General features: G+C 38.5%; 1 protein-coding gene and 1 pseudogene across 1 annotated transcript; one reads left to right on the plus strand and one right to left on the minus strand.

Annotated features, from left to right (window-relative positions):
• Positions 1-393: 393 nt before the first annotated feature.
• On the plus strand, positions 394-980 carry LOC118593834 (annotated as a pseudogene).
• Positions 981-2,453: 1,473 nt separating this feature from the next.
• Positions 2,454-37,740, minus strand: LOC118594278 (T-cell receptor-associated transmembrane adapter 1). The gene is made up of 6 exons (XM_036204112.1): positions 37,631-37,740; positions 26,756-26,866; positions 19,808-19,844; positions 9,065-9,126; positions 6,268-6,356; positions 2,454-3,702 (listed from the first exon to the last, which is right to left on the minus strand). Exons 1-6 carry the CDS (start codon positions 37,635-37,637, stop codon positions 3,445-3,447), a joined length of 564 nt encoding a protein of 187 aa, XP_036060005.1. The 5' UTR covers positions 37,638-37,740; the 3' UTR covers positions 2,454-3,444.
• Between the last annotated feature and the right edge of the window lie 34,349 nt (positions 37,741-72,089).

Below are 72,089 nucleotides of genomic sequence, written 5' to 3' on the forward strand. Positions count from 1 at the left end.
AAAAATAAAGGATCAAATTATGACCAAGTAACTTCAAATAACCTGACTTTACAAGAAATGTTCAAAATAGTTTTAAAACAGCCATCATTAAAGTACAACTTACAGTATCTTTTGCCCAATAAAAATACTATCTTTTAAAGAATCAGAAAGCTCTTTTTTTTTTTTTTGCCACATCTACTATGAGAATGAAGACCATTCTTTTTTTTTTCTTTTTAAGATTTATTTATTTATTATGTATACAGTGCTCTGTTTGTATGTATGTCTGCACACCAGAAGAGGGCACCAGATCTCATTATAGATGGTTGTGAGCCACCATGTGGTTGCTGGGAATGGAACTTGGGAACGCTGGAAGAACAGTCAGTGCTCTTAACTTCTGAGCCATCTCTCCAGCCCATGAAGACCATTCTTAACAACCAAACAGTCAATGTTCCAGAAAATGTTTACACTACTCTGAGGGGGCACACAGGTAAGTCTCTAATCACATCAGTGTAGAGCTGAGTCTCCTTGAAAAGAAAAAGAGGCTCCAGGTTGACAAATGGTAGGTAAGCAGAACAGAACCGCCCACTGCTCAAACTATCTGTAGACATGTTCACAACATGATCCAGAGCATTACAACAGTCTTTCACTACAAGATGAGATCTCTGAGTACACACTTCCCCATCAATGCTGTTATTCAGGAGAATGAGTCTCTGGTTGAAATTCAAAATTGATTGGGTGAAAAATACATCTGCAGTGTTCAGATGGAGACAGGGGCTGCTTGTTCTGTTTCTCAAATCTAGAAGGATAACTTAATCTTTGAAGAAAATGATATTCAACTTGTTTCAAATCAAGCAAGCCACACAATTCAAACCAAAAGGTACCAGGAAGGTTTGGATGGCATCTACGTGTTCAAAAATGGAATAGTACAGATTGTTCAGAGAAGCATAGTTAACTCAACCTTGGGAATTTTTCACCCCATGACAATGTCTCTAAAAATTTAAACAATGGCTTTTTCAGATGCACAGCATGCCAAGGGTGTTACTTATTAAGCGGTGTTGTTTACTGTGCGAGAAAAGCCATGAGGTACAAGAAAACCCACTATAAGAGTTTAGTAAGGGAAGAGAACAGAAGAGGGTGCTTAGGCCTGTGAAAAGATCATGCAGGAAGAAAGGGTGGAGGGATGAGTGGGGCCACACATGTTTCCCCACACATGCACATATAGGCTTACATAGCTATGCCACTCATGCGCATAGATTACGTGACCATGCAGCTCACGAATTATGTAGGAATAGATTATGTAGGACATACGGCCCTAGGATGACTAAGCCTCTTGCCAGCGCTTGCGTGGTCATGGGAGAGTAGCTAGGAATTCTAACAAAGGGAGTATTATCATTCATTGATCTGGACTGCAAAAATAGTTAAAGAAATCCTTTAAGCTAAAATCTAGGGTACCAGACAGAACCCTCCATGCGTACAAATTGAGATTCCAATTTCATGGAAAATTTATTCTTTGTGTTAAGTCCATTAAAGGAAATTAGACATTCCAATTACATGGAAAATTATGAAGATACCTTTTATTATTTTAATCTTTTTAAATGGCAATTTAAATAAAAACATATGACATCAGAAAGCCTACGCCCATGAAGTGTCATCAATATGAGTGACTTGACAAGATCTGAACAATGGTGATGCCAATGGACGTGCCAACAAGGAGAGGGCCAAAAGCTTGCAGTTTCTCAACTCTAGACAAAGAACTATGGGCAACAGGGGAATGTTCAGAGTAGGAGAAATGGTCTGCTACAGGTAGAGCTTTCCAATTATACATATACATGTCTGTAACAACAATTAAAGAAAAAGAGGTCACTGAGAGAAAGCAAGAAAGGATACACGGGAAAGTTTTGGAAGAAGAAATGGCAAATTATATAACTACATTTAAACTTAATAAAATTTAAAAACACTATAAAAATGTGACGTATGTAAAATCCATAGCATATAGCCAGAAAGGAAAAAAGGGTATGTTGTGCCCAAGCTTCTCTGTCAAAGTAGCCTTTTAAAATACATATTGTAACAAGTTAAATATGCTAATTTTAAACTACCAACAAGCCTCTTTCCTCAGTGGAAGACAATAGAAGCTATTTTGTTTTTGATAGGGTTTTTTGTGTTTTGTTTTTTTTGAAACCTGGTTTCACTCTTAACCCAAGCTGACCAGAAATTCACTATTCAGGACCAGATGGTCTGGAACTAATGGGCTCTTTCTGCCTCTGCTTCCTGCATGCTAGGATCACAGCTAAGCACCTCCACCCCATGCTGAGGTTTATTGAGTTAACTGTTTGGGAGATGATGTGGGCTAATCCTTTAGAATTTAAACTGTGTGCATAGTTTTGACACAATTTCTGATCTTCTAGAGTTCTGTCCTGTGGAGATTAATGATATGAACACATATTTTTAAATATATTTAATTTCCTTTAGGGGACTTAACACAAAAAAGAAACTAGGTAAGTATCCAGACATGTCTTGGAACATTCTCATTAGAATATTATTTGTGTACACATAAATAGAAGCTTGAATTAAATTAAGTAGTCTTCAATATTAGTGGAATGAATTCTGATTGAATCATAAATGAGATACAACGCAGACTTTACAATTACGAGACAGAACTTGGGATGAAGCTCAGTGATCGTTTGCTTTTTATGTGAGAGATCCTGAGTTAGCTTCCAGCAGTAGCACAGACAAAATACAGACATTTGATATAGTTAAATATAGTAGAAGTAAAGCCAGAGCACCTTGATCCATGAAGAAAATTTAAATAACACTCATAATCCTCTACTTTTAAGTAAAAACAGAGAAAGGGAACAACTGATACATATACATGGTTATGTCCGTTAAATATTCACAAACACAGAAAAAAAGCTATTCATATTATAATCTCTGGCAGTAGAATTTCTAAGTTCTTTTTTTATTCTTGTAAGGAACATGGAACTTTCAAGTTTTGAACTAATTATGTTACTTACATTTTGGAAAAATACCCCTCAAGATTATTCTACTTTTCTTGGCAATGTACTTTCAATATGAAATTTCTAATTATTTATACACATTGATGAAAGAGGAAATGTTCAACTGATTAATAGTTTAAGACATTGGCTTTTATCTTTCAATCGACATATCCTGGAGCACATATGTACTTTAGATTTTTAAAAATTTCCTAGGTATTGCTATACATTTTGGCTTTGTTATCAAGTAACTTAATTTACAAACTGGATTTTATTATTTTACTTCTCCTACTTGGATATTTTTTAACTGAATTCATGTAGCTAATTTTAATGACACTAGATTGAGTGTGTGGAGACACAATCTCTGAAGGAAAAGGAAGCTTCCATCCCATCGACGAATGAGCAGACTGTCCTTCCAGTCCTCTTGTTTTCTTAACCCTCTCTGATAGGGTGCTTATCAGTCAGCTGGATCCAGCTAGATTACAGGCTCTCTCTTGGCACGGATCAATCCAAACAGTCTTGCAGGATCATCATGAACACTTTCCTCTACTGCCTGGTTATCTAGCGGGGAACTTTCTACCAAATTGATCTGAGAAATGTTGGCATCCATTGCACACACTTGGGCATCCTTTTCCCTGTCTAACAAATCAGCATTCTGTTTCCTAGGTCTTCTGCGTTTCCCCTTGAAGCTGTGATCCAGTGTGGCATAGCACATCTGATCTTCGGCACGTCCCTGAAAAGAAAAGGCATGTTAGTTTTTCATTGTTGGTCTATTCTTTAATTTCCAAGACTTCTATAAATTTCCATGGCCTATGGAAAAAAATTTTTCTTTTCTCGCTTTAGTTACCTTATTTTGCCAAAGTTGACAGTTAAAACCAACAACAAATCAATAGTTAATTCAAGACTTTTGAGTTGAAAAAGAAAAGTATTTAGATGAAGCTTCATGGATTTTTTTTCTCATATTCAAAATTTACATGAACACATTAGACCGTTTCTCACCTGTTTATATATTCATCTTCACCTCAAGCAATTACTATTGTGTTTTATCATGCAGTGTCATAGTAAAAAAAAAAAATATCTGAGACAGAAGAAAGGATCATGGCTGTACATTCAATATTTACTTCAGACTTCCACTATGCTGGCTTAGTTGAAGGAATTGAGGGTGCATAGAGGAAAGGGTAAATGAATGTGAGTTCCTAGCAAGAAATAGAAGCCACAGGGGATGGAAAGAACCCATCTAATTCCACTTAGTTCAGAAATTAAAGGGAAAAACCAAGCAAAGGAAGTTTCTGTTGTTCTGTTTTAATATTGAGATCATTTGCACACATGCTAGGCAAATGATAATGATCATTTCTAGGAAGAAAAAAAATAGAGGAAAATTAAAGATGTAAGATCCTGAAACTCAGGAGAAATAATGCAGGACATAATTAGTATTGGTCTGAGAAGGGAAAAGATGCTTTTGCTAGAGAAAGGAGGTGGGACATCCACCCAAGACCAACAAACAAATAAAAGGGATATCACATGTGTATATCCTTAAAGTTCACAGGATATGGGAACACTTGGGGAATAATCTTATTCCTAGGTTTTCTGATAAACTCGTAGGACTTAATTTTTTGATGGGAGACCAAGATACTCCAATTACAGTCTCTGAACCACACACATAGTTTGCAAAGGGCAAAGAAATGCCCCATGTTTCTCAGAAACCACTCTTCATTCAGCCTACAGATATTATTGTAGATTCTCTGTGCTTTTGTAACCAATCAGTGCATGAGTATCAGAGTAGCAAATGGTCAGGACTACGCTGATAAGGTGAAGTGGAGCAATTGGGAGAAGAGGACTTCTAATGAGTGAAACTAAATTTATAAGAACGTTATAGAATAGAGACTAGTTTTCTGAATTGTGTCTTTAACTACATAATTCATAAAAGAGCAGGCTCAAAGGTGTTACATGGTTTTGCATCATTTCCACTTGAGGAAAAGCCAGATGCAGCTCAAAGAAAACAACTCCATGCAATTTCCATGTATTTACTCATAATTTATACTCATAGTTCTTGGTATAGTTACAGCTAAAATGGTGTAGGTGGGTCTCTACATTTCTAGATGGTGTAATTACACCTTACTCTCCTTCAAGAGCTTTCATTTTATTATCATGAGTTTAACAGCAGTTAAAGTTTCTTTGTCATGTAGCTTTTCCTACATTAAAAAAATAAAAGTGCACTTTAAAGATTTGCATTTATGTGTATATGTGCGTATATATGTACGTTCTCTCTGTCTCTGTCTCTGTCTCTCTCTCTGTGTGTGTGTGTGTGTGTGTGTGTGTGTGTGTGTGTGTGTGTACATGCCTGCAGAGGGCAGAGGGGATGTCAGATCCCCTGGAGCTTGAGTTAGCAGTGACTGTGGGCTGTTCAGTGTAGGTTCTAGGAACTGAACCCCAGTTTTAGGTAAAACAAGCACTCTTGCACTGAGTCACTTCTCCAGCCCCTAAAAGCATATTTTATAATTAACCAAATGTCAGATTGCATATGTGGTGTTTTTTTTTTTTATCAAATATCACTACATCCTGATTTCTTAATAGAATTGTTGAGAAGTCTGATTTCTTATAAAATTCTTGTAGTGAAAAAGGAGAAAAATTCTACCACAATGAGAAATTTCCAAACTGTGACCTATTTTAGAACAAGAATCTTGTATGTAAGATGAATCTGCCTTTGGATGCTGTTTCCTCACATAGTATCTGGGTGCTCCAGGACAAGCTTTTCTTTCTTTGCAAGTTTTAAAAACTAGGAATTTTAATGCTGTCTCCTTCATAGAACTCTAAGCAGAGACTGCAAAAGGGGCACATGAAGCAGAGCTGTCACAATTGCTGTCACATGCCCATGACTAGTCTAGTGAGGGGATATGAGAGAAGAGATTTTGGAGAAGAAAGAATAATACTTGAACGTTTGGATGCTTTCAGAGCATTATACAAATTCATATATATATATACACATATATATACATATATATACATATACATACACATATATATATATATATATATATATGTATATGCATGTATGCAAAGACAGGGCCTATTGTTCTTTGAACTACACCTAATTTTGAGTCTTCTGGTGTTGTTTGAGTTTTGCTCTTGCTTCTGTATTTCCCTGTAGAGTTCAAGTCTCAGAATTTGACATGTGATTCATGCTGCATAATTTTTAACAGGCTGCTCCAAATGTATATCAGAAAACACCCTTTGTGCTCTTGAAACATGTCCAGGTGCTTTGAACTGGACTAGACTTAACTCATACAGAAAACGTCACCTGTCCAGATGTGGTGGCTTCTTGCATATCACTTGCGTATCTTTGTGGTCCAGCTTTCATTTGCTCATAGCAGCCCTCATTTATTGCTTCTTGGGAGTAGAGATGATGGAGATTTCCGTGAAAAAATGAAAAGTGCTGGTGTAAATAAAATGAATGATCCAAACAATATTTAGCTAAGAATACACAGCCTCAAGAATTATTTAAGTAGTCTTTTAGATGGATATGCAAAGAAGTTATGAAAGCATAAACTGTTACTAGCAGATCAGACAGAGAAGTGTTTTGTCCACAATATTACTGACAGATGATAAGAAGCTCAAGATGGAGACTGTATCATAAGGATTTTCTGTACCACGACAGCATGTAGAAGTCTCATCTGAACTACTGTTTAAAATGATCTGAGATCCAATAGAGTTAAAGGGTTGCCTGTGTTATCTACTACATGGGTGTGGCTGCACATGGTACCCTAGCATAAAGCATGGTGCTTGCAAAGTCCATCAATGATGATAGTTTTGTAATTAATTCTATGAATAATATGCTTTATCCAGAAACATTTAAAATACCTCAGTCTAATTTTGAACAAAATGTGGTATTGTGTTCCCCCAAAATATTGTGTACCCTAATAAATTTATCTGGGGTCAGAGAACAGACAGCCACTAGATACAGAGGCCAGAAACTGGTGGCACTCACACCTTTAATCCCAGCACTTGGGAGGTAGAGCTAGGTGGATCTCTGTGTATTCAGGGATACAGCCAAGCATGGTGACTCACGCCTTTAATCCCAGGGAGTGATGACAGAAAGCAAAAAGTACATAAGACGCGAGGACCAGGAACTAAGTTAGTTAAGCATTTGGCTGTTTAAGCATTTTGGCCGGTTAAGCTTTCAGGCTTCTAGCAGCAGTTCAGCTGAGACTCATTCTGGATGAGGACTCAGAGGCTTCCAGCCTGAGGAAACAGGATCAGCTGAGGAACTAGTTAGGTGAAGTAGATGTGACCTGTTCTGTCTCTCTCTGATCTTCCAGCATTCACCCCAATACCTGGCTCCAGGTTTGTCTTATTAATAAGACTCTAAGATTCATGCTACAACAAAATGACTTAGATTCTGGTTTGTGTCCTACCCACCAGAAGCATCTCAGTTAGACAGGATTGTTTCACGTCCTCAGGATTGTTCAATGCCTTTCGAAGGATCTAGAACTTTTGTGCAGTGTCGAAAAGTCAATAGACTTATGCCCACTACATTCTTCATGCTAGTTAACCATCCTATTCTATATCTTTATTCTCCCAAATACATCCCTATGCATGCCTACTTAGAGTGGCTAGTTACCCAGCCAAAATGTACAATGCATCAATTTGACCTCAGAAAGGAAGATATATTTATTATACCAAAAGGTACCTAATAATCTTTCTACCCTCTCTAAAAAACAACATGGGAAAATAGCCTAGAGTGATGTTTCTCAAATCATGGTCCATGGGAAACTAGCACCTGGATCTTGTATTTGCTTGTTAGCAGGTTTCTTTCTTTCTTTCTTTCTTTGTTTCTTTGTTTCTTTGTTTCTTTCTTTCTTTCTTTCTTTCTTTCTTTCTTTCTTTGAGGCAGGGTTTCTCTGTGTAGTTTTTGTACCTGTCCTGGATCTCGCTCTGTAGATCAGGCTGGCCTCAAACTCACAGAGATCCACCTGGCTCTGCCTCCCAAGTGCTGGGATTAAAGGCATGCACCACTGCCGCCCAGCCTTGCTAGCAGATTTCTAAACCCAGTCCAGAGCCTGTGAGGTCAGCATCTGGAAATAAACTCCTGGCATATTTTGGTTTGGAAAGTACAGATCTGATGGGCTGTGGGCCATCAGAACTTATAGGAACCTAAATATGAAGGATGAGATCATAATTCTGCAACATAAAGCAGAAGGAACATTATTTTATTATAATATTTCTGGTTTGTTACAGTGTAGAAGTTAGAGGATATTCATAATGGAAAGAAAGACAGTTAAATCTTTGAATCATTATAAAATTCCCATATCTCTAACTTTATAATTCTATATTGGTTTGGATACATAGATATTATGGTGTTCTTCGATCACAGAAAACCTTTGTATTTGAGACAGAGATCTGCAAGCAGAATAAACTCAGAGACTCTGCTCGTGAGCAGAGGGAAGGCCCATAGAAGGGTGGCAGCTTCTTTCATCAGCCATGGGATCAGATCCCAGCTGCTGGCTCTGAGCACTTGAGTGTTTTGTTTTGAGAGAAGGTTCAAGTGAAGAGCACTTGTAGAAGAATAAAAGCACAAACCACTTAGTGATGACTTGCTTCTGCTTTCTCCCCAGCTGCTATCAATCCAGCCCCAGGTTCTCCACTTAAAGAGAACAGGCCATAACACAGGAAACTAGAGAAAGTGTTCATGGAATTTCAGTGGAATTCTAACAGTCCTAACAGGACTATATCACCTTGATTTTATATATAAGAACATGAAATACACACTGTTTCTGTGAATCATATTCTGTTCTGTGGCTTCATTTCATGGAATTCTCTATGTGTTAAAATTCATGAGACTAGAACCTTCTATTGCTATTGCTATTCTAGTGGTGATGTATTGTTGTTGCTACCGGTGTGAAATGAAGCATACAGAAAGACAGGAGCTGCTGGCTCACATTGACTATCACAGTGTAATTCACAGTGTGGCCCTTGCAAACACATCCTATGCAATACACTATATATAACTTATGGCTTCTAGAATACCTAACTGTGATGGTTTTAGAAATGGGATACCTCAAATTGTTGACGTCTAGTTATAGAAAAATAAAACTTACCTGGGATTATATTATCTAAGTTACCATAAATTGGAGTATCTTCAACATAATATTCTTCAGCTCTATAACAGGGGGAAATAATTTTCTCTGTTAGATAAAATCTACTTTACACATGCCAAAACATAATTACTAAGTAATAATTGGTTAACTAATAACTAATTCCTCAGCTAACTTCAATAACTAGTACACCATATGTTCTTATTCAGTCTGAGACTCCTATGGTAGAAGTGATCATATATGAATAAGTGAAAGCATGAATCATGTATTCATGTATGTGTGTATGTGTATGTATGTATGTCTGTGTATGTGCATATGTATGTGTCTATGTGTGTCTGTGTGTATGTGTAAATTAAAAGTTGAGATTGGAACCTTCTTTCAGGAATAAGGCTAGTAAATGATTACTGAGAACTGTTATGTATTAGGGACTTTTGGAAGCACATTTCATAAAGTTTGTTTGTTTGTTAGTTTGTTTAATTATCAATGCAATTCTAACAGACCGGGACTATATCACCTTTATTTTATATAAGAACATGAAATACACAAATTTTACATGATTTCTCGACTTCAAGGTCACAAGATCACAAAAGTTGAAAACAGCAGAGTTAGGATTAGAATGCAGGTTGTCTGTGCTGTTAATTGTACTGTCTGTTTTCTTGCTACCAGTACAGCTCTGAAAGGTCCTTTAAAACTACGCCGGGCCGCGATGTAGCCTTTAATCCCCGCACTCGGGAGCATAGGCAGGCGGATCTCTGAGTTTGAGGACAGCCTGGTTTACAAAGTGAGTTCCAGGACAGCAAGGACTAAACAGAGAAACCCTGTCTTGAACTCCCCACCAAAAAAAAAAAAACCAAACCAAAACAAACAAACAAAAAACCCTACATTTGGTAAATGTTTGATAAATTTGCTAAACTCTATAGACTCAGATTGGTAGATGGAACATAATGATTACATTGGCAACATATTGACACTTATTTTTTTCTAATGTAACTATAAGAAGCTCGAGACTCAGATAGATTAATTTATTAACTTACTTTTATGAACAATATCAGAAATAATTACCAGTTATGAGAATTTCCCTCTCTGCCAGGGTTCATTTAACCCTTGGGCCAAGCCTATAGAAGAGTATGATTCCCTATATTGTACACACTAGAAATCTGCAATGCATGGGAGTTAAGTATCCAGACACACAGCAATTGTAGAGCTAGGGTCACAATGTGAATTTGATTGCAATGTCCTATGCTCTACCCATATTCTAAGAAAGTCATGCAAAAGATACATAATCTAAAGACTTTAGGGAAACAGTCCAGAAGACCCTATAAAGATCATAGTTTCCTGTCGCTCTAGTCAAGAGAGTTAACAGGGATATGAGAGTATTGGTTCTTATTAACTTTCCTTCTTGCTTTATGTGACTAATACTATCATTACAGTAAGTACCTTACCAACATCACCAGCTTGTTTACTGATATCACTCTTATGACAATAGCCTTATTGGCTAAATTTTACAGTGGCAGGGTAGGGACAAAGGAACATATCACTTGATAACGAAATTTTATGAAATAGCACCCACTGCTTTCACTTTGAGATTACATGTCACCGAGAGCTGGAAGGAATTATAACCAAAGGAAAAGGAAGTCATCCCAAGGCATGACACCAGTAGTGCTTCTCATATTTCTTAAAGAAGATAGAGTACATATAAATACTAAGTAGGTCTCCTTAAACAAATAACAGTTCAAAAGATGCCCACACAAAATGGTTTGGAAAGGCTAGATGCTGGCCCATGTTTCACTTATCTGATAGTGAAGAAACCATTTACAACACTCTTTCCATCCAGTACACCTTAATACTGGAACCAATCAATGGTCTTGATCATGATTTTCCTCTGGATATGCAGAAAATATTATAGCAAAAGTTGAAGACTTTTAATAAGATGAGCCATCCATTTTCCCAGCCCACAGAGATAGCAGATACAACCTGCAAATGATAAATCATGTCCAAAAAATGAATATCACTCTATTCCCTATGAATGAAAATAAGATGTGATTTATAATGCAGTGCCCTGTGTCTGCAGGCTGGTCTCAAGTGATTAATCACCTCAAATAAACTATTATTCAGAAGCAGCTGCTTAACGAACAAATTAAAAAACGTGTTTTTACTTGGCAATGCCAAATAGCTCAAGCTTTTTGCAGACATGTAATAAACTTCAACAACAAATGTTTGGCAATGTTTTATATGGGAGATTACAGTAATTGCTGTTCTTTTTTTCCTTCTGCAATGCTGAGAATCAAATGTCAGATCTTGTGCATGCTAAGTAGGTATCTTTCCTCTGAGTTATATACCCAGCTTCTATAGTTACCGCTTTTTAAAAAATTAAAAACTGAGCTCAACTGAGAGAATAATTTACCCTGAGTTTGGGGTCAAGTCAGACTCTCAGTCCGGGCATGTCTAAAGAGGACCTCTAGGTCTGGAGAGATGGCTCAGAGGTTAAGAGCACTGACTGTTCTTCCAGAGGTCCTGAGTTCAATTCCCAGCAACCACATGGTGACTCACAACCATCTGCAATGAGATCTGGTGCCCTCTTCTGTATACATAATAACTAAATAAATCTTTAAAAAAAAAAAAAGAGAGGACCTCTAGCCATTAGGTACATTTACTGACACTTCAAAATTGTGAAATATATTATTGTAACCTTTTTTATTATCCAAGTTTTGAGCTTTCATTTAGACCTTATCCAATCACTGTTTCAAAGCATTTACTTTATTTACATCAATGTTTTGTGATCTGAGTATATTTGAGTAACTCTTAAAAAATTACTTCTTCCTGGATCCCCTTGAACTTCAATCCTGTATGTTCTAGCTGTAATACTTACAAATCGAGGATGTTAAAATTACTTAATTCTCCCCAGCCTCCAAATTCAAGAATATAATACAGAGTTCCAACACCCAAACAAAAAGGTAAGGATATTTCTGCAAAACTAATCAAGTTGTTCTAAGGAGTTGGGGAGTTATCAGACTAGGGAAAAGAGCAGGCTTGGGGTCTATCAGAAGCTGATATTGACAAATGTTAGCTCAATTTCCTTAAAAGGCATTTTTTGATGAGGTAGAGACATAAGTTCAGGTTGCATTGGCATCTGGATGCTATCTACAACCATGACGGAGGCTGAAATTACTTGGGGAATGAATACTGGTAAAAAAGCAGATTTCTAGGGGAGTGCTGACACTCTGGGGTTTCAAAGATCAGGAGAAGGGACAAGGGGGAAGAAGCTACTAGAAAGGGGAGTGTACAGTGCATTGGATGTAAGAGAAGCTACTGTTCTTATCAGTTTCCTAAGTAGAGTTGAAAGAGACATTGCCTGTGTCTGTAGGAAGCATGGTTCTTTTGTTCTGAGCAAACTCACTGTTCTGGTTGCACTGGAAACACAGTAAAGAGAAGAGTGCTTTTGGTTGGTTGTTGTTGCTATTGTTTGTTTGTTTTTGTTTGTTCTGGTTTTTCAAGTTTCTCTGTGTAGCCCTGGCTGTCCTGGAACTTGCTCTGTAGACCAGGCTGGCTTCAAACTCAGAGATCCTCCTGCCTCTGCCTCCCAAGTATTGAGATTAAAGGTGTGTGCCACTAGATGCCAGGCCAGGCTTAGTTAAGGTTTTATTGCTGCAAAGATACACCATTATCACAATAGCTCTTATAAAGAAAAACATTTAACTGGGGCTGGCTTACAGTTTCAGAGGTTTAGTCCATTACCATCATGGTGTGACATGGTGGTATGCAGAAAGACATGGTACTGGAAAAGGAACTGAGAGTTTTTCCACAGATAACAGAAAGAGACCACCACACTAGGCCTAGCTGGAGCATAGAAGACCTTAAAGCCCATCTCCACAGTGACATATTTTCTCAAACAAGGCCACACCCACTCCAATGAAGCCACACCCACTCCAAAGAGGCCACACCTCCTAATAGTGCCACTCCCTATGGGTCAAGCATCTAAAACATGATTCTATGGGGCAATACCTATTCCATCCACCACAGGAAGCAAAACCAAAGAGGTTTCTTGGTGACTCAGAGGCAGGGAAGTGAGCTTTTCAAATAGAAAGTGCCACAGTCCCCAGGGCTACAGATGGGCCAGCAAAACAAAATTAAGATCTGACCCTATAGAATTCAATGGTCACATTGGCAAGAGCTGAGGCAGTGAACTAGAGACCCAAAGACTGAATGACATAGATTCAAGACTTTCAGAAAGAATGGGGGAAGCCAGCAAATATGATCAGAACATAGCTGTATTATCATGGTTGGCTGTAAAAGGTATATGGTAGACAGGCAGCTAGGTAGTGATGTATCATCAGGCTGATATTTTCTCATTTCTTATTTTTTTTAAAGCATGGGCAATACAGTCTACTTATGTATTAAGGCAAAAATACAGTGAAGCAGAAAGAATATTGAAACAGAAGAAAAAGAGCAAGCTACTATGGGTATTCCTGAATATATGATTGCTGAATTGTTACTTTCTTCATCAAGAACTGTGGGACTGGCATTAATATCTTGGACAGAGAGTGGGAGGGCTGAAAGAAGAAGGCCATGATCTAGAAGAAGCATATAAGCCACAGAAATATTTCCTGTTGGCTTGAGGCAGGAAAGGCATTGTATTGTTCCCTGTGAAAGGGACAATGACTGGACTCTCAGAGCCATGTTGTCCAACACCAAATCTTCATCCCTATGATCAGTGTTCAGAGTCTTCTCTGATATGTCTAAGTCTTTGTGGGGTTAGACACAGGGAGCTCATATCGTGTAGTTGGAATTTTCCCCAGTCCTGCTCAGGCCCACAGCAGCTCAGACCCAAGTAAACACACAGCGGCTTATATTCATTAAAACTGTATGACCTAATGACTCTTGCTAGCTAGATCTTACATCTTAAATTAACCCATTTCTATAAATCTATACTAGCTTACCGGTATCTTTACATCTTGCTTCTCATGGCGGCAGCTGGCAGTGTCTCCCCTCTCAGCCTTCTACTTCCCAGAATTCTCCTCTCTGCTTATCCCACCTATACTATACTTCCTGCCTGGCTCCTGACCAATCAGCATTTTATTTATCAATCAATCAGAGCAACAAATTCACAGTGTACAGAAAGACATGTCCAGCAATATTGCTTGTGCTTTGGAGTGCATACAGAAAACCTTCTGGCCAAAGGGAGAGAAGACAAAAAGATATGCCCACATGAAGGGCTCTGATGCAATGGGGAAAGAATCCTAGAACAGTAACACAGAACCAGGGTGACTGTGGAGCAACTAAGAATGAGGGCCAGGGGCATGGCTTGCTAAGTAAAGTACCTGACACTGAAGCACAAGGTTCTGAGTTCAGATCCACAGGAGGCTTACAAAAGCTAGGAATAGTGATGCAAGCCTTTAACCCTACCTCCCAGAGCAGCTCCAGAGGGGAGCTGAGGAAGATGGATGGAAAGGGTTCACTGATCAGCCAGTCTAACCCAAATGGTAAACTCTCAGTTCTGTAAGAGACCTTGTCTCAACAAACAAGGTGCAGACTGATGAAGGCTGACAATAACGTTGATGTCTGGCCTTTTCACAGACACTGACACCTGTGCATACACATGCATTCCCCCTAAATAAAAAAGAACTTCTTGGGGGAGAAAGGGGAACTTCACAAGGAGCACTGGCTATCTTGTAGTTACATAAGTTACACTGGCTGGGGCTTGCATCACAATAATAACAGGAAGCTGGATATTTTGGAGATACTTCTGAGTACCTGTGAGGCATGCTTATTGGCCCTCCCTCTCCACAAACTGACCTCAAGGCTCTTTTGCTGATGAAGACAATACCCACACAACTCATCGAACATGGAGAAGTTGAGTTAGAGCCTTCACCACAACGTGCTAGCATCTTTGGTACAGGGAGGAGCTCTGTATACTACCAAAGTAGAAATGTAAACACCAACATAACTACAAACCTTTTGAGTTACAGTGCTGCCCTGCCTTCAAGATATGCTAGTGCGATGGTACCACATATCTTGTGGAAGTAGCTAATCCTTGTCAGATTTGACTGAAGGCCCGCCCACTCAGCAGAATGGAACCCATACCCTACACCGCTTGGGTAGCCAAGAACTTGAGACTAGATATCCTAGGGACCTAGATAAAACTAAATGCCTCTGTTCTACTGAAATTACAGCCATAAAATGATTCCTAATGACATTCTGCTGTACTCAGAGATCAGTCCCTTACTCAGTAGTCATCAGAGAAACTTCTTACAGGAGATGGGAACCAATATAGAGACCCATAGCCAGACAACATGCAGAGTATGAACTCTCAGCCCTAAATGTCTCCATCAAATCAGGGAACCCTGTGAAAGAAGAGGCAGAGTGTAATAACCAGAGGAGATAGAGGACACCAGGAGAACAAGGCCTTTAAATCAACAGAATCAACACAAATATGGACTCACAGAGATTGAGGCAGCATGTATGGGGCTTTCATGGGTCTACACTAGATGGGGGCCTAGAACTGAAAGGAGTAGTGGACACAAGCCCTCGTCCCTAGCCCAGAAGCTATCTCCAATTGTTAACTACTTGCAAATGAAATTTGGTTTTCTACAAGGGCGTCTTACTGAGGAAACTACTTTTAAGAGTAGGAGGCATGCCCATCAATAGATGGCCAACAGAAAACGAACTCAAAGGCATCACTGGAGGTGTCTTGTCAGAGCTTTTCTGGTTTTATTAATTATTAATTAATTATTTTTAAATTTTTAATTATTACATTCTCTCTGTCTCTCTGTCTCTCTGTCTGTCTCTCTGTCTCTATCTCTCTCTGTCTCTGTCTCTCTCTCTCTCTTTCTCTTTCTCTCCTAAAGGTCCTTTGCATATATATTATGGCTTTCAGTTTAATGTTCTTTTGGTATTCCTGAGTGTGTGTCTCTGCATCTCTATCCATTTCTTATGCTTTTTGGGGCTCTTTTCCTTGTTTGTTTTGTCCTATTCTAATGTGTTAGTTTTGTTCTATGTTTTATCTTACTATCTTTCTATTATCCCTTAGAAGTTTGTCTTCTAAATGAGTGACAGAAAGGGATTGGGTCTGGATGGAAGAGGAGGTGCGGAGGACATGGGATGAAGAGAAGGAGAGGAGAGCATATTCAGGATATATTATATGAGAAAAAAATCTATTTTCAATAAAAGGAAAAAAAGGAGAAGATCCCCAGCCCATATATTCTTACAAGCTATTGGGTCAGCAAAAAACACCTGGGAATTCACTGTCTTAAAGAATCCCAGTCTGGAGAACTACTCTAGAAGACCATTAGCATAAATTATGTTAAGGACGGGATTTATATTTCATTAGTATAGTCAACAAAGATAAAATTAAGAGGGCCTGTGCCCTGTGGAGTTCTAAACATCCAGATATTGTCCTAAGGTAGAAAGGCAGCTGAGCCACAGTGGTTTGTGATAAGAACAGTCCTGTTGTCTCCATGAAAAATATGTGACACTTGGAGAAATACTGAAGACTGAGAAGTAATGGGGCAGGTAAAGGAACCACAAACAATGCAGCTTTGTAAATTGGAGCAAGACAGGCTAAAGATGGACCGGGGTTTCTTAGACCTCATATCTCACTCATCAGAGTTTCTATCCATTACCCTTACAAGTAAAATATCACCATATTTTTCAGATGCTAAACCTGAAGCTTACAGATGCTGAACATTTCCTCAAACACACAAACAGATGACTGTAAGAATTCCACTAAATGTCTGAATTCCTTGGATCTCAAACCAGCAATACATTTCCTTACACAAAGAGAAAAGAGGTAAGGATTGTATACAATTTATTTCAAAGAAAAATGAGGCAGTCCAAGGAGAGATAACACAGAGTACATATTTTATTTTCTGTTCTATACATTCGGATGTGTTGTTGTCCTTGGGTTGATCATATTTGTGATCTTCTGGTACAGAAAAGGCAGGGGCTTGGGGAAACAGGAAGAGCAGAGAAGAAATTTCTTTCCCTCTAGCATAGCTTCCCAGCTTGGTAGCTGTTGTAGAGCCAAGGAGAGTGAAAAGGGGAATCCAGGATGATAGACTGTCTGTTTGCTTCTGTCTAACTGAAGAGGCTTTAGTAATTTTAGCCCCACCTCAAAGAGATTGCTTTCTACTTGTTTTCTGTTGATAGTTTTACAGTTTAGTGAGTGGAGATCATGGTAATTTTGTTTATAAGAGTCTCAAGTCCTCCCTAACAAAAGTGTTTTTAATCTTCAATCCATACAATTAAGTAGAGGAGAGTAGTTATATGTTCAGAAGTCTGGGAATTAACATACCTTTTGGAGGTAGTATCTGCATTGTATATTCAATTTTTGCCAAATGGGGATGCATTACAAAAGGCAATAGATATTTAAGGAATTTATTATCAGACAATAGATGATTAAATCTTTGAGGAAAAGATCTATGTCTTTCCATTTTGTCCTTTTATTTTTGGAAGACTACCCTCCAGGTGACTTTGGAACATTCCTGTCACATTTGTAATGCTCAAGGATAACCAGGGTGTGAAACAGAGGCTACAACATCATGGGATGAAGAACTGGCTGGAAAAGCCCAGGCTTGGCTTCAGTCTCCATAGAGACAGGAGCCTTAACAGCTTTAGCTGTCATTTTGCCTCTGGGGTATAAAAGCCAATGCTGGCTGATTTCTGATTTTGCTCACATACAGTGCAAGTAAGACACCTGCAGATGAGATGCTGTGCCCCAGGCAGCATCCAGGCAGCATCTGTCCTAGCCTCTAGGAACCATTCATGATGAATGTGAGGACTCGTTGTCCCTTACTGCACAATTGTAATGTATAAACTCTTTCCATGAAACACCTTGTATGTATTAGAGTCTTCCTCACTAGATCCAGCAGGTAGGAAAGTGTAGCTAAAAAACACAGTGGGTTGAAGCATTTAAACTTCTATACCTGATGATCGGCATGATGGTGATTTTTGCTTTCCTTCATGTAGAGGGAGTTTACTCTTTGGAAATCAGTGATCTTGGTTTATAATGTCCTAGTATAGTGTGTATTCTTGAGGGATTATTTGCAAGATGAATGAATGTTACATAAGCTTTAATCCCATATCTGTAGTAGAGACAAAAGCCTATTTACATTGAGATGGGGATTATACAAATTTTCCTTTTCAATTCTTCTCATGCTGATACTAAAGAAAGTCTTTAACTAAGCAATCAAATCTCAAGACTTCTGTATCTTTTTTATTTTGTTTTTTAGCTTTTGTATTTTGAGGTAGGCTCACTTGAAACTCAGAATAGACTTTCCTGTCTCGCCTTCCTAGTGGTGGGAATACAGATTAGTGCCACCAGCGCACCTGGCACTTTGTATCTTAATGGCCCTTCAAACGTCAAGAATCAAGTTAATCAGAAAAGAGATAAGTGTTCTCATGTTTGTTTTTAGCAAGTCATTCTTGATGGCATGAAATTATCTCACACTAAAGATTCCAGTATGAAGAATAGTCACAAAAATCTGTCTGCAGAGAATCTACCTGCAACCATATCCTGGATCTATAGGAGACATTTTAAACAGAGCAGAAACTGTTATAAAAAGCCCTTGTAGAGTCCAAGGGCTTCAAATCCTGTCCTGTCCTGTCCTGTCCTGTCCTATCCTTTCCAGTTAGAAAGCTTGTCCAAAGAATTCTCAGTCCATCATTTCAGAATTGAAGAATCCTGCAGGAAATACTCCTTGTTTAGATTTTCATTCCCAAAATGAAATATCCAATATAAAGTGATACATTTGGGTTACAATATACTACCCAGAAAAATGAAATTTCTTTGCTATGATTCATTTCCTAGAATTTCTTTTAAAAATACAATTGTACAAAAATTGTACAAACTGGGTATGGTGGCACATGTATTTAATCCCAGCACTTGAGAGGCAGAGGCAGGTGGATCTCTGTGAATCTGAACCTAGCTTGGTCTACGTAGTGAGTTCCAGGATATCCAGAGAGACTCTTTCTCAAAATAAGAAATTAAAATGATGTATTATACACTTTCTCTGTGACTAAGCCAGGAAGTAGTAAAGAGATGAAATAAAGTTTAAGTATTATTTTACTGTATAAATTCACCACAGTTAACTATTGATTGAAATCATCCTTGCAAACAACATGCCACTAAGCGCGCGCGCGCGCGCGCGCGTGTGTGTGTGTGTGTGTGTGTGTGTGTGTGTGTGTGTGTGTGTGTTTTCTATTTGTTTTGTTTGCTTTTTGAAACAAAGGCCCTATATACCCCAGGTTTCCTCAAAATTCCCTATATAGCCCAGGCTAAACATAAACTTGTGTCTTTTCAGTCTTGACCTCTCCACTGCTGGTATTACTGGCATGAGTCATCACGCCTTGTGACATACCTTAAGTCTTACAATGTTTTATGGACTTCCTTCTACTCTACATTCTGAAATGCCATATAATGCTATATAAAATTAGACTGTACTCTTAAAGTTTCATCTCAGTTATAATATAGATATCTGTATCAGATATTAATGAGAGTTTTATAGATGTCAGGTTAGACTATACTTTTTACTCTTCACTCAGCTCTTTGTTTGGGTTGATGTATTAATAACTGGATGATAATGTTATGGCTTCCAATTTTCAGATGAGAGTAAAGTAATTGTAATTTACTGTTCATTTTCTTTTAGATCAAGTGGTAACATTTCTGAGGCAAATCCACATATTGCTACATAGCATTGTTACTTTCCTTATTAGTTGGAAATCATAATGCATTATCCAGTTTTAACATACCTTGGAATGTAGTCATCAGAGTATCTGTACATTTTATCTGAAAAATATTAAAAATATACAAATTAAAAGAAATGTTTTCACATTTAAAAATATTTTACAAAGTCTTCTGAGAGGAGCTAAGCCTTGGTGTAAATTAACAAATATGGTCAAGCCACAGCAGCTACTACTAATTGAACTGGGGATGATAGGATTTGGAGGTGATTTGGGAGTCTCCAAGGGGTCCCTGTGCTAATGTTTACTCCTCAGGATGACAGTATCACAGAGTGCACTGGAAGTTTTAAGAGTGGAATCTAAGGGAAAATCCTTTAATCACCCAGAATGTTGCTGCCAGAAGGGATTAATCATGTTCTCATGTGACTGCTTGGTAATTCTTAAAAGATAATCATAAACAGGAACAAAACTGGCTGCTCCTCTCTGTCTTCTGGCTGAAGATGTGATCAGTTACTCTAATGTGTACCCTTGCCATTGCGATCTGATATGAGGTGACATAGTCAAGGGGTAGAGCCTATGCTATAACTGTTCGGACTCTGAGTTTTCTAGGACTATAAGCTAAATAAAACATTTTTCTTTATAAAATTAACTGCCTTTGGTGTTTTGTGATAGCAATATAGTGGATAGAGACATCTCCCTTTCTGAGCCAATCAAATTATGTCTTGATATTTTGAGATGAAAACAAGACAGCTTGGGCATAGTATTGAGCCAGATGCATGACTAGTTTGTGCACAGAAAGCAATGAGGAAGACCTGAGACTTCTATGCCTGAAACCCTCATTCCTGACTGTTGTGGAACATGAACATAGTTTCTGCCTTTGAATCCCACTGACACCTCTGAGTTCTTCTGTTACTTCTGTTTTTGTTTGTGTTGGTTCTAATAGACCTTTCTAACAACAACAACAACAATGACAATAATAATAGTAATAGCTCAAAATGAATCTTGAAGGTGGTAGCTCAAAGGCAAATACCTTGCTAAATGTATCTGTTTATTTTAAAGAGATGGGGAAATGTATTTTTGAGGCATTTTTTGAAAGTAATAGGTTCATGCTAAATTATTGAAATTAATGGACTTAGAGATATTTAAGGTACAGTTTTGATGCTTAATATCAACTTTATTTTAGAGATTTTATTGTCTATTCATCAATGACTTATATATTAAACTAGAAAGATATATGTGATATGACATTTATCATATTTGAATAGAATAACTATATATTTATATATTAAATGTAGTGTATATATATGTTTATTATCATATATAAGCTAGAAGGATATATGTAATATGACATTGACCATATTTGAATTTCCTACCTCTAATGAGGCATAAAATAAAAATTAAACTTTTGCTGAAGTTATTCTACAAAAATAAAGACTGGTACCCTCTCAGTTCCTGACATCAGAAGCTAAATGGCCTTACAACTTTAATATGTGGAAAACACTGTGACCCGGGAAAGCACTAGCAGGAACCATGTAAAATAATTGAGCTGTTCACCAAACAACTGGGAAAGATAATTTTAGGTGAGCATGTGATAATGTAGACTTCATCTCCAGAGAGGTTGCTGACTATTACAGAACAATTAGCTGAAGTGTTTATGCAAGTGGTCACATTAGTGAAAAACGGACATGTTTCATGTCAGTGACTGGGGAGGAATTCTGGGGACAACCGAATGAGGGATTTTTTTTGCAGAACATGTCTTTTAAGCCACCACAGAACCCAAAATAATGGAAGTAATCCATTTAGGATGTCAGAAATATGGTTGTTCTAGCCTTTAGGAAATGCCCTACCATGAAACTTCATATAAAATATGAAGTTACTTCCAGCTACCTTCCGATTAGTCTTTTGAACATGAACACTGATGAACCCTGGAGGAAGCCTAGAAAGGTCAAAAATGACACATCACAGTAGGCCCAAGTTAATGAAAGTGCAGCAAAGTCAGAAAACATAAGAAAAACAACTCATATCAATAACACAAGAAGAAAACATGGTCAGGAAATTATAAAGTGGGATGAAAGTATGACATAGCATGTATTTATTTCTATACTTAGAAAAAGGAACCACTGACATTCAGACTAGGAACTTTTAAGATTTCTTTGGTGCTGTGTTTTAAAGGAGAAATGTCCCCCAAAGTCCTGGGCATGTGGCTACTTGGTCTCCAGCTGGTCTCTATGTTTAAGGGGGTTGGGAGGTGCAGCATCGCTGCAGGAAGTATGTCACCAGGGATGGGCTTTGAGAGTTAGATGCCATCACCTACTTCCAGCTAGCTCTCTCTCTGATTTGTGCCTGACTTTGAAGAGGTAGGCTCTCAATTTCTTGCATGGGCTGCCATGACCCTGGCCTCCCACCATGTCAGACTGGTATTCCTCTTGAGCCATAAGCCTATCTCCTAGCATTTCCTAAAGGCTAGAACAACCATATTTCTGGCATCCTTAGTTGTCCTGATAATGATGTTTCATCATATCAACAGAAAAGTATCTGATGCGCTTGGAATTTTAAGTACATCTATAAGAATATAAACTCTAGGATGATGTCTCATGGAACATATCCATGGTTGTGGATGAGCTAATATTGGATTGGGTGTCAGCTCTGCAGGGCACTTGCTATGTGACAATATGAAAATTATTAAAAAACTATGCTGATCAATTCATCTGTGGAACAGAATAGCAAAACCTAGACCAGCTTCTTGGAGTGGATATGGAAAATAATTAAAACAATGTCAGGGCATTTTATAAAATGACAATGCTAGTTATCAATATCATGTGGTCTAAATCCATATCATATAAACCACAATTTGTGCTCACTGAATTGTAAAGTGTCTTCATAAATGAGTTAACCAGAAATAGACTCATATTATTCAGTTGATAAAGTGAAATATATAATATAATTAAAGTTTGACTTTGAAGAAAATCACTGAAATTTCACCATTACACAGAAGACTGCCATCGGTCGAACATTTTTACTAATAATAAAAATTTGAGAATAAAAATAAAGAATAATTTTTAAATTAAAAAATTAAAGAATATTGCGCCATGTAGCTCCATCGGTAGAGTGCTTGGCTAGCACACACCAAGCTCTCAGATGGATCCCAGCACCGTATGAGCTGGTCATGGTAGTGCCTGTCTCTAATCCCAGCATTTTGAAGATCAAAATAGGGGAAACAGAAGTTCAAGGTCATCCTCTACTACACAGTGAGTTTGAGGCCAGCCTGAGGCACACAAAACCTGTTCACAACATTAAACTAAAACAAAAGAATGTCATTTAGTAATAAGAATAATGAAAACTAGGTGTCCCACAAAATATTTTCTCAAACTGACAAATATTTTTTTTTTATAAAATAAAGACTTTTCGGTAAAAATAATTATAAATATGCATTTTGGTGCCTGGAAAACATACTCATGTAACGTTTGACAGAGTAACTCTAGAGTAGAGAAATATAGTTGAATGTTTCATCCCTAGAATAAAAAAGAAAAGAAAAAACTATAAAGTTCTGTGAGAAAAGTTGAATAAAAGCAACTATGGACAAGATATTATCTAATAGCACGGGGTCCTTAAATAGGACGAAAGATGTCTAAAACAATACAAACTAACAAGAGAAAATAAATGAATATGGGATATTATACATCATACAGCTGCAGAAGAAGCTCTGTGAAAGAAGACTTTAAAAATCCAAGGACACTGCATGCTGCACTAGCCTTAAAAAATAAATGTGTATTTGGATGCTAGCTAGCCCATCACTACTTGGGTAATTTTAGTTTTACAGTCCTTTCTAAGCAGGTTAATAGCCAATGATCTCTTGCTAAGCATGAAGGTGAGCAAGCTCAGGCTCCTGCAAAGACCTTCCCTGTCACAGAGGCTCAGAAGTTTATTTATGAATAAATGGCATGATTTAAATGCTGCCTAGTCATCTCAGTGCTATGTGGCTAAATTGAAAACTATGCTCTGCTACAGAGCAGCAAAGTGTGCAAGATCATGAGTGAGAAGAGCTGGGTGAGGTTCCACTACCCTCCCCTGTGATAAAGATGCAAGGCTTGTGGTTGGTGTATATGTGAGAGGCTGCAAGGCAAAGACACTTGCTCTTATGTTTCCCCTTTAGGGTGTCCACTCCTCTCTGCACATCTGTTACAGCAAGAAACAGCAGCACATGGCTGGAACTCTAATACTGAATTCTTTCTTCTGACTCATTTCAGTCAAAAACATGCCACAGTCTAGTGAGAAGAAGGTTGACTGATAAGACCAATACACACATAAATTACATGCTTGTTTAGTCTTCTCAAATCAAAGAGAAAGAGTTGAACAAATAATATTCTTTGGATTTAATAGAAGAAGAAAAGACATTATCAGGAAAAGAAATGAATATACTCCTCCTAAAGATTTGGACAACACATTGAATAAAAATATAAATTTGCGTTGGAAAGCAGAGAGAGGACTCATTTTCACAGCTTCTTGCTAGCTGCTACAGAAAGCATCAAGACAAGGCTTGTCATGTCTGATTGAATGCGTGGATATTACACTGTTGCTGGAAGGAGAGTTCCTTTTGTAAGCTATTTAATACACCCCAAAGTTTCTTCACTGACTGTTGGCCAAGGAGGATTCATTCCATGCAAGTTTCTCAGCCACAAAGAGTACCATAAAGATGCTAAGATAAAAGTGACATGAGGCCAGTAGCAGGAGCATTCCATTTACAGATCACGTGGGAGAAAGCTGGCTGATGTGACCAAAATCTCTTCTAACCTGCCTTGCCAAAGAAAGAGAGCAAGCCTAAGTCTTCAGCGTTAGGAAGAAACTGAGCATTTGCAGAGACAATTCCAGCTGCCTGTAGCCTCTGGAACAGAAGGATGGTATTATTTGTTCCTGTGATTTGGAAAAGAAGGCAGGGCAGATAGTCACACTTGAGGAAAGCTGTTGGGAGGGGTTTGGGCAGTCGGGAAAGTGAATGAGAGCAACTGGTACTTGTAGAGCTGTGGTGAAGCTTCTCTAAGGCTGATCATCTTACGTTTGCACATCAATCAATACAGTGGGTTCCTCCTAAGAAGTGTATATCAAATAAAATGACCTGAGATCCACTGATGTCTGGACCCAATCCCAATGAAGCCTCAAAACACCCACTGAAATGGAGTTGAAATGACTCTCGGGAATATAGCAGGGACCGCTAAAGCCCCAGATGTTGTTAACTTGTTAAATAACATAAATATGGCGACAGGAGATTAGCCAGGAGCTACAGAGGATCTACCGGGCACAGACATGGTTGGAGCAGCAAAGAGGCTGGGAGGCTGATGCCTACTGAAATAACGTACCAGAGTTAAATGAAGTGGTGTGGGCCACAGAAGGCCCTTGGTGATTACTGTAGAAGAAGGAAAGTAATTGCTGTGGAAAGAGGTCAAGAAGCACCAGGTCCCCAAGGCTTGTGATGTGGACTATACCAGGTACACACGACCAACCTGCTGAGTCCCAGCACTGTGCTAAGAGACATGCAGGTTTTCTTTTTCTCAAAAGACCCTTATGTTCTGCATGGTGTTTTCCATTTGCTGTAAAACGGAAACTAGGACTTGACTCAGAGAAGCTGCTACTTGCACAAAATCTGCCAGCTGAAACCTAAAATCAGAATGAATTTTAATTCCCATCAGACTTGATTTTCTTTAAGAGCTAGCTGTTAAAAATCGAAGGGCTGGCATTAATCAAAAGAAAGATATCATACACTTAATTTATTATTTCCTACTTTCAAAATTATTTTTCTCCACCATACCACTTAAAAAAAATGGAGCCATTTATGGTAAGGCTGAGACAATTATGGCTTGTATACTTTTTTTTTTTTTTTTTTTTTTAGATCAAACCTATCATGCAAAAGTAAATGCAGAGACTGCCTCTGTTTGTATGATGGAAAATGATCTGGATATGGACAAACAAAATCTAATGCACGAAGCACCAAAAGTGAAAATTATAAAAACTATTCACATTCAGATGTGAAAAACTAGTATATGTCCACCTTGGCTACTCAGGCATGATTCTGATATTGGATTGCGATGTGACCTCAGTGATATCTCTCATTCTTAAGTACCTCTCAGTTTTTAAAATCTGCATGACAATGACTTCTCCACACATTATCAACACCTAGGAAGCTTCTAAGTGGATCAAGGACATGCTCTACAATTCGATCAGCATTTACATCCGCTTCATGCAGGTTTTCTTAGACATATGTGCTCTGTTTAACTCCAGTTTGCTAACTTAGTTTTAGCTCTTTTTATGAGTTTAGAGAAAGTATTTTTACCTTTTTTTTTTTTTCATATTTCCTGACCACTTAGAGCTTTAGCTGAAGTTTCTCTGTCCTTCAAATATTAAAGCACCTCCCAGAAATAGTTGAACTTTGGTTCTATTGTGCACTGGTCCATGTATTCAGTGTACATGGGCCAGGTGCCCACTGTGCACATTGCACCATTTTAATTATGGCATGTGTAGATAAATGCCACCTGTCTAAAACAGGCAAAGTGAACAGTGGTAGTGACAGATCCACTGACCTGTTCCAGACCTGCTGTGTCATCACAGGCCCAGGTTCAGCCTGTGGCTTTTCCAGTCAGTGCTGAGTCCTGTGGCCAGAGCCTGAGGGGACCGAATAACTTCAGTGCAGCCTTGGGGAGCAACTCTTTACCTTTGTCACTGTCTCAAAAATCTCCATTTCCTGATTTGTTCATTTAGAAAAGCCTGCTTACCAGAATAATTCCTCCCAGCTGTCACTCCTGAGACAGAGAGAAAGCTAAGTTTGGGGGCTTCTTCTCCCAGCTCTAATGTTATTTCATTCTTAAAGAGATCCCCTCAGGGTGAAAACAGTACCACATGGATTTCCCATGGCTATAATATGTTATTAATGACATTTCATAACAGTATCTACTCCAGAGGTTTGCCAGTGGTGATAGAGTCTGCATTCGATCAGGTACCATAGAACAATTTTCCAGAAGGTCTTACCTTGTCGCTGCTTCTCTACATAGTGGGAAATATTGAAGATTAACGATATAACCAGAGCCAAACCAAAGAAGGCTAGAAGTCCCCAGAGGAAAAAGGGGCATCCGGAGCTTCCTGGAAACAAAAGTAGATATGTCTGTGATACAGCAGCTTACCACACATACGTTTTACTTTAGCAAATGCTGCAATTCAAACCCCTGTGTTTAGCTGAGTGCGGCAGTTCACACTGGTGAGTGTGGCAATTCATGCTAGTGAGTGTGGCAATTCATGCTAGTGAGTGTGGCAATTCATGCTAGTGAGTGTGGCAATTCATGTTAGTGAGTGTGGCAATTCATACTAGTGAGTGTGGCAATTCATACTAGTGAGTGTGGCAATTCATACTAGTGAGTGTGGCAATTCATACTAGTGAGTGTGGCAATTCATGCTAGTGAGTGTGGCACTTGAGAGGCTAAGGTATTAAAATGGCTAGGAGTCTGGATGACCCTGGTCTTTAAAGTAAGAGTTTGTCTCAAAATTAACTAATTAATTTCCTCTACTTGTAACAAATGACAAATCTGCCAGAAGATTAACAAACATTGACAATCTGATATTTGCAGATTTCAAAGTGTTGATAAGTCTCTGGATTCAGCATGGTTAAAGCAAGATTTTCATATTTTTAGAGCTAATAAAATGAAAGATAAATCTGGCTATTAAAGGGTGACAAAGTGCTGACTGATTATAAGAATTCAATTTAAAAAAAACTTCAAGATTACCGTGATCACTCCAAATCTTCATTTCATAGATTCTTCCCAGACTTTATTCTTGAGGTTAAAATTTCATTCATTCATTCATTTATTTATTTATTTATTTATTTATTTATTTATTTATTTATTTATTTATGTGTGTTTCTTTCTGGAAATCACTTGGTTCTTTTCATCAGCCCTGGGACTGCAACACTTTAGATATTGGGATGAAGCAGCAATTCTGCAATCATTGTAGCACAGTTTTACTGGCATGGGCCACAGGGACCTTTCCTCATGACTGAGTGTCCTATTAATGAACAGGGTCGAGTTCACTGCTATGAAGGACTCTCTTCCATTTTATTTCTGAGAGGAAAAATGATTTAATTTGGTTATTGCCAATCAATTACCCCAGATGATTTATTGTTACCTCCACACATTGACGAGCAACTGTGAACATAAAGACCACAGTTGGTATATCTTGGTAGTCATGCCATCAAGACCCATGTCATACACTGATCCCAGAAGAGTAACTTCTAAATCTCTGTTATAAAACCAGTATCAGTTTGATAACTCCCTCATGCCAGAGTCTATACCCAATACTAAAGAATCAAAAATTTAAAGCTAACAAACAGAAAAACCAACCAACCAACAGAGGCCTTGCCTTCATGAAACTCCTTTGTGGGGAACGTAGATGTTGCACATGTAATTAGAAGTGCAAGCTATTTATAGCTTGCAAGTAAAAGTAGCTGTAAAAGAGAGACCACAGTCCTTCAGAGTCCCTATTGTCTCACCATGAGACCAAGTCAGAGACCAAGTTAGAACCTTTTAGGAAATTAAAATATCACTTTGTTAAACTTCACAGAGGAGAAAATTATTTTGCTTCCCTTGTCTGTCTTTAAGCATTACATGAGAATGCTGGGTGTCCATGAAAACATCTTCGTGCTCCTCTACTGCTTTCTGTATCTCAAATACGATGTTTGGATTGGGACTACTTCGCTCACTCCTTGTTGTTTAGTTGCCCTCAGATGTTCCTGTGTTCAAGTGGACATCACTTATTTTTAAATAAACGTGCTCAGGCATATAAAGAATTAGTTGTACTACATATGTATTTATGATATAGACATGCACATTCATATACACATATAATTTACATGTCATGTGTGTGTGTGTGTGTGTGTGTGTGTGTGTGTGTGTGAATGTGGTGTATGTGCATGAATGTGTAGGTGGGCACAAGAAGACCAGATGAGGTGTTGGGTTTCTCACTCTATTACTCTTTGTTTTGTTCCTTTTAGGCAGGGTTTCTCACTGAACTTTGAGCTAGGCTGGCAGTCAACAAGCTCCAGTAATCCTCCCGTTTCAACAGTGCTGGCTTTACAGACTCACACGAGGCCACACCCAATGATTTGTGTGTTTTGCTTCTTAAATGTGGATGCTAGGATCAAAGCTCACCGTCTTCCTCTTTGTACTCTTTCCCATTGAGCCAGCCCTGAACACTATATATTCACACATATATTGTTCCAATTTAAACTAATTTGAACTTCATTTAAAGCCAGAAATATTTGTCTACTTATTACTTGCTATTTAATTTAATTGTTATTAGTCCTATATCTTCAGGACACCATAAACAATTGAGAATAGGGCTATTTTTGACTTCCTTATGTGACAACATATAATGTGTTCTTTATAAAATAATTTTCAAGGATTAATTAATAATAGAAAAAATAACTGATAATGATAATTAAATATGTGGGATTTTTTTCTTTAAGGAAATACTTGTGTTTCACAAAATGTAAAAACAATGGAAGCCTTAATAATGTTTTCCCTGTGCAATAATGTTATTAAAAACAACCAAATTTTATTAAGAGGCAGCAAATGATGTATTCCTCATGAACAAAACTCAACCAAGTATTTATGAGCATTCTATAATATAACTACTATGTCAAATATACCTAGAAATTCTGCATGTCACTGATATTTATATATACACAAAACAGTTATTTGACTACCTGCTTGCTTTTGTTTGTTTGAAACAGTCTTGTGTAACTTGGGCTTGCCTTGTACTCACTAGTGCTGGGATTACAAGAATATGCTACCATGCTCAGCATTTATTGATTTCTGTATAGGTAACTACTTGAAAAATAAAACCACAGGAAGCCTAGGAATATTAGTAAAGTATGGCCTGCTAAAACTACACACCTTTAATGCTTTTAGGTTAAAAATTGTGAAGATGAATGGCCAGATGAAAGAGTAAATAATATTGAGACTGGATAGATTGATCAGTGGGTAAAGGTATTCGGGGCCAAACCTCACCATCCTGAGAAAGATCCCTGGAGCCCACATGGTGGAAGAAGAGAGCCACCTCCTGCAAGATGTCTTCTGACCTCCATACACAAATAAATAAATAAATAAATAAACAAACAAAATTTTTACAAAAGTTTTTTAAGTATGTACATATAATGTAAAGGAATTTCTTACTTACATCTAAGGTTTACAATCATAATACACTGTCTTCACTGACCAGCTTGACTCTGTTTCTACATGCACAGTTGACAGCAGCTTCTCATTTATTGTGGCTTTAGTTGATCCCACCACATCACTCAACACTCCTTTGCAGAATCACCATCTTACCATCTAGTCCCATAAGCTCCCCTCCCTGAAGAACTCTGGATAAAGTTGGTGAAGGCTTTTTTTTTTTTTAACCCATGGACGTGGATGCATGTTGTATATATGTGAATAGATGTATATGCTGCTGTACTTGCCCATGTGGAGGACATGATGGTCAGAGGTTGACTTTGGATGTTTTTCTCTTGCTTGTCACATTAATTTTCTTTGAGACAGGGTCTCTCAGTGAAGCTGGATTTCACTGTTTCAGCTAAACTGGCTTACCAGAAAGCCTCTGGGTTCTGTCTCTCTCTGCCATACAGTACTGAGGTTATAGGCAAATGCCACCACACCCAACTTTTACATGGGTTTTGGGGATCCTAAGTCACATTCTCATTCATTAGCAGCAAGTACTTTACCTTCTGAGACACCTCTCCAGTCCCAAGTTTTTCTTGTTAAATGTTCTCCACAGCCTATGACATCACTTTATTCCTTATCATAAACTCTTTCCATAAAATGCTACATCAGATTTCCTGCTTATCTTTTGGGGTATATCTGCTGTCATCTCTCCATCATATACCATGCTCCAATCACTATGAAGTACTTGTAGTCATCAATAGACACCATACCTCATTATGTTCTTATGTCTCTGTTAATTGTCCTTTGCCTGAAACGCCTTTCTCCTTAGATTAACTCAAAACAAAACAGACATTCATCTCTTTACACTTTAACAAGCATTCTGTTAATCATTTGTGTACCAGCTTCACTACTAATCTAAACTGTGAACCTTCTAAGGGCCAGATACTGTCTTATTTATCTTTGTCTTTATACTTTAATTTCCCCATCTGTAAAAGGAAAGTAATAATAATGTTTATTGTTATGAGATTGGGTGAAAATGTTTTCAAAACAGTGTGACTAATTATTAAAATGCTCAATAAATGTTAGCTGTTGATATTAATGTTATCTTTGTTACATTATCTTCTCACCCCTGGTAAGGATGCTATTATTCCTGTAACAAATTCAGGAGATTATCATTTCTCACTAACCACTATCAGATCACTCAATAACTGTAAAATTGAATGAAAGGCAATTAATATAGTATATGACAGCCAAAAGAAAGGTGCTGTTCAAGTATGAAGTCTAGACACACCCACAACTGAGGAAGAAATGACACAGATTCTGTTCCGCTTATCTCTAACTCTACTGAGGAGAAGACCCAACTTCACATCACCTGGAAAACAGACCTCTGTGCAAGAGACAGTGATGCATGAGGCCACTGCAGCTTTGGTAAAAGTGTGCATCAACAATACCCAGAACTAAAGACATCTGTCCGCCCTAAATCTATAATTACCAAGAAATGTGGTGGTTATTCATTTGTTTCTCAGAAAACTTGAAATAAGCAGTTAGTGATGGCTAGCAATCTGATTAAACTCAGAGGCATGTCCACTATAAATATAAAACCTGTCTTCTTTTGGGAGTTTGATTGATGTCAGAAAATGTCTGGAAAAGAGAATTTGAAAACTATTACAAGTGGAGCTAGGCTATGAGGCCAGCTGCCAGACCAGAAAAGGTATACTTGCATAAGGCCAAGATCTTAAGTCTTGATGAGTTCATTGTGAGTGAAAATGACCTCCTTCCTGGTGGGCAACATAAAAATGCTGAGAAGCCTGTCATGAGTATTTGCTCTCTCTGCTCTTCTTTTTTCAGCATTTGGACCTAAAAACCTAAAGTGTTTATTTTCCTTAAGTTCCTACCATCCTACAGAACAAAAACCAGATGATTTCCTATATGTTCATAGTATAATTCTTCCTTCAGGCACTTCACCAAGCAGCTAAGCTGACTGGTTATTCTTAAAGAAAGAATAATCAGTGCAAGCCAAATTACTTTTTGAGAAATATCCATCGTTTTAAAAACTTTATTCCTCATAGCTACATAGGATAGTAAACATTATGCAGTATACTATAATTTACTATTAATTCCCTTAGTTCACATCTTACAATTAAGTTATTGTAAACTTGATGCAAATGTTGCACTGTCTGAAAGTAAACATTTAATAGATACATCAATAATTGACTGTTGGTGAAACTGAACTTTAGAAATAATCTAACCTAGAAGTCATGCACTGGATCTCTAGTGGGGTTTGGAATCTTGATCATGCACTCAGCCCAAGGAATGTAGAATTGATTTTGGGAAATTAAATTTGACACTATCTAAATGAAAATAGCTGGGATTGTTCATAGGTAGAGAAAGAACAGGCTGAGATAGCTTTCTACTCCCTAGTAGGTACCAATTCTTAAAAGAATGTGAAAGCTTTCTCCATCTGACTAACCATTAAAGTGTACAAACAGAGAGCTGAAGTTCAGGTTGTAGTCAGTAAATAAAATCTAGAATTCTTCATTGCTCTTTTTATGTTGTGCTGTTTTCCATATGTTCTGCCCTATTATCAGGACAAAAGAAAACAGGTTTAAAGAAAAAGGAATAGCCATATGAAACTCATCACTAAATTTATTAATTATAAAAATATTGCAGAACAGTTTATTTTAGGTATCTAAAATATAAAGATCTCAAGAATGGTCCACTCTTAGAGTCTAGCTGAATATTGCCTGTCACTGAACTTCCTTGAAGTCTTTCTCAGACAAATTTCTAGAACTTTATAATAGTCATTTGATGACATGTGTCCTTTAATCCTTAATTTTTCCTCTACCCTGACTTACGTGGTGACTTTTCATACTACTATATATCTCTAACACTGCTCTGTCTGTGGAGTAACAAATACAGAAAATAATCATCTCTGGCACTCACCATTTTTGGAAGATTGCTAAAATTAATTTTTCTACTTAGTATTTTTTTCATTTCCCCCAATTTCTATACAATTTTGTATATAGTCAATAACTTGCTATACTTGGAATAAATAAAATAAAGCCTCATATAAAAAGCCATAGTTCAAATAAGTAAACAGAAAGCCCTTATTTTTTTAATTGCACTGAAAATAGTTATAAATCAGCCTATCATTTGGGCAAAATTGTATTTCAAATGGAAGTTGCACTTTTTCTTTTCCAGTTAAAAGGAGAAATGAAATAGTTATATTAATCCATTAATTGCTACAGGAAGATAATTCTCTCAGCTACAAATAAACAACCAAAATACCAATACCATTTTATGCTGAAAGCTAAAATTCTGACGGCATTCATCAACTATGTCAGTGGCACAGGGTAAGAACTTGGGCCCAAGGGGATGTGTTTCATTGTTTACAAAAGAGTGAATTTGTTTTTCATGAGCAAATCTAGACTTTGACGACACACTCTAAATAGCAATATATTGGGAGAGGTTTAGAGACGTTAGGGAGAGGCAGTTTCACCCGGGCTCCAGTTTCTCTCTGACTTTAGACTCCGTGTTTCTATTTTTCAGAAACTTCTCCCTCAGTAATGAGATCTGAGTTTTAAAGGGAAGATTTTTATTTGGAGGCTTTGTACTTTGTGGCACCCTTAACGTCTTTTGCATTTTCTCGATGGTCAGCAATTCTTACCCTCATATTGAAAAATAAAATACACACATGAAAAGAGCAAAGATTGGGTGACTACATGGAAGAACTTCTCGACAGACAGACAGACACACACACACACACACACACACACACACACACACACACAACTATGGCTTCCCCCTCCAGTAATCCTCTGTTTGCAGTGCAAATATCTCCTTGTCCTTCGGAGTTTTTGTGAGTGCAGAATGCATCCTATTGTACTTATCAACATCTATTCAACAAGAGCAAGTTTAAGTACCATTTTAAATTAATTGTACCTTCATTAAAAATTAAAAATAGTTCATATACAATATGAATTTGGGTATTTACATCATTAGGAAGCCAAAGGGTTTAGGAAATCATTTGTGAGGCTATGGCAGACAGAAAAATGGTATGTGAATTTCTATCTAGTTTTCAGCCACCAATGACTAATACCAATGGGTTTGATTGTAAGAGCCATAACTCCCTTAAAGTCAACAGGTATTGGCAGGCACTGCATATGGAGTTCATAATTATATGAGTTAGAAAGGAGACCTGACTAAGCAAATATAATGCTTTTCTATTAGCAGATTTTATTAATGCAGCAACTTTCATTTAAACAATTAACAGTAGAAAGAAGTAAACATAATGCTTTACATATTTCAGACTTCCTACTATCTTTAATTAGGAGAAGTATATGGATTTACCACATTTAGCCATCCCCTCTTGGTTCCTTTGTTTGACTTCTAAACTCTGTTAGAGCAAAGGACATCCTTTTGCATTCCACAAATGTTCATATTTATTTGAAGCACTGAAATGTTCTGAAAGAAAATTGAATTGATGTTACAATCCCCAGGTGTCCATTCATGACACATTTTTTTTCAGTGTGCTGGTAATTGTGTTAAACACAGCATATTTTTGATTTGTGGGTTATATAGTATGTTATCACCACGTCTATATTCCAAACCTCCACCATCTAGGCCCATCATCACCAAAAAAGGTATGAGAATCATATATATGCCTGTGAGGTAAATGGCAGATTTTAAGAGACCATGCTGCAGATTTCTGCAATGCTAAATTCCTTGGTTGCTTTTGAAACTAAACTTCATAGGAGATTGGTAATGTCACAAATGCTGTTGGGGTTAAGGTGCTGACCAAATCCCCTCTGTAGACAAGCTACTGCTCATCCATGCTTAGTTACTTCATCTTGTATACACACTTTTGTTAGAGAAGCAACCTGGAAGGACTGTGGACATAAGCATGGGTATGTGGAATCTTCCAACCCACATATACTAGAGTTAAATGTTTTCAAAGGCCTGTGCTATTTTCTTTAAATTAAGGAATGCTGTGATAATTAAATAAAATTTAAAATGTGTAAGAATTTGTGTAATAATAACATGTTACTATTAACTTGTGAGCCTATGTGTTTCGTACCTGTGGTCTTTAAGTGATGGTGTGTTTTTTCCTTTGATTAGCTTGTCTTAAATTTACTGACAAATATTACTGAAGTTACATGGCAAACACTGTCTCCTGATCTTTAAAAGAAAGCCTGGGCTTAAGAGGCTATTCATAATTAGCTATCTCTAGTCTCTAGTCTCTGCCCAGAAATGTAAGTGAAATTCCAGTGAGCAAAGACAGTGAGAACTCCATAAAGCAAACAACACAAACAAAGTGTTAACTAAAGGGTGAACCATTGTTCATTAAATGATGGGCCAAAGGAACAGATTTCTCCGTTTGACCTGGTTAATACTCACTTTATGTGAATAGGGATGCATGGCCTTAGTTATTAGATCAGTATGTTTATTTCATCTATTTAAAAATGGAAAATGTGTTGCCAGGCAGTGGTGGCGCACACCTTTAATCCCAGCACTCAGGAGGCAGAGGCAGGCAGATCTCTGTGAGTTCGAGGTCAGCCTGGGCTACCAAGTGAGATCCAGGAAAGGCACAAAGCTACACAGAGAAACCCTGTTTCAAAACACAAAACAAAACAAACAAAAAAAAAAAAAAAAGAGGAAAATGTTGTCAAGAGATTCCCTTGGTTCATATTAAATTTTGTGTGGTAGGGATCATTTTGACTTTTAAGATCTAGGAAGCTTTAATGGCAAACACTTTCATCTCCATTTTGGGAAGGCCTCATTGACAATGACAGCATCCCTGCCCTGTGCCCAAGTGCTGAGCTGTGAGGTGGATAGAGAAAGCTTACCATTATCTTTCCTCATTGAGAATTAGTAAGTTCCAGAGAGAGTTGAACATCACATTCATTGTCTTTGACCTTCCCCTTCCCAAGCTCCTGTCAGCAGCATGGGCAGAGAACTGCCGTGTCTATTTCTTAGATGATCCTAGCAAAATTAGAACTAGTCCCTTTATTTTTTGTTCGCCTGTGACCAGGAAAGAGAAGGCATATATGAATGTCAGATGTTAAGTGACACTCCTGTGCCTTACCCAGACAAATGATTTTTTTAAATCCTTCAAACAAAATTCTGAGAAGCGAAACTCAGAAATTACAATCTGCAATATCTTTGCTCTACTACTGCCCAGTAAGTATTGATATTAAATGTGCAACAGCATAACAATTAGGCATAAAATACAGTCAGAAAGGAACAAACGACAGAGTTACAAACAGTTTAAAAATCTGTGCAGAATGTTTGGTGTCCGAGCTGATTGTAACCAAAGTGACACGTATTAAGCGGTGGACTAGCACAGTGTGCTCACAAAGACTGTCAAATGAGATCAACCATTAAAAGGAAGCACTCTATAATGGGAGAGAATTGCCATCAGCCTTGGAGAAGCAGTTTAGCCACAATGAAACTCAAAATATCCGTAACATCTTATTCAGTAATTTCAATTCTAGATATAATTTCTGAAAAATAACCCACAATGCATGAAAGCCTTAGAGTTGTTCATTTTTCCTGCCATTAAAAAAAAAAAACAAACAAACCAAGAAACTGGATACAACAAAAGTGTCTAACAATAGATGAATGAATGGACAAATTCTAATTAGTGCACTGGATAGCATTCTGTGCTTCTATTTAACATGACAAGGGAGATGCTGTCATGAAGAAAGAAATGGTTATGATATAGAACTGGCAGGAAAGCTGAGTATATGATTTAATGCACATTATTATTCCAGTTAAAAAAGGCAAACCGTGTGGAATGCACAGGAATAAAACTCTGAAGGAAATTCAAGTTAATATTTTGCATTTTAAAGTAAGTAAATGTCAGCTTGTAAGATATTTTTTCTTCTGGGTGGTGGTGCACACCTTTAATCCCAGCACCCAGGAGGCAGAGGCAAGCAGATGTCTGTGAGTGTGAGGCCAGCCTGGTCTATAGAGTTCCAGGACAGTCAGAGCTACACAGAGAAACCCTGTCTTGAGAACAAAAACAAACAAACAAAGATTTTTCTGTTTCACAGTGTTCTTCCTTTAAATAATACACATTTTTTTTTTCTGTTGTAAAAACATTTGTTAAAGAACTGAAGAGAACATCAGGAATGCAGGAAGAATGAGCCTTGGACTTGGATTCGTAGCAGGGAAATCATCTAGCTCCCATCACAATCTTTCTCATCACGGGATCTCCACTGGCCTTTTTAAAGTTTTTCATCTCCCCGATTGTTGGCAATTCTACTGATCCCTTGGGGGAAACTATAATGCCTAATTGCTAGACAGTCACAATCAATTATTCCTATCCCATTTTCCTTCTAAACCAACCAAGGAGAAACATGCAGAGTCAACAAAAGATTCTGTAAAAACAATAAACTTTCAAATGGCACAGTTACTGGTGAACCTTTATCAATAGCTGTGATAGCTTTGTTTTTAGAAAACATTGCCTAAGTGTTTTTTTTTCTTTCAAGAGCAAATAATCAATACACCCATGAATGCAATTCAAACCACCTTCCCGTCACACAAAACATCATTGTACATTTTTTTAAATGCCATGTTAACTAGTTTACTTTCCCACAAGTAAATATCTCTTTGTTAAGACTTAGAAATTACTAAATAAACTGTTAGTCATAGGAATTGAAAAAAAAAAAAAAGACTTGAGAATGCCACTCACCTGACATGGTTCTTTTCAGAAGCGCCTGTGTGCAGCCATGAAACAGAAGGACGGATGAAGAATTCTCCTACCAGCTTTTTTTCTAAACGCCGTTGCTCTGTTATGTTAGAAACAGCATAGCACCGACATATGTCTTTATCAGCACTCCGGTTTTTTTTCCTCTCCTCTGTTTCTTCAACTCTTTTGTGTGTACTTTGTTCAGTTATAAACAGGAAATGTGGTGGTAGAGGCTTCAAGAGTTTAGGTCTGAACCGAGTCGACTTAAATAGTGGTGACACGTGGGAAGAAAAATCCACTGTGCTTCTGTATGCTGAGAGCTGAATTTTTATCACTACCTGATTTAAAAATAAAGTCTGCTTTAAAAAATAAAGAATTAAAGCAGGGTGTAAATGAATCAAGGAGAAATACACCATATCCCTTGAGAAAATCCAGGAGTCTCCTCACCTCTGAGTTCACATGAAAATCAAATGAAATCTACTGAACTGGTGGGCCAATAGTAAGGAAGCCCTGGTGTGTGTTCAGCGGCTCGCTCTGTCCTTTGAGACCCAATGAAGAGAGGAGAATGAACATTCTGAGTGCTTAGTGAGTGATAAATGCCTGTCAGATGGACATCATCCTACCAGGGGGCCAGGGGCCTGCCTTAGTCCCACCAGCCATCACTGTACCAACATGAGTAGCTCTGTGTAAGCCAGACTCACCAGACTCATCATTTTTTTTTTTTTTTTTTTGAGCTGGGGATCGAACCTTGTGCTTGTTAGGTGAGCACTCTACCACTGAGCTAAATCCCCAACCCCAAGCACCGGGATTTCTTAAACATCTGTATCTAAGGGTGTTATACAGCAATACTTCGACACATTGAGGGGTAACTCTGAACCCCACAAAATCACAATTTTTGGCATGGTGCAACCCTGGCTACTTTTATATACTATTCTCTGTCTCCTCCCCTTTCCCTTCCTGGCCTCCAGTGACTCTATTTATACCTTCTATGAATGAGGGGAAATATGTGTATTTGTCTTTCTGGGACTGAATAATTTAAATTAATGTGCTACCTTCCAATCCAAGACAATATTTCATTCTCTTTTTCAAAAATAAAACTATTTTGTCCACATACAGCATGTTCATTCTCTTTTAACCACTGATATAACATTCAGTTTAGTACATACCACATTCCCATATGCTCTCAGTTGTTTGTGGACTTATTGGTGGATTCCACATCCTTGGTAATACGAATATAGGTTCTCCGGATGATGTTTAGAGAAATTCATACATACAAGATGGAATCAGCCTAATTAACCATTACAGCTTCAGAACCTAGAATTATGCTTGACCCATTAGGTTTCAATGAATATTATCACACTGTTGGAAAACATAACACAATGAGTGGGGTCTTCTGCAGCGTCTTTGCGCTCTATAGACCAGAACTACATTGGAACCCAAGTGCTGTGCTCATGGCTCTTGCTTCTTTGGATGGAGTTGGCTAAACACTAAGAGAATTTTTTTCACTTCCTTTCTGCCAGAATACTTATTGTGAAAATTGAACCAGTCTGTAAAACTGAAAAACACCAAAAGATTCTCTAATCTAACCCTTAAAATCATTTAAAAAGTGTATTCTAGGGCTGACAAGATGGCTGAGTGGATAGAAGTGCTTGTTCCACAAGCCTGCCTATTTGAATTGCCCACCTAGAACCCACAATAGAAGGAGAACTTACACTCAATATTTGTCCCCTGAGCCCCCCTCCATCACACATGTCACAGTGCACAAATACACACATGTAATAACAATAATAAATCATTTTTAATGTTTTGTAGAATACTTGGCTTTAAGAAGCTCTTAGAAAACAATATTCTTAAACAAATGTATCAGGAAAAAAATCTTAATTTTGCCTATATGGGTGAATATTAGTATATTGAATCTAGACAAGTTCTACAAAAAGGGAAATTGGCTAATCTTTTCATCAGAGTCCTTTCCAAATGTATTTGGCCAGAGAACTGTTTCTTCATCAGCTACCATCAAGGATGGCAGGTTCCATGGAGCAGATCTGAGTGCCCACAGACCAATGCTTCTGAAAAATAATAGTATTTGGTTCATGTAGAGTTTGAAAAGCAATGAAGAATTAGAGGGATTCATTCAGAGGGAAGATTGGGATGGAGATTAGGCAGCTGAAGGACCGAATCCCAGACATCTACGCCAACATCCAACATGGATTCTTGGAATATCAATTCAAAAGGAAAGGGTGCCATTGTGGGATGCCTTGAGGGTTGGTCACTAAGGAAGATAACTGACAAGGAGGGTTTAAGCCATGGATCCAAGCAGGAGCCCCACAGGTTAACCAAACAAGCAGTTGTAATGTGATTCATACACGTGACATTGGAAAAAGGTCTCAGAGATGAGAACGTGGGTGTAAATACGTCTTTACCAGAAGGAATATCCCAGAAAACAGAGAGAAGGAAGAAGATGCTCAAACCCTGGGTCATCCAGGAATTTCAGTTCCAGAAACAACAATAGTATTTAGGAAAAGGCTTTCAGTACACAGGTCAACAGCAAGAATAACTTGGGCAAAAATGCAAGAATTCTGTTGCTGGCCCAAGAAACACAAAACAACTGGAAGACACTCCAACCAAACTCACCAGTGGCTGTGGCTGTCCCAGAGCTTCCCAGGCTCAAGCTTGTGAGTTTACACATGCAAGTCTAAATGCAATAGAAAATCAGCACAGGACACAGGTGATGTACTCTAACTCAATAAGAGAATTGCTGAATGGCTTAAAGGAGTAAATATATATCCCAAATGCTTGACTGAGACCTTGGAGATAGAAAAAAAGCAAGGCTAAGAATTCTGCTTCGTAGTTTCTAATGATTGTAGTATTTTTGAAATGTGATCTGTATTACAATGCTACCCACTCCTTAGGTTTACACAATAGGAAAATATAACAAAGTTGTGCAAAAATCACAGGGAAAGTCTATGAGTGTTCAGCTGAGAGCTCCACAGATTTTTTTTCTTTCATTTCCAGGAAAATAAATAGCTTTTCATTGAAGAATGGATGGCTAATGGAAACATTACCAGAATACAAAATGTCTGGGGATATATGTATGTTATGAAATAGATTAGTGAGTACAGTCAGATTTGAATAATGGCTTCTTGAGCTATGTTCAAATAATAAATAAACATGAGGATTCTGCACTACATTTTAATGAGATGGGTTATCAAAACGAAATTTAAAAGATAGCTAGACTGAGCAGAAATGTCCTGATGCACTCCAAGCATGTTACAAGTGTAGGAAATTTGAGGAGAGGTTTTGATGGATACCTGTCAAGAAATGAGAATCTGAAGAGCAAGAGAATTGAAGTTTTGCTGGCAAAAGTAAAAAAACATACAGTGACAGCTACCACTCAGGTTCCATATGCAGAAAAACAGAAAACTAGGTCGCAGTGTAAAGAAATGGGCCTACTCCGTCTAGATTATTTTAATGGTTATCTATCATTTTTAAAATTAGTTATCCTTATTGGTATGGTATGTTTATATCACTGTGGAACATGTATACATATTTACATATCTTTCTATCTATCTATCTATCTATCTACTACCTATCTATCTATCTATCTATCTATCTATCTATCTATCACATATCTATTCCAAGAGATTCTAAACACCTAAAAGCAGACATTATGGTATATTTATAGTTTCATTTCTCTATAATTTGAAATATTCCAAATAAAAAGCCCTGTGTAATTTTAAAAGCTTTTCTATTTTACAGGAATAGAACTTATCACTCTGTAGATTTTTTGCTGTTGTTGTTGTTATTGCAAATTACTCAGCCACACTGAATCATGTATAAAGGAAGCACACAGCTTTAGGGGAGACAGGAAGGGAGAGCGCCCTCTACCTGCAACCAGACAGTTTTAAACCATGGAACCATTCAAAACTAGTTATAGAGCTACAATTGCATCTGATTAGACCTTATCGATCATTCACATTTCTATTAAACTTCATTGAATTTAGACTGAGATCCTCTGGCAAATCTACTTATTCAGACAGGAAAGCGAAACCAAGTTAAAAGCCATAGAAACAAAAAGAATCTTTTTCATGTCCTTTATGTGCTTCGTGGAAACAGAATTGGAAAGCAAAGATTTAAAGAGCAGATAACAAAAATTCAGAAGCAGTAAAGAAAAGTATCTGTTAGCAGATGTAGGCTGTTTGCTTCCATGGGAGAAGCTTCTGTCCAGGTTTTCAGGAAGACAGTTCATCCCTTTATGGAGACGCTCTTCCAAGTCTTAGAGGGAGGAACAAGCAAACAGCCTACACAATTTGAGAAATTTTGTTTTTGTTTGAAATATAAAAAGCTCAAAGTAAGTATATATACTTATATACTGTAGGACTTCTAATGGCTTTAGTTACCCATTGGTGTATATAAAATTATTTCTAAAAAGTGTTACATTAAATTAACTATCCTTTTATTCTTAAACATTTTGCAGGACTATTGTTCTGAAGAGTGCATTTGAGGGAACACTGGATTGAGCGCTTTTTTTGTTTTTTCCTGAACTGCTTGTACATGCAGGACTAGGCTTACTTGAAGGACAATATGATAATATGCGTTTTACCATCTGAATATGAAGTTTCCTCATTAAAAACAGTTTTCTTGAGATTAAAGGAAGGATCCCCCAAACTCCAAACGCCTGAGGACATTTGCAACGCAAGTAACAAACTTCAGAGCTTCTGACACAGTGAATCTTCTTTGGCTGATCTTCCACCAGTAAGGCATGTAGTAGATTAAATTTTGATCAAAACAAGAGATGACTGGGGCTAGAGTACTTCCTGGGGCAGCAGTTCTCACTGGAGAACTCTTGAGGAGTAGCAAAGAACAAGAGCAGGAGGGTGGGGAATTGACGCTCCAGCTGGAGTCCTGGCTGAAGAAGGCTAACAGGGAAAGAGTTAAACAAAGGGAATCCTTACCTAGATGCAAGCAGGGTGCATTGGTTTCATTATTACTTTGGGATGATAGTAAACTTGCAGGCGGGGGGTGGGGGGAGATTTCTTTTGTTCATGGTTTTAGTCCATCATGGCAGGAAGTAAGTGGTGGAGGAATCTGGCTCTCAGGGATCAGAACAGTAGGGACTGGACTATTACAGCCCTCAACCTACTTCTTCTAACCAGGACTGCTGTCCGTGATCTATCATTTCCCAATATTATAGCCAATTTTTTAATCTATCCGTGGAATAATCCATTCATTAGATCAGAGAGCTCATGACGTACTTGTCAATAGATATATTGTAACAAGGACACCTAGAGGTGTGCTGTAGAAATCTCCAAGGTATTTTGGTCAATCCAGTCAAACTGACCAGATTAATCATCACACAGAAAAGCGTAAGGGAAAGTGAAAGGCTTCTGAGTTAACAAAAGAATATGCTGATGACCAACCCAGGGCTTGAAAGTATCAGAGAAACGTCAGCGGAAGAAAGCCCTGTGAGATTCCTAGTTGCACGGCAGGAGGTATAGATTTTAGTCACCAACACCCAGTGCCATGCTATGTATGACAAGGCAAACAATGAGCTGCTCTCCTCTGCTTTCAGTCTTTCACACCCTTCCTTAGCCAAACTCACAGTCAGGGAATGTCAGGCATGAGGCTGTAGCCCTTAGAAATCAGCCACAATCTCTCCAAGAGAGGAGATAGCTCTAAAAACAAAAATAGGAGGAGTGGTTCAGGGAGAAGGTTAGTTTTAGATAGCCATTACCTGTCCTGTCAGACACAGGCTTCATAGTGTTGTAAATAGATTTATCTGCGAGAGCACTGCGGAGTAAATAATAGCAATTCATCTTGACATTTTCAGCTAAATTAATCAGATCAATTTTATTGACTCTGAAATAATTTCTGAGATGACTTAAATCAGGAACCTGGTTCTGCACAAAATAACAAGAAAAATTAAGGATAGAAATTACCCAATGACTTTATAAAATGATAGAAAGGAGATATAAGGAAAACACATGGCATTTTCCCTGTTTCAAATACGAGTCATGAAAATGAAAAGCAACAGAGGATGAGTGAGAAAATAATGTCTATGCAGTAGGTGGTTAGGAGGTGTGAAATTAATAGAAGTATATGAGAATATATAATATTATTTTTACAGTAGTTTTCTAAAGTCCAAAACTGTATCAAAATAGAAGTTTGAACATAATATGTAAATTTCCTAGGACAGCATCTGCTAGCTGTGACATGCTTAGTAAGCATTGCCCTTACAACAAATTCTAAAGGGCATTGTAAGAAAAGAAAACTAGAGGTAAATTGTTCCTCATCTCCACAAATAAAAAATTCTTAGTAGAGTTTTAGCAACTATAATAAATAAGGCAGCATATTAAAAGGATAATTGTGACCAAAGGAGGCTTATTTCAGAAATGCAAAGAACATTTAACATTTCAAAACCAATCAGTGTAAGTCACCAGATCAACAAACTAAAAACACAGAATCACCATTAGGATATAATAGAAATAACTTGGCAAATCCCAGCATGCATTTCAGACTAGTGAAAAACAAAACCCTGAGGGAAGTTGGACTAAAGGGAATTTTTCAACATAATTAACAATTCTTACAAAATAAAGCCTTCACGTCATACCATCCTTGAATGTGAAATGCCATTTTTCCCTCTACAATCGGTATAGGCCAAAGACATCCATTCCCATCACTAGTGATGTCCTGGAGATTCTAGTTTCAATAATAATTTTAAAGAGAAGTCAAAGACATGGGTTACCAATACAGAAGTGAAACTGGCTTCTAGAGTCTATGGAATTTTCAAAAAGTCTATTATAACTTATCAGCAGGTATAACAGGAGTTGGTTGATGATAGAGTAATAGAAAAATATAATTTTCACTCTATAATCTGATTTAAAATGCCAAGAGATTCAAATTAAAATAGAAATTATATTGTTAAGTTCAAAAGCTAGAGATTGGAAAAGCAATGGGCCCCAACATGACATAAGAAAACTTTGGAGGGAGTATTTTTATTTTATTATGTATTCTTTTTCTTTAATAAAATTTATTTATTCTAAGTGTTTTTCACATGATGTATCTTGAACCCATTCATTCCCCATCCCTTTCATCCACCTTCCACCCCTCCACTCCCCACTCCAAATAAAACAAAATTCAAGAGAAAAAAAAAAGTAAAGAAAATAAAATGAGAGGAGTAGAATTGCATAGAATTGCAGTGCAACCCAACAAGTCACACCATATACTCCTTAGTCCATACATTTCTACTTGCAAGTGTTCATTGCTAAGAGTTATTGGTCTGGTTCGAGGCCCCTCGTCTCACTACACGTCCAATGCTGGGCCCCTACATGGACTCTTCTGAACATTCTGCTGCTTCCCTGTGTTGTGGAGATTCTACAGCTTTGGGTCTGAGGGTCAGGTCCCTTCACGTGCTCCAGAAGATCATAGATCAATGGGGTGGATGTTGGGGCAGGCCAAGTCATAACCCTGGTTCTGGGCCTGGGCAGCTATAGGGTTGGTCCACCAGGTTGGAAATGTGGACAGTTCTCCCATGGTCACAATTTCCAGTCTGGCTCAACTACACCTACCCTAACCTGTTGGCTCTGTTGTGCCGCTCTGGCGAGATGCAGGGCCTGCTCTCCAGAGTGTTGCAGCTGGTGGGGATCAGGGATGGCTTTCCCACTCTTATGACCATAGGGCTGCCTCTCCTGTCTGCCTCCAGGGTTGATGGGTGGGGGTTGGGGGTTGGGGGAAATGAGGGGGTGAGGAGGAACTTCTCTCCTGCCCCTGTCGCCACAAGACAGATGGGTAATGGGGATTATTATATATTCTTATTGAAAATATTTTTCAGACAATATATTCTGATCATGATTTCCCTTCTCCCATATACTCCCACATCATTCCTATCTCCCCATGTACCCAATGCCATGCCTTCTTTTTCTTTTTTTAGGGAAAAAAGCAAGCAAATAATACAAACAAAATAAACCAGAATTTAAAAAAATAAATGAAAAAAGACAGAAACACACACAATCCATTAAAAAGGGGTGAGTGGGTGGGTAACTATAGTATACAAACAAAACCCAGTAAGTTTTAAAAAAAAAATGCCCGAACAAAGCAACATGAAACAAAACAAAAATCTACAAAAATACCATTGAGTTCATTGTGTGTTGATCATCTTCTGTGGGCATGGGCCTGCACTTAAGTGCCTTAAGTGTGGTTAAGTGAGATTCCACTGGAGAAAATTAATTTTTCCTTTGCAATTGATTATCAGTTGAAGATAGCTTCTTGGTTAGGGATGGAAATGAATGTCTACTTTCCCCTATCAGTGCTGGGGGACCCATCTGGTTTAGACTTGTGCAGGCCTTCTGCATTCTGCCAGTCTCTGTGAATTCAAATGTATGTCAATGAGTCCTAGTATGTCTGAGAGAGACGGTTTTCTTGGTAGCCTTCATCCTCTCTGGCTCTTAATATTTTTCTGCCCCTTCTTCTGCAGGGCTAAACTAAGCCCCTGATTGATTAACAAAGCTGATAGATAATAAATACATATACCATAGGAAATAAATATTGATAAGGAAATATGACCAACTTGATAATACAATGCTAATATTTAGACAAATTAATGCAAATTACCAAAAATGATGCAAATTACCAAAATTGAATTAGAAGAAAAAAATATTACTAGGTCTATAAAAACTATGGTAATTAAATTAGCATTTGTAAATAAGGAAGAGTGAGACTTCTGAGGCAGACGATAGAATTCTATATTACCCAAATCTGTTACAACCAGTATAAAAGGACCCAATTATTTGTGTGATAACAAAAATGTGTCTCCAACATCTGTAGCTCTTAGTTCAGTTTAATGAATGTGTGAGGCATATTAGTCTTCATACACTGCATTTATTTAATTTTAAGAAAGCTTGCAAGAGACAACTAGTCACAGCAGCATCATAGGTGTGATCTTATTCCACCCACACCCAGCTTGAGAAACGAAGCCAAAAAAATGTCCCAAGTATCTCAACTCAGGAAGTCACCGGCTCTGAGTTTCTGATACTTCCATTCTCCACCATTTCTTGCAGGAGAATGGGACTAGACTAAAGACAGGAGAGGGAAGGCACAGCTGCATCTCACTAATGGTGGCTATTCATTAGGAAGTCTAAACAAGGAGGTATGGTGGCTAGTCCTGCACCTGCTCCTTTTAATTCTCTTTTAATTTGCATTACACTGTTCGATTCCTAAAAATTACTTCCATTAACATGGCAGATAGGATAGGTGGTACCATCCTTTGCCTCTTCTGAGGCTAAACAAAATTCCAAAGAAACATGTAAACTCTAAAAGTCTGGACAAATATCACTCAAAGGCTAACAGTAGGCATGTATTCAGAGAATAAGTGATTTATTTTTCTTATATAAACTTTTACTTGTTTTGAATTTTTACAATGAGTGGTAATTAACTTTGAATTAAAAAACTATTTTCAAAAGTTAAATCTTTCTAAACAAAATCAAATGTTTATTCAATTTAGGGCATGAACAGTTGGTGCAGATGGTAAATATTTTTTTCACACTTGGCAATATTGAAATAACAGAATTTCACTGGCAAGCCACAGCCTTTAAAAGTGTGTTCTGGTGTGTGTGTGTGTGTGTGTGTGTGTGTGTGTGTGTGAGAGAGAGAGAGAGAGAGAGAGAGAGAGAGAGAGACAGAGAGAGACAGAGAGAGAGAGACAGAGAGAGAGACAGAGAGAGACAGAGAGAGACAGAGACAGAGAGACAGAGAGACAGAGATACAAAGACTGAGACAGAAACAAAAACAGAGAGACACAGCAAGAGAGACAGAGTGAAACAGAGAGAGACATAAAGATGTGGTCTTTTTTTCATCTGTTTATATCACTACACGTAATGATTTTCAGTTATATCCATTTTCCTGAAGATATCATAAGATCATTTTCCTCATAGCTCCACAAAATTAAATTGTGTTTATGTATCACAGTTTCTTTATTCACCCCTTGATGGACACCTAAGCTGGTTCCATTTCCTGCAGTTGTGAATCCTGAAGCTATATTTCTTCTCTTGATGGTAGTCACTCAGATTGCAGCTAGCAGACCATTTGCATTCCCCTGATCTCTAACGATACTGAATGTTTTTCCAATACTTCTTCAGTTGAGGACTGTCTGCTTATTTTATTCATCCATTTGTGGGTTGTATGAACTGGGTTTAGGGTTTATGTTTTCATAATCCTTTATATACCTTTGATGTCAATCCTTCGTTAGCTATAGAGTTGATAGTGATTTTCCCACCTGGAGGCAGTCTCTTCATTCTGGTTAGTTCCTCTGCTGTGCAGATTTTAATGTCGTCCAAGCCCATTTCTCAATTTGTCGACTTATTTTCTGTGCCATTGGACTTTTCAGAAAATCCGTGTTTATGCTGGTATCAAGTATTGTTTTCCTCTAACACATTCAAGGTTTAAGTCTTGGTCCATTTTTAATTGGTTAGAGAAGTGAACCCAGTTTCATGTCATTACAGGGTGAAATCCAGTTTTACAAGTACCATGTTTTAAAGGAGTTGTTCTAGTCCTCCAATGTTTTTTTTAATTTGTTTGTTTGTTTGTTTTGTTTTGCTTTGTTTTTGGACAATTTGTCAAGATTAAAGTAGTTACAGCTTTGCGAATTTACCTCTGGTTTTTCTCTTTATTACAGTGGACTACAATTCTACTTTTGTGCCAGTACCATACTGGTTTTGTTACTATTGCTCTGGGATATAACTTGAGATCAACTATTGTGAATGTTACAGCATTTCTCTTTCTACGAAGTATTTCTGTCACTATTTGGGGTTTCTCATGGTTCCACATAAATTTGAGGTTTCTTTTTCTAGATCTGTGAAGAATTTCATTAGAATTTTGATGAGATTTCATTGAGATAAGAGAAAGACCTCAGAATATTCAAATATAGATAAGATATAGCTTAATATAACCATTTTCATCAAATTAATGCTGCTCGTCTGTGAGCCCGGGATATCCTTCTGTCCTCCCGTGCCTCCTTTGGTTTCCTTCCCCAGGGTCTTACTGTTTTCATTGTAAAAATTTTCTCCTCCTTGTTTAGTTCTAGCTATTCCATTTATTATTTTATTTTATTTCACTGTGTTTTATTTGGAAGCTATTGTGAACAGGGATTTCACCCCGATTTCCTTCTTGAGTCTGTTGGTACTTTTACTAGTAAGGTGTATTTCTTAGAGACAAAATTACATGCCTCTGTTATTGTTGTTGTTTTTAATCCAGCCAGGCCGTCGGCATCTCTTTATTGATGAATAAAACTATTTTGCATTTAAAGTTAATATTGACAGATATTTCTAATTCCTATAATTTTGTTGACTTTTTTTGAAAGTTAGTTAATTGTGTACTCTTTACTTCCTCCCCTACGACATCAGGTGTTTCCTGCTTTACTATAATTCCTTCCTCGCTTCCTTGTTCAGTCACTATTTTAAAATTCTCTCTTCCCTGTGCTCTCAGGACTCGGGCCTCACCCTTCTTCCCCTGTATATTCCCTTAAGGATTTTCAGTAGGGTTAGATTGTTGATAATGAGCTGCCCTAGTTTAGTCTGTGTTTCTGAAAAATGTGTTATGAGGTTATTAGGGGCCGGGCAGCAGTGGCACAGGCCTTTAATCCCAGCACTTGGGAGAAGAGGCAGGCAGATCTCTGTGAGTTCGAGACCAGCCTATTCTACAGAGCGAGATCCAGGACAGGCTCCAAAACTACACAGAGAAACCCTGTCTCGAAAAAAAAAAATGTATTTATGTTAAGTGTGGAAATAGTAAATAAATAAGATAAAGAAAGGATATTGATAAAGGGAGAAATATGATTAAATAAGAGGAAGAAAGAAATAAAAAGAAGAAAAAATGTTAAAAGCTTAAATCATAAAGGGCTTCCTACTAATGAAAAGGAAATCTCTCTAAAACATACTTAGATAAATGTAATAAAGGAATAAAAATAGCAATATTTTATACAGTAAGGTGAAGACAAAAATACTAGCAAATATAGAGAAAGGGGAAGTAATAGAGGGAGCAAAAAGGAAAAACAAACTCAAACCGATACATATAAACATCGGTCCAAACTAGAAAAAAAAATGCGTAAACAAATGTATATTCATTCATAAAGAAGAGTAACAAAGAAAGCATAGTTAAAAAAAAGTGCAATCCAGTAAAAGAATTACTGATTGTCTTCAAGAAAGTGATCATCACAAAAACTTTCACTTCAAAGGTTAATGCTCCAAGCTTCATAGTGTGATTAGATGATTGATACAGAACAGTTGTCTAAATGCTTTAGCGGTACTGTTTCAAGAACAACAGCTAATCTTGTCAAGAGCTCCCTTCTGAGCCCATGAACTGGAGTCTGCTGCTTACCTGCATGGAGTGGAGGAGGGTCAGTTGAACTTATTATGGACGCTTGTGCTTCCCGTAGTCCACGTAGCTGCTGCCACCCCTAGGAGCAGTGTCTGATGTCTTCACAGGACCCATTTTTCTTCTTTGTTCTCTGGTCTCTGCTAGTCACGCATAGCTTTGTATTCAGTGGTCTATCCATATTCTCTCATCCTCCAAAGACTCCGCAGACTGTGCCCAGTGAGTTGGTTAACACCTTACTTAGCAGAGGGGTGTCTCCCAGGTCTATTAGGAATAGGGGAAGAAACTACCACACTGGTCAATCCAAGGAGGACCTGTTTTCATACTTTCAAGACAGCTAAGCAGAAATCACCTTGCTGGAGGGATGCCTCTGTGTGTACCCCTTACATACTGGGATATCAGAGTTTTCAGGTCCATAGTCATTGATGAGATTGGTGGTCCACTGGCTCAGAACTATCAAAGCCTAGAGTAATTTTTTCTGGATGAGGCGTGTCCCCAGCCACTGAGGCCAGAGCTATCTCTTTTGTGCAAGTCCTAGCCTAAGCCGGTTTCCTGCCCCCTATCTATTCAGCTGCTTAGTGCCTAGGCTCCCTACTCCTCACAACTGTTTCTCTAGGCCTTCCCTCACTCAAGCACAAACTGAAGCAGGCAAAATGGAGGTGCCCTTACTTGTTGATGTTCCCTGATCTCAGGCCCCTAGATTTTTCTCTCAAGATGGCATCCGGGCCACTGCACTCCAAGCTGTTAGCCTGACAATATAGGATTTCTTTCTGTAGCTCCTGCACTTCCCGGCGGAGCCACTATCTCACCAACTCCCGAAGTGTTTGTGGACTGTGAGGGCTGGGGGTTTGTCCTAAGGCCAGGGATGCCGAGTTTCATCTGGATTACCCTTAGGTAGTGGATTCCCTTCCATGGAACTGTGTAGGGAATGCTGTGTTCCGCTTTCTTCTTTACCTTTTCCATCTGACCTTTTCTGACAGGCTTTCACCCTTTCACTTCCTTCATGAAGCCCTTTCTCTTTTTGAGACACATTCCTCATCCTCTTCCTCTTTCTCCTTGTTTTTTTTTTTTTTTTTAAACAAGACAAGGTTTCTCTGTGTAGTTTTGGTGCCTGTCCTGGCCTCGAACTCACAGAGAACCACCTGCCTCAGCCTCCCAAGTGCTGGGATTAAAGGCGTGCACCACCACCCAGTGTTCTTGTGTTTATTCTTATTCTGATTCACAACTTGGCGTGCTTATGTAGAGGCAGCCTTTAGTCCACCATCTTATTTATTTACTTATTTATTTATTCATTTATTATGTATACAGTATTCTGCCTGCGTGCCAAGAGAGGGCACCAGATTTCATTACTGATCATTGTGAGCCACCATGTGGTTACTGGGAATTGAACTCAGGACTTCTGGGAGAACAGCCAGTGCTCTTAACCTCTGAGCCATCTCTCCAGTCCAGGATCATCTTTCACATATACCCCAGATTTAACCACAATAATTGCTTTTGTTGTTTTTGGCAGGGTCTCCCTATGTAGTCCTGGCCTTCCTAGAACTTCCTTGTAGACCAGACTGGCCTCGAACTCACAGAGATCTGCCTGTCTCTTCTTCCCAACTAAGATTAAAGCTGTGCCAACACATCCAACCGATAATTCTTATTTTAAAAGGAATACAAAGTCCCAAACAAATTTTAGAACTCAAATAAAAGAGGGACATACTTTAAGTACATTTTACTCCTAATGTATCTTTGTAGTAGTTGGGGTCTCCAAAAAGAAGACCTGAACACGTGCATGCACATGCATAAGAGGCTTGATAAAGATGAAGGACTCAGTATCTGTGGAAGGCAAAGAAGGATGAGCTGGAATGAGGGAGAAAAAAAATGCAAGCATCTAATTATGCATGGGAATATTATTTTCAGATTCCCAAAAGCCTCATTCTGCCCTCTCACCCTGCATAGTAGTTGAATGTGACCCTTATAGTCCAATTCCATAAAAAAAAAAAAAAAAAAAAAAAAAGGCCCAAGACAATATTTGCTATAAGGATTCTGGAAAACACTTTATTTTTCTTACTATAAGGAAAGATAAAGATTACAACCTCATCTTTCCTGACTTTTCTATTCCTTCCTTATACATAAATATGATATTACAGCTGCTGCAGCCTTTTAGTAACCAAGAGGAAAAGGTCAACAGAAATTCTAATTTTTTTTTCTGATATTGTTGAACAATTGAGTAAAGCTATAAATCTGCCTTTCTGTTTCTTGCTTTATAAATGAAATAAGCTCCAATTGTTTAAGTAATAAACTTAAACATTCTGTTGCTTATAACAAAACACAATTCAAATGGATCTCCGAGTTATCCAGTGGGATGATGACTCTACTGCAGATTCTGTTGCAATGGGTATATATTGTATGTTGTACATGTATGTGTATGTTTATCAAACTGTGGTTTGTTCACAATGTTTGAAAATACCCAAACTCTACTGTCTTGAGATTTCATGTTGTATCTCAGCATTATTGATGTTACCAGGTAGCCTTGAGATGTTCTGGCATAAATAAATCTAGTTAATCAAAATTTCTGCCTCAGAAAAACAACTTCTTATTAAATAATTTCACCAAAAATGTACTTCTTGAAACTTTTCCCACTAACGTGGAATGACCTGTGAAACATTATTAAGCCTGTGTCCTACTCCATAGTTCATTAACTCATTTCCTGTTGCTGTGATTGCTTTTGGAAGCAGTGTTCTGGGAGCATCCATATTTGGTTGAATCAAATAAAAAGAACAACGATTTCCATTTTCTCATGCCAAAGAGAGATTACTCCAGCAAGGAAATGAGCTCTGAAAATGCTGACATGGTGTGCTGTGTTTTCGGATGTGGTCAAAGCCCAGCAAGAGAAACTTGCACTGAGTGTGTTTGTGGCATTGTTTGCTGGTCACAGTTGACATCCTGTCTCTCTCCACCAGTTATTTTTATCTGCCTGCAATCAGTCCCCTTGCCCTATCACGCTCACTTGGAAGTCTACATACTAAAGTGGAGACGCATGACAGAGATACGCTGCTTCCTACACTTGAAGAGGGAGAAAGTGACGTTTATGGTTCATTTAGGCAAGTCCCCAGTTGCCTGTGAGGTATAGTATCTGTAGATCACAATCTTTCAAGAGCATCCCCTCCAAGCTTATTCTAATGTGAATTAATCATGTCTTACTTCAGTCTTTTCTTTGCTTCTTTTTAAATGTGTCCCCCCATTTTTACTTGTGCTTATTTATTCGGGTATTCTCATAGAATATCATACAGACTTGAAAAAATAAAATCTTTCAGAAAGTAAACTTGTGGTTGCTTCTCTGACTTCCATGTCTTGAACTGTGCTATTACCTGTAGCTAAAAAATCTAAAATCCATCTTGCTTCTTTGACAAATCTCCCATCTCCATGTCTTAATATAGAAGACCTGAGTTCCAGTTCCCTCATATCACATCTCTGCTGCCCCCTCCAGACTGAGAATCATTATTTCTTGCCCAGCTTACTGCAAAAAACCTCTCTTCTTCTAGCACAGATTGGATGGGCCTTGTGATCCTTTCCCCACACAGTCTCCAACATCATGCTCTCAAAACAAAATTAAACTGTCACATATTTTCTTAACAGATTATTTCACAAGAGATTTACATGATTAAGTTATGAACAAAATACCAATTTCTTGCTTCCGTTAAGGATCCATGTCGTCTGGACTATGCACAACTTTTCCATCTTAACACTGACCCCTTCCTTTTGTTCTATACTCTAGAACAAAAGTTATCAAACCTGAGATCATAGGCTCAGTCCACCTCATCATTTGTTTTTGCAAGTAAGCATCATTGAAACATAGTCACGCGTACTGATTTACATATCATCTTTGGCAGCCTTTGTGCCTAGGACATAGTTGAGCATTGTTAATGCTCACAACATATTTATGGACATATTTACAACAACATATTTACAACAATGATTGTTGCCAGTTTCCCAAAGAGTAGTCAAACACTTAGTTTCTTCCACAGTATAAAATTACCCCAGAAAATACAATGTTGTCTCTTTAAAACAGTCCATGAAAGAGAACAAGTCTATGACTGTAGCTTGACTCCAGAGGAAGTCACATAGCTGTTGTTTCCATGTATTCATGTCTTCATGTGTTCATTCACACAGGGACATCCCCCTCTAGAAAACAAGGAATAGAATGCGACTTGATAGGACCATCCATTTGTCAGAAGTGTGACAGATACTATCACCATATGACTAAGAGATCTCAGAAGTTAAAAGGATGTCATCCTGAGATTTCCTCTAGCCCACCATTGCAGTCTCCTAGAATTACTGCCTCAGTGATGTGTGGAGACTTTTGTTTCTAATCCTAGGACTAAAACTTCAACACTGTCTTCTCAGCCCCAGTAGACACTGTAGATCAGTGTTGCATAGTTAGATAGACTTAACTGGAGTATTCTACAAGGAGAGGTAAAGTCAAGGATGCCTCATTAGTGACTGAGTGTCACTAATGGGAGGAGGAGAGGTTGACAATGGAAGGTGGTGATACTACCTTAAAATGCAGCTGTGTGATGGAAAACCTTGAACAAAGCATCAATGAGATCTTATAGAATTAAAAAAAGGCAACTGGGTGCTAAAAGAGCCCATTACATAGTGAAAAGCTGGGTGTGATACTACATACATGAAATCCCAGCACTAGGGAAACCAAGCTGGCAGGATCATTTCAGGCCAGCCTGAGATACATAGGAAGAACTTGCCTCAAATAAACACATAACTAAAGTAGAGAAAGAACAAACACAGAATTTTTCCTACCTTGCATATTTGACAATCCACCATGCTAACCCATTTCATCAGTTCTCTTAACTCTAGAGGCACATGTTGTTGGGTCCCAGCTTACTTGTCTCCATAGCATATTTGTCTAACTCAGAAACTTTCATGTGGTATTTTCCAAAATATTGCTGAAATGAAGTGAAAGAACAATTTTCAGGATAGAATTTCCCTGACGATTTCATCTCCAGTGAACGTAACGCAGACTCTTCAATGGTTTTGGCCAGAATCAGGAGGTGATTTTGTTGTTAAACACATAAGCCCATTTGTCCTGAAATGTTTTTGTTTTGTTTTCTTTTCTTTTCTTTTTTTATATGGTGGTTGGTTTGCAAGGTAAAAATGTTCTGGGTGTTTGAAAAAGAAGCCAAAAATGTACAATGAAAAAAAGAAAGCATCTTCAACAAATGGTGCTGGCATAACTGGATGTCAATGTGTAGAAGGCTGCAAATAGATCCATATCTGTCACCGTGCACAAAACTTAAAGTGGATCAAAGACCTCAACATAAATCCAGTTACTCTGAACCTGATAGAAGATAAAGTAGGAAGTACTCTTGAACACATTGGCACCGGAGATCACTTTCTAAATATAACACCAGTAGCACAGACACTGAGAGAAACAATCAATCAATGGGACCTGTTGAAACTGAGAAGCTTTTGTAGAGCAAAGCACATGGTCAACAAGACAAAGCGACAGCCTACAGAATGGGAAAAGGTCTTCACCAACCCCACATCTGACAGAGGGCTGATATCCAGAATATATAAAGAACTCAAGAAATTAGACATCCAAATGCCCAACAGTCTAATTCAGAAATGGGCTATAGAACTAAACAGAGAATTCTCAACAGAGGAAGTTCAAATGGCTGAAAGACATTTAAAGAATTGCTCAACATCCCTAATTATCTGGGAAATGCAAATCAAAACGACTCTGAGATACCACCTTACACCTGTCAGAATGGCTAAGATCAAAAACACAGAAGACAGCTTATGCTGGAGAGGTTGTGGAGCAAGGGGAACTCTCCTCCACTGCTGGTGGGAATGCAAGCTTGTACAGCCACTTTGGAAATCAATGTGGCGCTTCTTTAGAAAATTGGGAATCCATGTCCCCCAAGACCCAGCTGTAGCACTCTTGGGCATATACCCAAGGGATGCTCAATCATACCACAAGGGCATTTGTTCAGCTATGCTCATATCAGCATTGTTTGTAATAGCCAGAACCTGGAAACAACCTAGATGCCCTTCAACTGAAGAATGGATAAAGACAATATGGTACATATACACAATGGAGTACTACTCAGCAGAGAAAAACAATGACATCATGAGGTTTGCAGGCAAATGGATGGATCTAGAAAAAATCATCCTGAGTGAAGTAGCCCAGACTCAGAAGGACAAACATGGTATGTACTCACTCATAGGAGGATACTAGGTATAAAACAAAGATGACTAGACTGCTACACAACTCCAGGGAGGATACCTAGAAAATGGGACCCTAGGAAAGACACAGGGATTACCCAATGATAGAGAAATGGATGAGATCTACATGAACAACCTGGACGACAGTGGGAGTAATGAAGGGCAAGATTTGAGGGAAAGAAAGCTTAGGGAGGCAGGAGATCCCAGCTGGATCAAGAACAGAAAGGGAGAACAAGGAATAACAGACCATGATAAATGAAGACCACATGAGAACAGGAATAGGCAGAGTGCTTGAGAGGTCCCCAGAAATGATACATCCTCTGTAGACTGCTGTCAATGGTCGAGAGAAAGCCTGATCTGACCTAGTCTGGTGATCAGATGGCGAAACACCCTAAATGCCGTGCTGGAACTCCCATCCAATAACTGATGGAAGTGGATGCAGAGATCCTCAGCCAGGCCCCAGGTGGAGCTCCAGGTGTCCAATTGTCGAGAAAGAGGAGGGACTGTAAGAGTTGAATTGTTGAGACCAAGATTGGAAAAGCACAGGGACAAATAGCCAAACGAATGGAAGCACATGAATTATGAACCAAAGGCTGTGGAGCCCCCAGCTAGATCAGGCCCTCTGGATGAGTGAGACAATTGAATAGCTTGAACTGTTTGGGAGGCACCCAGGCTGTGGGACTGGGACCTGTCCTTAGTGCATGAGCTGGCTGTTTGGAACCTTGGGCTTACACAGGGACACTTTGCTTAGCTTGGAAGGAGGGGACTGGACCTGCCTGTACTGAATCCACCAGGTTTAAATGAATCCCCAGGGGAGTCTTGGCCCTGGAGGAGATGAGAATGGAGGGGAGGGTATGGGAAAAGGAGGGGGTGGGGGCGGGAGGAGGGAGGACAGGGTAATCCATGGCTGATGTGTAAAATTAAAACACAAATATAATAATAATGAAAAAATCTAAAAAAAAACCACTCTAGTTAAAAAAATATATCAAAATAATTTTATCACAGAGACCAGCATCCACTCACCTTAGCACTGGATGTGAAGTAAGACTTGGGAAACAGTTGTATGGGAAGATGTGTACTCATGAGACATGGCTCATCCTGGTCCAGCAATAGTTTCTGCCAATCTTTAGACTCAATCCCTGGACACCTGGTGGAATTTTTGACAGTTTGGACCCAAGTAGGGTCCCCTTTGGAGACAATCAGACTGACCATCTCAATCATCCAGTGTGTTCTTGGTTGTAGAAAAAAAATGAGAACAATCAAGTTACATTACATTATCATAGTAAAGAAAATGTTTCATAAAAAAAATGCTTTGGGTGCTATAGTAATGAAACTGCTTGGTAATTACAATCTTGTTTGGAAATGGAGTCGGGGCATTCAGGATGTTAAGCAAACTGTCACCTCATTAACTTGCTCTTGAAGTTAGTTTAACTATGTGATGGATTTCCTGTGGGAAACCACCATGTACCTCAAAAACTCATTCTCTTCCCACCACTGTGTGCAAATTGCTACCGCTTCCAAGGATGCTTTGCAGTTTGCAGTTTTTTAAAGTGAAAAATTTTAAGCACCCACATTTAGCAGGGGGAGAGTGGGAGGGCGTATGTGCTATGCACCTGCTACTTAGTTCTTACCGAATGACTGTGCATACGTTGGGACAAACCCTTTCAACTTGCATGTTCTACACACAAGATCTTACCTATTTGGCTTTCCATATTTGAGAGCCTTGCCTTGCTAACCCGACCTAACAAGCATTTACACAGCTTGCTCCTACTTACCTCTATCAGTGAAGTTTATGAAAAGAACTACTGAAAGAAATTGTTAGCTCTCTGTGCACAGAGAGCTCGGTTATTAGAAAAAAGGGAACCAAACAGACAAGATCACAGCAAAACAACTTTCCTCGGGAATCCATGTAGTATTTCACACACACACACACACACACACACACACACACACACACACACACACACACCTGCCAGACTGAAACACTGGAAACCTTCCAGGCAAGAGGAAAAGCTCATAAATCACCATGAGAACTGTGATCAAGGATAAATATTAGTATGTTACAGCTTATTTAGGAGCTGCCATGTATTGAAACACATAATTTGACTAATTATGGCCAAAGTAAACAGGTAAGAAAATGTAGATAAGTTTTGTCTTTTTAATTTTTAAATTCTATTTATTTATTTATTTATTTATTTATTTATTTATGTATTTATGTATTTATTTACTCATTTATCTATTTAAAGTGTATGGGTGTTTTGGTGCCTGGCATTCACAGAAGGCAGAAAAGGGACTCCATCAAATCCTTGAGACTGGAGTTACAGACAGTTGTGAGCCAACATATAGGTGCTAAGAATCAAACCCAGGTCTTCTGGCAGGGCAACCAGTGCTCTTTACTACTGAGCAATCTTTTTAGCCTCAGTTTTGTAAATCTTAAAAATAAAATTAGTAGCCCAATGCCCAGTGAGTAGTTGCATAGTTAATAAGAAGCCGGGGCTGCTAATAAGTAAAATACAAAAATTTGCTGCTCAAGAAAACCCCCTGGTAAAGGTCTAGCTCATTCACTCTATTAAGATAAAAAAAAATCTGGATTTACAGGAAAGGGTAAAATCACAAAAATTTCATGTAAACTAAATTATAAGAGCAGAAACTATAGCTTATGCATGCTGGCACTTTTCACTAGTACAGAGAAAATACTTCTACAATCAGGAGGATGCAGAATTTGTCGGATTCTCAAACAAGGGTTTTATATTTTTGGTTGTGTGCCTAGCCTTTAACAGCTGAGCCATCTCTCCAGCCCAAGCAAGGGTTTTAAAGCACAGGAATAAGTGAATTTACTTCTCATTGGCAAAAATGTGTTGATTGTAATGGTTCCCATTTCGATAAATAAAGATCTACTTGAGCCTAGTTATGATTTAAATTCGTGGTCTTCATGGTCTGAAACTGCAATGTCCTTTCCATCAAAGTAATATTTTTCTGTAAAGGAAGCTGGTGTTCAGGGTGATTCGACTCGCTAACTAAAAGTAGTTAGATTGATTCCTGGAACCATGGTTGCCTTAAGCATGGAACTCTCAACCAAATGCTGTTCACACTGCTCCTGCCTCAGCACGGCTGTTTTGATCACTTCAAATGTGCTTGAGGAAGCTCCACGGCAGCCACAGCTGCTCACTGCAGGAGCACAGCTCCTGCTCCAGAAGGAACAGTCTCAGCCACAGTGTTTCCAGCAGTTGGCACCAGGCTGGTTTGCCACCTCAAGACCCTGTAAACTTTAACCCTGTATCATAGTCACTCAACTAGACTGGTAAGCAGCTCCTCCTATAGCCCAACAAAAGGTCCATATTAGTGTTTCTCAACCTGTGGGTCATGACCCTTGGGAAGGACAAAAGACCCCTCCATAGGGCTGCATATCAGAAATCCCTCATGTCAGATATTTACATTATGATTCATAACAGTAGCAAACTTACAGTTATGAAGTAGCAACACAAGTAATTTTATGGTTGAGGGTCACCACATGTGCATTAAAGGGTAGCAGTTTTAGGAAAGTTGAGAGTCTGGTCTGTACAGTACTTAGTGGAAAGGCAGCCTTTCATTTGCAGGAAGAATTGATTGACTGGGGCATACACCCTCGCCACACCCCACTCCTGGCTACATAAGCAAGCTATTTAGATCCTTTTCAGAGTCAGCTGACTGCTGGTTCCTGGTGTTACAACACTGCTCCCAATGAGAAATTTTGTTTTGTTTGTTTTTAAGGTAGGATGTTTATTTGTTCTGTGTTTGATTTCCCTTTGCTTGATCTTTATCATTTGTAGAATGGGTCAAGTTGGTTACCAAGAGAAGGCACAGAAGCAACAGCTCAGTAGTAACAAAGGTGGCAACAGAATTGGAGGACAATGAGAAATTATGAAAGAAGAAAGAAAATGAGAGAGTGGACGGAGGTGCCTGAATAAGACAGAGGCTGCAAAGAGACCAAAAACAGAGACACTATAAGCCTTGGCTACTGAAAGAGCTCCTGGGAGTTTCCAACTCCTAAGGGCTAAGAGTTGACTCTAAGAGCTATGGACAGTCACCTAAGAGATGTGACAGTAGACACCCTCAAGGCCTAAGACTTCCTACATTAGGCCCAACAGCTAGAAAGAGTTGAAGTTCCTAACACCCAGGGCAGGTTCAGGAGCTGTAACACCACTAGGTATTGGCTACTGTACTGTTCACCACTAAGGATTACAGTAGTTGCAACTGGTAGTTCAAGTTCAAAGAAATAGACTTGAATTTCTGTCTTCTATTGTTTGGAGCATGAGGCCTATAGTGCTTGGGGCTTGGAACTCTAAACCTCTACATGTGGCAATCCAGCCACTGAACCATGGGCTGCTCCTGGCCTCTGTATAGTTTCTATCTGAGTAGAGCAAAAGAACAGTAACCGGCTGCTTGTCAACATTCTCTGTGATATTGCTTGAATGTTTGGTTCTTCTATTCCTTTCCAACATCTACTTCTGAAATTGTCTTTACAGTTCTTAGATGTTCTGTTTTCTTTATAATTTTTTTCTATCTCTACATTTCACTCTGGAAATTTGTATTGACTTATCTTTGAATACACTAATTCTTCCTTTAATCATACAAAAATCTTTCTAGAGTTTTCTCTGGAATTTTCCTTAGGACATCAATCTCTGTTTGCTTTGTTCATGTGCTTCTGTGTATTGCCTCCTTTCTCCATTAAATCTTGTACTGTGTTAGTCCTAATCATTTGAAATTTTCTGTTGGGGAACTCCAGTATTTATGTCATATCTGTATCTGACTCTGATGATTTCTCTCTTCAAATATTTTTCCTGCCTTTTGTTATATGTTGTTGAAGACCAGATGTACCACTGAAATGTAGTACAATGGGCCTCTAGAATAAGGATGCGTGCTATGGCTAAAGATGAGCTCACTTTAATGCTTGGTGTATTTATGAGGAGCAGAGTCCTCCAGGTCCTCCAGTGTTGTTTTCCTCTCCCTTTTCACTTCAGGCTCATTGGCACTGTTTGTCAAAGAGTCTATGTGTCTTGCAAGACTCCCAGCTTTTGTCTGCTGATAGCTTACTGGAACCCGCTTTGGTGTGGTAGAACAGTAGATTATTGAATCTACTTTTGGAACAGTACAAATAGGGGAGAAGGATTACTATTCTTCAATTTTAAATCTCAGTCTTTCAGTGGGCTTGTGTCTCTGACACAATTTTTCGAGTAGTTCAAGTCATTTTTGTTGTGTGGTATCTCCCACCTTGGTGAGGCAGACAGACTAGGTGGACACACAGATACAACTTTTCATCACAGGTGTGGAACAAGGCTCAGAAAAACAGTCTGCTCCCATGAGAACTAAGCTTCACCATCGACAAGGCTCTAGGCACAATTCACCTTCTATTCTCACCAGAATCATAGGAAAAAGCTCTCAGATCTTGAGAGCTTATTGTATTTCCTAGAGATGAAACTAATACATGTACAAAGTATCCTCTGAAACTGAGACCCCTATGAATAATTTTCTTGCTAGTCCACAGTCAGCCTTTGGAATCCATCAAAATCGTGGTTTAAGTGCTCTTATTGGTTCATATTTTCAGCCGCTTCAATGTCTGGTAAGCATTCTCAGTGTGACTTGGCTCGCCTGCCTCCCCCGACTCAGAATGATGTTTTCCTTGCCCTACAAGCTCTCAGTTCTGTGGTGAGTCAAAGAAAAAGTGTTGCTTTTCAATTTGTCCAACTTCTAAGGATAAGAGCAATGAGTTCCAGGCAGCTTAAATGCCAGAGCTAATGCCCTCATTTAACTTTCATTGTTCAAGACCTGCAAATCAAAGTTTCATATCTAAATCTTAAGAGTGTTTGTGCCTTTTGGCAATATATCAGCTGCCACTGATGTAAAATGTTATAACTACCAATAAAAAGGGCACAGAGTATTTTGTGTATCATGCTGTCCATTTTGAATCTGTGGCACTTCTTCTGCTTTGCTGTGACTGGTTCAGTCGCAAATCTGAAATTTACAAGTGAACATAAATTACATCAAATGAATCTTTTAAATGCATGTTTGTATCTTTGTATTATAGAGCAGGTCTTACCATTTTATTAGGAAACATATATTCAAAAGTGTGCCCAAAACACACATATAATTTAGTGGATAATTATAAAACCATTTTCTGTATAATCATCCACGTTAAGAAGCATAATGTTGCTATTTTGAAGCCTCTCCTATCCCATTAGATAGAAATGGTAATACTGCCAATCTTTGCTTTTTGGGACAATCTTCTAGTTTATCCATTAAGTAAACTAATTATGTTAAATACCAAAATATATGTATAAGTAATCTCAATTTATATTTTACTGAATTTTATCAGGAATAGATGTTCAACATTTTCTATGAAATTTGTGTGTGAATGGAGATATGCAATTTTACCCACCAAACATATTAATATGGTAAATTAAATTAATGAATTCCCTGATGCTAACTTTTATATTTTGGGATAAATCCTACTTGGCCATAATATTGCATTAGTCACTACACTAATGAATGAAGTTTGCTAATATTTATCCAGCATTTGCTTCAACAATCAAATGTATTGGAGTATAGTTTCCATTTTTGTGTGTTAGCTTTATGAAATTTGTATTTTATGCTCTCAAGTATAAAACCCAGATATTGGAATTGTATTTGGTTCATGACAAGAATCTGAAAAGTTGCTTTTGTTGTTTTATTTCTTTTTTTCGTTTCTGGGAACAATTTTAACATTATTGAGATCACTTGGTATCTGGAACATGGCACACACCCCTTGTGAAACTACTTGACTCTAATGAGAAATTACGAGTTAATTCATAGCCAGGCAGTGGTGGTGAAAGCCTGCTGGGTGGTGGCGCACGCCTTTAATCCCAGCACTCAGGAGGCAGAGTCAGGTGAATCTCTGTGAGTTCAAGGCCAGCCTGGTCTATAGAGTAAGTTCCAGGACAGGCTCCAAAGCTACACAGAGAAACCTTGTCTTGAAAAACTGAAGGGGGAAAAAAAAGAGTTAATTCATTGATAACGTTAAGAAAATTGTTCTGCTTAAACTTTTCTTTTTAGTTAGTCAGAAAGTTGTAATTTCCAAGAAAGCATTGCTGCTAGGAGTGTAAACTTGGGCAGCCACTATAGAAATCATTGTGAAAGTTCCTAAATATCCAATAAAACCACCATATGAGCCAGCTCTACCACTCTTGGTTATATACCCAAATAAATCAGCATACCATAGAGAAACTTGAATGCGGGTTTATAATTGCATTATTCATGATATCCAAGAAATGGAACCAGCTCAGAATGACCACTAACAGACTAATGGGTGGGAAGGATGCAGTGCATGTGTCCACTGGAATTTAATGCAGCTTCAAAAAAAAAAAAAAAAAAAGAAAAAAAGAAAGAAAGAAAGAAAGAAATTATTACAAACAGATGACACCAGAAATCATTATGCTAAATGTATATGTTTATATGAGCATTGTATATTTAAAATGAGGCATTACTCTGATTTCTGGCTTAAGCATCTTCTGCTGATTGTGATACTTAGGACTTCTTTTTGTTTTTTAGAAATTTCTACACTATTGATTTGTAGCTTCCCTTAAAATGGAGAGTTTCAAAATTCCTAGTTGGAAGAGAATACATTTTTTTTTAATTCTCATGGAGTTTTTATTGTTGCGTTTAGTCTTTATGAGACAGGACCTTATGTAGTCCAGGCTGGCCTCAAATTTACTATGTATTTGAGAATGGCCTTGAACTTCTGATCATTTTGCCTCTAAATTGTAAATGCTGGGATTACAGAAGTATGCCACCATACCCACTCCAATTTTCTAATTCAGTTGCACTATAATCAGAAAGCACCGACTGGCTTAATCTTCTTCCTTGAAATTGATGGTTTCCGATGCTATTTGTGGTCTGATCAATTTTCATGAACATCAATATGTGCTTAAGAAGAAAGTGCAATCTGTACTGTTGAAATGTAGGTCTGTGTGAGTGAGTACATATGCACATGCGCACTGACTTATTTACTTTCCTCCCATGTCATTGCTTATAGATCTGCCCTGTGATCTGCCGTAGCTTTACAACGAGGCACACCCGTCCACTGCATCTGGTTGCTGCCTCATGAGAGTAGGCGGTATGTTGCTGTGCGCATAAATTTAGCTAGAGCTTTGCTGTGAGTCTGTTCTATTCTTACACGTTTGGAGTCTTGTTTTGTTTTTTGGTCTCATTTCAGGTTAAGGATATGAACTGTACTTTTTTTTCTGGTATGACATTTCAAACTTCATTTACTTTTTCTTTATGTGTAACTTTGCATCTTCTTCTATTTCCAGCATTTCCTGCTTACTTTGCTTAAGAAATGTCCCTTAAATACTGCCTGGGATTCTGCTGGTGGACAATAAAATGACTTTTTTCTTTTCAATGAAAAGTTGGAACATTTTTATTGATATAATTTACATGGTTTATGTGCACTCATATTCTTTTTTAATTATTCATTGCATATATTGTATTTGCTGTGAGTTTTCGATACATGCTCATTCTATGTTGTTTTTATAAATGACCTTGAGGTTTAGGAAGCTTTTTACTTAGTGGTTGTTTTCATACTAATGCTTTCTATAAAGTCCTCACCTCTTTTATCCCCAGCTTGTGCTTGTACCATTTTGGCTTATTACTTTTAGATTATACCATTTGGTTTTTATTATATTCTGAATAGGCAAGTCACCAAACCCCAGCACTAACAGTTCCCATTCAGGAAAACAAGGACAGTGGTTTAGATGATATTCTCAGCTGTTTTTGAAGCTTGCTCTTTTGAGCATTGTCTAGAGAACACAAGCCATCTCTGGATGGACATCCTTAAGACAAATACCTTTGGCTAGGATGTAGGAATGGGGAGAGTTAGTAAACCACAGACTGTGCCTCAGCTCTGATTCTGATGAGATTCTGAAAAGAGAAGCAAGCTTCCTTATCACCAAGGGTGATATGTGCTCAGCAATGCCCTGTTCACATTTGTGCCTACAAAACAGGACCTGGCATGTGACGATCTACATTAACCATGGGGTACTAAGTACCTTCACAGAGAAGGAATGTGATCTAGAAAATCTTCTGGGATGGAGTCACCTACCCATAGAAAAGTCAGCAGGCTGATTCGAGGAAGGTCACATCATTAAGGTTTGAAATTCAGAGAGCTCCTCTAGCTCAATTGGAAATTCTTTCCTGTGTTCTGAAACAGGGAAGCCAGAACAACTATCACCAGCTCTGTTCTCAACCCTTCCAGCCATGTGGTCACCAAGTGGAATGAGGCCCTTCTCCTCCCAGACACATGGATGAACACAGATAGATGCCTTTCATTTTAGAAGAAGGCAATAAACATTTTTGTTTTGCTTTGGTTTCAGGGCATTGTATTATTTTGGTAGTTACTTTGGAAAAACAGTTCCTATAAACTAATTTTGTGGTTTATGTTCTTAAAGAAAAAGCAAAGCAAAACGAAACAAAACAACACCAGGCAGTGGTGGCCTTTAATTCCAGCACTCAGGAGGCAGAGGAAGGTGGATCTCTGAGTTTGAGCCTGGTATACAGAGTGAGTTCCAGGGCAGCCAGGGCTACACAGAGAAATCCTGTCTCAAGGGAAAAACAAGACAACGTTTGCAGTGTGCAGCCTTTGACAGGGCCATGCCCATTTATGGAGACGATGCATCTCGTGAGGGAGTTTGCTGAGGCTCCCCCTTCATGTGTTAAAACTTGCTTTGTTGTATGCTTGGTGCTTTCTGCACCAGACAGTCTGACAACACAGTGGCACCTGAGCTGTACCTTTTTAAAATGTGAGAACAGCCTGACATAGCTTAGATTCTATATGCTTTGTTTACTAAAGTGCCCTCTCTGGGAAAACACACATATATACTACATGTCACATCCATTTAATACGTCCATCTCACCTCGTCACATGGTGGGAACAGCAGGCAGGTCTGAGGACAATTCCATTCCAGAATCTGTTTACTTTTTTCTTTAAATGTTGGACTTGAAACCCTTCAAAACTGTTCCCAAGGCCTGAAATTTGAGTGTAGCACTGACAGGTAGAACAGGGCCAGCATTATGGCTTCAAGCAATTGTATAAAATTGTTGCACTTTGGTTTCTGGATTCTATTCCGAAGGTTCTAAACAACTCACCTGAAGCTGTGTGAGAGGGGAGCGAGGCACCAGGAAGTGGTAGTTCCTGGCTTCGTGCTGCTCTGTGACAGGATTCTGTGCCCGCCTTGCCTGTCTGTGCATTAAGAAGTACGCCGTTCCTCATACAAAGGACATGTACACACTACATGCCATGGTCATTTGACATGTCCATCCCACAGCAGGACACAGAGCTGGTGCCATCAGAGATGTGCTTTCCTGTCCTATGAATAGAGTAGTCCACAGTCCCTCATAACCAACAGCACATTTTTGAAGAGGTCCCTAAGGGTAAGGGGTGTGGTGATATTTTATTTGTGCTTTGATAAATAAAGCTTGCCTGGAGATCAAAGGAAATAGCAAGTCGTTTTAAGTAAACACAAAAGTCAGGCAGTGGTAGCACACACCCTTAATCTGATCACTTAGCAGGCAGGGTCTCTGTGTGTTCAAGGACACACTAAGGAACAGAGTCAAGCATGGTGACACATGCCTTTAATCCCAGTACCAAATGTAGAGACCTGGAGGTCTGTGGTCTGTACAGACAGACAGTGACAAGGAAGTTAGGTAGCTGGGCTAAGAGCCAATGAGAGGGCAGAACAGCAAGGCAATAAAGGCATGGATAGACAGGAAGTAGCTCACATTTGGAAGTTGCAGAGTTGGTGAGGTAAGGTTGGCTTGTGGCTGTACCTATTTCCTTGATCTTTAAGGCTTTCTCGCCTTTATTTGGCTCAGTGTTTTTTTTTTTATTTATTTATTTTTTATTTAATAAGACCATTTAGAAATTCGTCTACAAAGGGGTGCATTTTATAGCTATGGAAATGAAAGTTCATCACCCCACAAAGGCATCAAACTCAAAGCATGGGCCTTAATTAACACTGTCCTCTAATCAAAGGCTCTTTCTAAACCCTGCCTGTAGCTTTCTTTTTCATCTACACACAGTCTGTTCACAGGTGTATGTTTTACCCCAGCTGGCTAGAGACACATTTATGATGCTACATTGTTCGTTTTTCCTTTCTTTACACATCCTGGTTTGTGGTTTTTCTTACAAATTCATGCTGTTTTTTATCAGCGATGAGATGAGAGGAGTCTTGTGCAGTCTGAGCTCCCCTCCCGGTTGTGAGCCTGTGGCCGGTGCCTTCCCAGGAGGTAGGAAGAGGGCATCACTGCAGCACTCATAAAACTCAATGCTGCCCCCAGGTGGTTGTGGGTTTGTTTTGCTTTTGTTTTCGTGGGTTTTTTTGTTTTTGTTTTTGTCTTGTTTTGTTTTTAAATTCAGGGTTTAGGGGGTTGTTTCCTTTGTTTGTTCCTTTTCCAGAATGTAGGAAGCCTACCTGGGCAGAAAGGCCTTCACTTTCCAATTAACTTGAAATGCTTATCCCCCCATGCCATATGTGTGCATCCTGCCAAGCGGCGTTTTATTCTGTACTGTAAACAGAAAGGAAGTCTGCTCTTCGTTAACAGACAAAGAGAATGGGTAAAGGATTTGAATAGACATTTCTTCAAAGAAGACATACAAACGGCTAGTTGATTCATGAAAAGTGTGTACAATGTCAATGAGTACCAAGAAATGCTAGCCAGTCACAATAAGATGTTACCTCATAAGGTGGCTCTGATCTCCAAATAAGATAACAGTGTCAGTGAACACGTGGAAGAATGGAACCCTTGTATGAGTGGAAGGAAATGGAAGACTGTGTGACCACTGCGGAACATTAGAATTGCTGTCACCTCATTATTTGACAGTCTAGATACAGACCCAAGGGAATTAGAACAGCAAAGGAGCCATAGAGCCTGAGCTCACTGCAGCATTGTTTATAGGAGCCAAGATATGGAAATGACTTACATGTATGTCCGTGAATGAGAAGATAAGGAAATTGTATCATATGTATGATGGAATCTTAATTAGCCTTTAGAAAGAAGGAGATTGTGCCGTGTGTGAAAACATGTCTGAATCTGGATGACATTGTGCTAAATAAATGTTAGTCTTGGGAGAACAAACACTGTACAATTCCACTTACATGAGGCTCTGAAATAGTCAAACTTATAGAAACAGAGAGTAGTTTTTGGCAGGAACTATGGGAGAAAGAAACAAGTTTCGATCAATAGTTTTAAAGTTTTAGGCACCTAGTGAGCAAGATCTAGAGATCAACTTGCTATCCATAATTAACAATATTATATTATGTTTCTGAAATTTTGCTTAAAATGTAGATCTCATAATGTGGTCTCACCATAACAAGTAATCTTTAAAAATGTAAATATAAAATCACTATTCTACTTTAGGTGATCCATTAAGTGACTGACTAAAGCATTAATTCTGTTAAATTGCCTTTTTGCTGTCAAAACCAGAATGTGTAGGTTCTGGGATTGGAACGGTTTATACCTGACTGATTTGTTAATGTTACTTCAAGAGTGATTGGTTCAGTAATTACTGTTCATGGGTTTTTCCTCACCAGCACCATGTTTTAGTTTTGTTTGCGTTTCCCAGGAAGTCAATTTGGGTTTTAAGATAAGACTATATATCACTTTGCTGCCTGCTAAATGGGCTGTTTCTGATTCACTGTTTGAGTTCCAGGGTAGGCCTGTCCTTTACTTCCTGCTCACACTCACAGTGGCCACCTTCAAAGTCTGCATGCCATGTTCGTTGCATCATTTATGATTCCTGCATGAATTTATGTCATGTTATTTATTTTTCGGCAAATGTGGCAGGAACATCTATTCCAAGGGAAGCCCTTTAACAGCCATCTTCCCCCATGAGAAGAATGAATATGAACACTCTTACCTCATTGTTTGGCTTCTTTGAGACACCTATATCAGCTTTAGATCTGTAGGAAAGTAGGAACATATGCTTCTTTATGACCAATCTTTCCTGAAGTTTCCTGGTGAGTTTGGGATCTATGTCCTGCAGCCAAAATGTGTGGTGTTTTCAGCAACAGAGTTTTATCACATAGTTGTGGTGGGTAGCCATGGACAGTGGCAAGAGCGTGCAATAGTTTGGAGATCTGGGGCTTACCTAACCAGTAATTCTCTGAGAGGTATTCCATGCCTTGTATTGCAATATCTAGCCCATGTCTCTTGGGAGCAATATTGTCTACCCATATGTAGTAATCCTATTTGACCTCTGGTTGTTGTTTTTTTGTTGTTTGTTTTGTTTTGTTTTGTTTTGTTTTCTTTTCTTTTTTTTCATTTTTCGAGACAGGGTTTCTCTGTGTAGCTTTGTGCCCTTCCTGGAACTTGCTTTGGAGACCAGGCTGGCCTCGGACTCACAGAGATCCACCTGGCTCTGCCTCCTGAGTACTGGGATTACAGGCATGCGCCACCACTGCCTGGCTTTTGACTTCTGTTTTAAGTAGTGTTTTGAAATCAGCTTGCTAACCACTGGGTATCCATAGAGTTTTTCATATATTCTTATTTCGGTTAACCTAGTCACTACATTCACTGCCCCCCACTCCCAAATGCCCCTCCCTACTTAATCCTTTCACCCTCAGTATTGCAATGTAGTATGGCCTCAATATAAGTGTAGAGAAGGAAAAATCTGGCTTCTGGAAGACAACCTACATCTCAGTGCATTTGGAATTGTGTCATTCAGAGGGAGGAAAATGGGGTGAGCTCTCATATGTTCAAGACCTGTAGGTTAGTTATAACACTATCCTTTAAATAAATCTGGTCTGCAGATGAAAAGGCATACAGGAAGAGGTTGACTACATCAGGATTTCCTTCTCCTTACAGGATAACCCTGAATTCTGTGAAAACTATAAATTGGCTCCCAGTTCAGTTGATTCATTCACTCATATTTGACATTTACTCAAAATTCTATGGGGAATAAAGTTAAATCCAACCTGGCCTTATTGGAAACTATTAGGTAATTTAAAGTTCTAAAATGTGGAGGGCAGCTCTTTGAAACTCAGTGCTCCCATTCTGGTGTCCTTGTCTTATTTCTGAATAAAAGGGGTTACCACTCCAAGAGCATGAAGGACTACTTCCTGTCTCTTATCAAGCCCCAAGCCCAGTACTCAGCACACACACCAGGCAGTGCAGTGTGTCCGGACAGATTCATGAACGCTATGAGGACAAGTGCTTGGGTTCAGCCTGCTATCACGGGACTCAACAACTAGTCTCCTGTCCAGTCTGGACTAAAGGATCTTTCTTTCCCTGCCCTTGGTTCTGCAGGGGAAAGCAATCACTTGTTTATCAGGGGGTGGGATGGGAAAAATGGGGTGAGGGGCTTTAGTTGTGTCAGGGTGAGGGGGGGCAATATAAAAGGAGATGTAAGGCTGCCTATTCAACACATATACAAGGACATCAATAGACATGCTAACACAGAAAGAGCAAATCTCAGAGGGCCCCACCCTTAGCCAAAGAACTATAAGAAGCTAATGGATTCTGAGAGCAGTAGGCTTCCCCAGGGATGAGCCTTAATTGATAATCCAATACCAAGTGGCTAACTTTGAAATCATATATATTTAAGATATACTAAACAAGCCCAGTAGATTGTATTTATATACTTATGGATATATGTATATATATATATATATATATATATATATATATGTGTGTGTGTGTGTGTGTGTGTGTGTGTGTGTGTGTGTATTCATACACATACATATGAATCAAAAACAAGTAAAGAAAAAGAAGCAATGAGTTGAGAGGGGAGCATAAGAGAGGTTGGAAAAAGAGGAAGGGGTAAATGTTGTAATTATATTTTAATTTTAAAATACAAAAAAACAAACAAGTAATCACTTGTCTCCACCAGTTCTTCATGGGAGCTAATGCCATTTATATCCAAAACTACAGCGACAAGGTTAACATATAAAGACATTAGGCTATCTGTGTCCTTTCTTTTCTGCTTTTTTTCATGGTCTCAAGATTGTTTGCTGTCCAAAATAAAGGAATTGTTTTCTTTGTCAGATCTTACTGAAATGTAGCATCATGTAAGCCTCTTGGGTCATAGAATGGATCTTTTCTTCCTTAATCTAGAAACCACATTTTTATTATGGCTAAACATTTCTGTCACTTACCCCCTGTTCTTTTTCTTCATTTTTATAACAGATGCTTCATGAAAATTCACATCCACCACCATGACAAAGCATGGTTAACTGTGGGTTAAGTGGAGGTGCCCACATCCAGAGAACAGGTTAAGCAGGGAGCAGGAGGAGAAACTCTCTCCTCTCACAGTACAAGTTTTGCCAGGGTGACGATGCAGACTAGTGAGTTTTTGGAAGATTTCACCCCACCCACACCCTATCTCCTTTTTACATGCTTTTATTAATATATATTGCCCTGGTACTCTAGTAAAAGGGCAGAACTTAAGCCTAATATGCATGCCACCAGCCACCCTGCTCAATTTCTATGTGGGCTTACTCTTGGCCACACTACTGGGAAGTGGCTGTGGGAGGGCACACCTCAAACCACATTGGTGTATGAAGTCAATGTTGTCTAGGCCTCTGTCTACAGACTCCACTGTGTACTTCATCTGGTCACGAGAAGGGCAACAATTTGTATTGTTGTTGGGTTTCTCTGTACCATTTCTAAGACAACTCAGTCTTCAAATATCCTGAACCCATTACAGTCACCATTTGATTTCTTTTGACTTTGCTCTTGATGCTACTGTCACTGCTATTGATGGGAAATGGTAGTCATCTTATGACAGTGCTATTGTTTTAAGTAGAAATTAAGTCACTTCAGTGTAAGTGTGTCTGCTGTTAACAGACTAGCCATTGGGGAGATG

Source organism: Onychomys torridus, chromosome 12 (assembly GCF_903995425.1).
Source record: "Onychomys torridus chromosome 12, mOncTor1.1, whole genome shotgun sequence".
Classification (NCBI taxonomy): Eukaryota; Metazoa; Chordata; class Mammalia; order Rodentia; family Cricetidae; genus Onychomys; species Onychomys torridus.

Bases quoted from the DNA above. Each gene is read 5' to 3' on its own strand.
- LOC118594278 (XM_036204112.1), bottom strand. The intron at 6,357-9,064 runs GTAAGTTTTATT...TCTACTCCCAAG, and splicing joins CTTAGATAATATAATCCCAG to AAGCAATAAATGAGGGCTGC. The intron at 3,703-6,267 runs GTGACGTTTTCT...TTTTCTTTTCAG, and splicing joins AAGCCACCACATCTGGACAG to GGACGTGCCGAAGATCAGAT.